Source organism: Ochotona princeps, chromosome 10 (assembly GCF_030435755.1).
Source record: "Ochotona princeps isolate mOchPri1 chromosome 10, mOchPri1.hap1, whole genome shotgun sequence".
Lineage (NCBI taxonomy): Eukaryota > Metazoa > Chordata > Mammalia > Lagomorpha > Ochotonidae > Ochotona > Ochotona princeps.
Genome location: NC_080841.1, coordinates 61245710 through 61317798, shown reverse-complemented (window position 1 = coordinate 61317798; position 72089 = coordinate 61245710). Strand labels below are relative to the sequence as shown.

At 43.6% G+C, this 72089-nt stretch overlaps 1 protein-coding gene across 2 annotated transcripts; it reads right to left on the bottom strand.

Annotated features, from left to right (window-relative positions):
* Positions 1-34818: 34818 nt before the first annotated feature.
* On the bottom strand, positions 34819-68734 carry ASB13 (ankyrin repeat and SOCS box containing 13). 2 transcript variants are annotated; one of them, XM_058669524.1, is made up of 6 exons: positions 68672-68734; positions 49140-49327; positions 47648-47798; positions 45181-45315; positions 37238-37429; positions 34819-36542 (listed from the first exon to the last, which is right to left on the bottom strand). In XM_058669524.1, the coding sequence occupies exons 1-6, from the start codon at positions 68727-68729 to the stop codon at positions 36415-36417; spliced, it is 852 nt and encodes a 283-aa protein (XP_058525507.1). In that variant the 5' UTR covers positions 68730-68734; the 3' UTR covers positions 34819-36414. The 2 variants fall into 2 exon arrangements, with proteins under 2 accessions (XP_058525507.1, XP_004588548.1); XM_004588491.2 differs by lacking the exon at positions 68672-68734 and adding an exon at positions 65923-65991.
* Between the last annotated feature and the right edge of the window lie 3355 nt (positions 68735-72089).

Below are 72089 nucleotides of genomic sequence, written 5' to 3'. Positions count from 1 at the left end.
TGCAACTGAGAAATACTGATTTTTGTCTATGGTTATTTCTAGTTTTGTTCAGTTTTGGATTTGTTTGGGTTTGCAGGGTGGAGTCAGATGTTAGAGCAATGAGTGGCAGATTTATAGGAATGGGAACATGAGAGATCATTCCTTTGCTTAAAGACATCCAGGAAGGAGGTGAGAAACAACAATTCTGATACATGCATTTCACTGCCCAAGCCCTAATTGACTGTGTGGGCAAGTGCCACCAGCAAGTGCATGCTGACAGGACTGCTTGGCTCTTTATATGGTCAATTCAACTAATAAGAGCCACTATTCTGGAAGATATTCTAAAGTAAATGAAACACACTTTCCCACCCAAAATGAGATACACCATGGTAAAACAGTTGACATTGATGGGATAAGTAAACACAAAAGTTACTGCTTTAAAATAATTGCTAAATCCTTGCCTTGTGTGTGCCAGGATCCCATACAAGTGCTAGTTTGTGTCCCAGATGCTCCACTGCCCTTCCAGCTCTCTGCCTGTGGCCTGGGAAAGCAGTGGAGAATGACCCAAAGCCTAAGGACCCTGCCCCCATGTGAGAGACCAGGAAGAAACTCCTGGTTCCTGGCTTCAGGTAGGCTCAACTCTGGCTGTTGCAGCCATCAGGGAGCGAACCAGCACACAGATCTTTCTCTCCATCTCTCCTCTTTGTAAGTCGGCCTTTCCAATAAAAGTAAAATAAATCTTTAAAAAATAATAATGATATTTGTTGAGCCTGGAGGTGTGGCACTGTAGCTTATGCTGCTGCTTGTGACGCCAACATCCCATCTCAGAGCACTGGTTTGTATCCTGGATGCACAGCTTCTAATCTAGTGACCTATTAATACACCTGGGAAAGCAGCAGATGCTGATCCAAGTACTTGGGATCCCTACAACCCATGTGGAAGGTCAGGATGGAGTTTTGGGCTCCTGGCTTTGAACTGGCTCAGCCCTGGCTGCTGCAGCCATTTGGGGAGTAAACCAGAAGATGGACATTTGTTCTCTCTCTCTCTCTCTCTCTCTCTCTCTCTCTCTCTCTCTCTCTCTGCCTTTCCTTGTCTCCCTGTTATTGTCTTTCAAATAAATAGTAAATAAAGCACAGGATGCTCAGAGCTGAGCCCTGACTCAGACCCCCTGGGCTCCTGTGCTACAGCTGAGACCCCCTCTCCTGCTGCCCAAGGAGCATTTACTGCTTCCCCTGGTTCAGTCTGGAGGGGCTTCATCTGGACAATAAATTCCTTAGTCTCTTTAATTTCAATCTACCACCTTGAGAAGTTAAGAGAGTAGAAAAATAAAGAATGTAAAATTAAAAGATTCTTTTCTTTGTCAACTCTGAGAGCCATAGAGGAAAGGTGGGGAGTCAAGTGAAAACCATCTCAGGTTTCAAGGCCAGGGCTCTCTGCAGGCTGCCTCTGGGACTCAGTGGGGGCTGGGCAGGACCCATCCCCTTCCCAGGAGTGTAGTACGTGCTATCAATCACTCATAACTTCTCCCTACCCTGTGCGGTCAGTGAGTCACCTGGGCCTGGATCACATCCTGCACCTTTGGAACGCCTGCTGTTCCCAGCCAGGACACTTCCGGGTTGGCCATCAGTGCTACTTGATTGCTGAACAGCTGAGCTGAGCAAGGCAGCTGGGGTGGACCACTTGCCTGTTCATTATCAACATGCAATTAATTATTCACTGGACATCTTCATGCAGAAGTTCAACAGTCACGCCATCAGCAATCTCCCCACTGTCCTGAGTTGTAAAGGAGTGAACATGTGGCTGGGAACTTTAGGGAAGTCCTTGTTTTGCATTTCAGGAATTCAAAACAGAGAAAAAAGCCAAGAGCTGGGCCCAGTATGGTAGCCTAGTGGCTAAAGTCCTCACATTGAACACACCCCTGGATCCCATATAGGCGCCGGTTCTAATCCCAGCAGCTCCACTTCCCATCCAGCTCCCTGCTTGTGGCCTGGGAAAGTAGTCAAGGACAGCCCAAAGCCTTGGGACCCTGCACCCATATGGGAGACCCGGAGGAGTTCCTGGCTCCTGGCTTCAGATCCGCCATTGCAGTCTCTTGGGGAGTGAATCATCAGACAGAAGACCTTCCTCTCTGTCTCTCCTCCTCTATATATCTGACTTCGCAATAAAAATAAATAAATCTTAAAAAAAAGAAAGCAAAGAGCTGAAGAAAGTTTTTGAGCATTGAAGCTTAACATTTATGAAAGAACCGCAGACTAGGGACACTGAATCATGTCTCAATTTCACTTTTCCTTCTGGTAAACTGTGCACATTACCCAACTGTTATCATTCACCTTTGGACAGTTTACAGAAAGAAGTGTGTCAAAACTGGCACATCCTTTATAAAGAAAAAGAAAACCAATTCCTGCTCAGAAAACCAGGGATTATTCTCCAAATGACTAATCAATGACACAGCTGAAGATAAAGTCTTCCCTGACAAGTGTCCATCCACAGCCCATGCAGGGGACAACTCAGCCTTGCCCAACTGTGCCCTGCTCCTATTACCTGAGTGATAGCTGACCCTGGTAGCTGTCAGTCCATTCTGGACAGCACAACGGACCTATTTTTCATATCTAGAGCCTGAGTTATGTGTTATAGATCCATTAATGCTTCATTAATCTGACACCATACTATTCACAGACCTAAGGTAACCCTGCCCCAGAGGGGCAAAAACCACTCCACACTCTGATGATAAATGCTTAGATTACAATCCTTTCTCCTTCCTTCTCCTTCCTAAGACTTTCTGGTTGGGGTACTTGGAAACATTACTTCTGAAAGAATTAAAATTGTACAAGATTTAGGGGAATTCTTGGATCCTGTGAATCTGCAGATGTAGACACGGAAGAAAGCTGACATCCCCAAGGGCAGGCACCATTCCAATCTTGTTCTATTCTGTTTCCCACCACCTGTGGCCAGGCTTGGTTGTCATGATGAAAGATCCCTGAATAGTTCTTAAGCAAATAGTTACTGTAAACGTGGATGTATTGCAATTGCCAAATACATTCATTCAGGCCTCTGAGTACCAAGGTCTTGCTCTAAAACTCTAAGGTGTATCATTAATTAGAGTAATTGTATTTGCAGACTTACACATTCCTCCTATCTGATCACCAGGGCACAGCCACCATGTGATCAGAAGCTTTATTCTCAGTCACTTCTAACAGGCACACCTCAATGATCCCTACCTGTACCTCCTGACCCTTACAAATCCCCCAGCTCTGCTGGATGACTGAACAGGAAGAATCCTGGATGTACACACCTCAAATCACCAGACCTATTGCTGGTGTGCCCCATCTAGACAATCCTGGGTACACATCCGCTGTGCATACCAATGAAGATGTGTCTAATATGAGTTCCAGAAAGGTGACAGCTAGGTCAGGAGGAATGAATGACTCACTTCTCTGCCCAACCTTACCAGTATAAAGTTGTCCAGAGCCCAGTCACAGTGAATGAGAAACAAGCTAAGAGGCGAAGCTCCCACTCCATCCTCCAGCTTCTGCAGGAGTGCTGATCACTAAGAGACACATGCTATGTCCTTCTTGTGCTTCTTAGAGAGCTAGGGAAAAAACGCAGAACAAAAGTCAGTGGAGTCTCCAGATGGTCCCAGACAGACGACAGCAAGAGCAACTTGCCTTCCCCGTCTAGACTGCCAACCACACCTATTCCCATTTCCCCGCTTCGTGACCTCTCTGCAGGTAACTGCTTGATCTTCCTCTTCCTGCTGACCCCCATTCATCATTCACCCAAAATCTCAGGACCAATTTTGCGCTCAGTTTTGTGTTAGACTTTGAGGATACAAAGATGAATAATGTTGTGCCCCTGCCCACGAGGTAGAAACTGTGACAGACCTCACCAGGAAACCATTGAACTTACCAGGACAATAAGATGCTGGACTTTATGCTTGGTAAATAACCTCCGATGAAAGAATGTCAACTGAATTTGAACTATGGAAATGCAACAACATGGAGCAATCCACCGTGGGGGGAGGGTGTGGGGAGGGGCGGGGGGAATCCCAGTGCACAAAACATGTATCACATAATGCAATGTAATTAATTTTTGAAAAAATGAAATGCAATAAAAATATGTTTAAAAAAAAAAGAAACTGTGACAGACAAAAGAAAAAACGTGTCCTCAGATTACACTGAAAGTTGATGGGGAGGGGAAAAGGCATAGAGAATGTGGAAGCTGAGTCACTCTGACTTCTTTTTGCTGTGAGTGGTCCAAAGAGTTGGCTAATGAAGGAAAATTCTTTGCCATTTTGGATTTTATCTGAAAACCAGAAGGCATGGCTGGGCATGAGGCATGAGCATTACAAAAAAAATTCTCCTGAATTAAAATTATGTTGGTGGTTCCTTCTCCTTCTCCAACACTTGACCACACACCATGGGTCAGTCAAAGGCAATTATGTAAGAAGTAAATCCCAAGCATGAGATACGACCTGAGTGTGGCTGGCCTTGTGCAACCAGACCTACAAGATGGTAAAAAAAAAAAAAAAAAAAAAAAGTCTTGGCCTAAAAAATTTTGATAATCCATACAAAAGCTTAGAAGGAATGAGACTGCATTGTGAAAATGATTCTGTACTCAGTCTAACTTTGTCCAGGCATTTGAGCCCATTCTTTCTTTTTTTGCTGTTATTATTGTCTAAAATATTTATTTATTTGAAAGGCAGAGTTACTGAGAAAGAGGGAGGTGGAGAGAGAGAGAGAAAGAGAGAATTTTCATTTGCTCGTTCATTCCCCAAATGGCTGCAATGTTTGGAGCTGGACTAGTCCAAAGCCAGGACCCAGGAGTTTCCTCTGGGTGTCCCAAATGGTCCCAGAGCCCAAAGACTTGAGCCATCTTTCATTACTTTCCAAGGAGTATTAACAGGGAGCTGGATTAGAAGTGGAGCAGCTGGGATTTGAACCAGTAGCCATATGGGGATGCTAGTGCTGCAGGCTAAGGTTTTATCTGCTATGCCACAGTGCTGGCTGCACCCATTGTATGCACACATGCAAAAGCATTCCAAGGGGTGATACTGATTCAGGAAGCAGAGAGCAGGTTTGGACTTAGAATTCTATTGAATAGGGCAGCTTTTTCCATTAGCCCAAGTAGAAATTTCCGCCTAAGCAACCTAGATCTGAATTATTTTAAGGGTTTTAATTTGGTTGTTTGTTATATTGAACGTCCAGTGGAAGATGGAGCAGCCTGACTAGCAATGGAGGAGTGATTGTTGACTTGTTATTCACTTGCAGTGAGTGAGAGGCCTAGGAAGCCCAGGAACAGGCAGATTGGTTCACTCTGCTGAAGAGGAACCAAAGAAACCAGGAGGTGATCTACACCACCTTTGAGGAGCTATGTGTGTGAAGCAGAGCACTACTCTAAGCTTTATGTTTCCACTTCGAATAGAATTGCAGAGGAAATTTGCTGAGACAGTCCCTCTACCCTGGAAGTCTTTCAGTACCAGGCCCCGAGAGAAACTGAACCTGATGTTTCCTCCACCTCCACATTCTTCCTTCCTTCACTCAATGCAAGCTATCAGTGGCCACAGGATGTCCTCCGCCCTAGCAGTATTCTAGGTAAATTCCCTAGGCTGTGAAGCATCAGAGGCCAAGGTCATGAGTGTGCTGGCCCCACCAATCTGAGTGTGAGGATACACATCCCCAGGGACAGGAGAAGGTCCAGTCTGTACTGGGGTTGGAGGCACTTGGCTCACACAGGCAAACAAAAGCTTGTGTGAAGCCTAATCGTGTGCAAATTCTTCAACGTCCACACCACATGACTATGGGGGAAGTAGGGGAAGCTGATCATGGCCTTTTAGCTAAAGTTTTGGAATCATTTTATGGAATATTTTCAGGAAATCAGAGTGTGCCAGGAGCTAGGAATCTGGGTGTGTTTAGCACACTAGCCTTGATAGTCATGGAACTCTTCAGAAGTCCACTGTACTTGACCCACCCCCTATATTCTGTATTTTGGTTAGATGTGTTTGTACCATCACATCGTTATCCCTAGGGTTTTCAAATGTCTCCTCCCCACCCCAGTGTGTTAGGTTTGTGTTTCCCTGGAGGGGTTTAGTTTCTAAAGCCAAAAGCAATACTGGGAATTGGAACAGAGAGCAGTTTTTCCAAGGGAGTGGCTGATGGTGCCTTTTCCCCTGTAGAGCTGACAGCCCATGCCCACCTGTATTTTAGCTATGCATCCCAGCTGGCCTAAGGGTATTTATCTTCCCAGTTCCCAATTGCAGATTTCACCAGTTTCTTTAGATTGGCAATCAAAAGAAGAAGATGTTGCTGTACCGAAAAATGGTGTATTCTTTAATCTATTTCAAACCACAGAGCTGGGTAATTAGCATAAGAAATTCATTTCTTCCCTTTCCCTCAGCCAACCCAAATGTGTGTCTCTCTGCCGTTCAGCTCCGGGACATGGGGGAAAACAATCAATAAAGGTCCTAACTAGCACTTTGGCTAGCCATGCAGATGGCTTCGGAGAGGAACAATAAAGCACTGGATTTGTACAAGCTAGCTGGAATTTTACAGATCCCACATTTCATAACCAAAGCTCTCCTATAGCTAACTTTACACCAGCTACAGAATATTTATTGTTAAAGTTCACAAATATCATTCCTTGGATTCAAATATGACCGTGATTAGCAACTGATTTTTATTTTTGGTTGTGATATTTTGCTTATTTCTCTCTTTTATTTGTTTTATTATACCCAGAACATCCGTTTTATTCCCAAAGAATTTAAAGTAATAATCTAAAGTAATTTTTAAAAAAGTGATTGCTTTCTTATTGTTGTATCATTCAGTGGTCAAGGTCAGCAGGTGCTACTCAAGTTCTAGCTGTCATCGCGTTGAGTTGTTTTCCTGTCTGGATCATTTCATGGGACGTGGGAAGACTGCAGAACCCAAGGCAGGGTTAGCTCTGTGGCATAGCAGGTAAAGACAGGGCTACAGTGCTGACATATCATATGGGTACCAGTTCAGATCCACTTAGATTCAGCCCCCTACTGCCTTACCTGGGGATGCAGCTGAGGATCACCTATATTCAGCCCTTGTAGCCATTCAAGGGGTGAACCAATGGGTGGAGGATCTCTCTTTGAGTTTTTCTAGCTCTTTCTTCCTGACTCTGCCTTTCAAGTAAATAAAAATATTTAAAAGAAAAAGTCATGGGCCTGGCACCGTAGCCTAGTGGCTAAAACCCTTACCTTGCACACCCCAGGATCCCCTATGGGCCCCAGTTCTAATGCCAATGGCCCCACTTCCCATCCAGCTCCCTACTTGTGGCCTGGGAAAGCAGTCGAGGGTAGCCCAAAACCTTGGGATCCTACAGCCACATGGGAGACCCAGAAGAGGCTCCAGGCTGCTGAATTCAAATTAGCACAGCTCCAGCAGTTGCAGCCACTTGGGGAGTGAACCAGCAGACGAAAGATCTTCCTTTCTGTCTCTCCTCCTCTCTGTATATCTGACTTTCCAATAAAAATTTAAAAATAAAGAAGTAAATAAATCTTCAAAAAAAACAATTTAACAAAATTTTAGGAAGCAGCTACAAATGTGAGACAAGTCATAAGCTACCTCAGGAATCAGCACAGTGGTGCATCAGGCTAATCCTCCACCCTGGGGCACCAGCATCCCATATGGATGCCAGTTAGTATCCTGGCTGCTCCACTCCCAATCCAGTTCTCTGTTTATAGCCTGGGAAAGCAGTAGAGGATGGCTCAAGCCCTTAGGACCTGACATCCACATGGGAGACCCTGAAGAACTTCCTGGCTCCCAGCTTCTGATTGCCACAGCTCTGGCTGTTGGGGCCATTTGGGAGTGAATTATCCCGTGGAAGATCTTTCTCTATCTCTCCTCTCTCAGTAAAATCTTTCAAATACAAATAATTAAGTTAAAAGAAAACTGCCTAAAGAAGGTAGAGAAATAATTGCGTAAGGTCTCACAGACCTGGCACTAAGTGAAGCCCACTAAATAAGCATTAATTCAATGGTGGCTATAGGTTATTCCTGGCCCAATTAAAATATTATTAAATCTGGGCTTGGCGGCATGGCCTGGTGGCTAAGGTCCTCGCCTTGATCCCATATGGCCGCTGGTTCTAATCCCGGCAGCTCAACTTCCTCTCTATCTCTCCTCCTCTCAGTATAACTGACTTTGTAATAAAAATAAAATAAATCTTTAAAAAATATATTATTAAATCTTTCTCTAAACCTTTGAAGTAAATATTTCCTGGGCACCACCTGGTCCAGTCTGGGCTCTATGCCTTCAAGGCCTGGGCTCTCAACCACTGGGGTCTGGACTGACTTCCCTATTTAGATAATCAGCATTTAGTGATGAATTACCTTTCTATCATGGCCCCTGACTCCTTATTTAAAAAAAAAATACATATTTTTATTGGAAAGGCTGATTTACAGAGAGAAGGAGAGACAGAAAGAAAGATCTTCCATGTGCTGGTTCACTCCCCAAATGACCACCAATGGCTGGAGCTAACCTGATCCAAAACCAGGAATCAGGAACTGCTTCCAGGTCTCTCAAGTGGATATAGGTTCCCAAAACTTTGGGCCATCCTGCTGTGCTTTTTTCAGGCCATTAGCAGGGAACTGGATTAGAAGTGGAACAGCTGAGACTCGAACTGGCACCCATATGGCATGCTTGCACTTAGAGGAGGAGGATTAGCCAGTTGAGCCATTGCACCAGCCCCTGTATCTCCTTATTTTGCAATCATTATCACTGACAACCATTCACTCAAAGCACATCCATGGTCAATGCTGGCCACTGCAATTGGGCAGCAAAATGAAAGCAGCCCCTCATCTTGGCATTGAGATTTACTGTGACACCTGTCAATCAATCACACCATTGGCACCCAAGAAACAGGTATTACCTGGCAACGATAACTAGCCAAACCTTCTGGGACAACCTCTGGCCACCAAACACTTCTTTTGCACCAAGTTCATGTCCTTCATTAATCACCTATTGTGAGTTCAGGTCTGGCTCCTGCCTAGTGATTAGGTCTAGCTCTGACACTCAGGTTGTAACCACCAGTTTCTAGCTTAGTTCTCAAAGTGTACAAGAGGCTCACAGTTTATAAGACTGACCAATTTCGGAATACTACCTACGCAAGACACTAGGTAGCCTCGCTTCTTCCTGCACACTGCTGGGTCCTAGTTCCTCTAAAATTAGCACAGCAAAGTGAGACTTTATTTGGTACAGAATGAAACACTTCTCTTTAGATAAACGCTTTTGCCCCCACTTTTCCTATTTTTTAAAAGACGTATTCATTTATTAGAAGGGCAGAGGAATAGAGACAGAAAAAGAAAGGGATCTTCCATTCATTGGTTCACTCCCCACATGGCCACAACAGCAGGGGCTAGGCCAAGGGCCCAGGTACCAATTCCAGTCTCCCACATGGGCAGTAGGGGTCCTGCTGTCTTTGTGGAAAACTCCCCATTTTTGTTCGGGGAAATTCAAGTACTTTATGGAGCCCTGAAACTTTAGGAGACTCTGTCATCATGGGCTGTTAGAGGGACTTGCTGGTCCCTCTTGGTCAGTGAACAAACTTCAGGACCAGAACTCATAAGAAAATCAGCTGAGTGTGAATTTTCCTTGAGTTTGAGACTGGGTAGAGACCCTGAGCACTCCATCCCATGGGAGGGAAGGGGGAAGTAATGAGATCATGTCTGCAGTGTGCCCTGGCCCCCTTGGAAGATCCTTCTGTAATTTCTTGGAAAAGGCTTCTCCTTCCAATCATTTCGGCTCACACCGGCTCAGTTTTCCTCGGCTGGCTGCAACCACAAACAGCAGCCTGCGAAACGTTGCCAAATTTCCATTTACTTGCCCTCTGGTCTTTTCATGCTGTTGGGTTTCTCCTCTCGGGACCAGATGCATGTCTGACCACATGAGCCAAGTTTAAAATTGTGTGGTCTGCACTAATCACTTAATCCTTCAGATAACTGTAATAAAGAGTGCTTGGGGATTTGAGGGGGACAGGTTTCATTTTGTTTTTCTCATTGTTATGCATTCTTTCACTCTGTCCGGATACAGGAATCTGGGGAGGGAGAAGGGTGGGATTTCTTTGTAGGCAAGGCTCACCTATTGGGGAGCACAGTACCTTGGACTCTGGGGATCCTTTGTGAGTCCTTAGCTATGTGTGGTTTCCTTTATTGGTTTTTATCAAGTTTCTTTCTCAGTGTACTCTGTTGGGTGTGGGTGGGGCAGCCCTGAGGCTCCCTAAGCAGCTCTGCCCTGGATGCCATGGGACTGGGCTCCAATTCTGCTTCTCATGCTAAATGCTTGATGATTGATGCCAAAGTCCCTTTCATCTCAGTTTCCATCCTCTCCTCTCTGAGATGGCTGCTCCATCTGGCATCCCATAATTTTGCATGGGAAAGTGAAGATGCTTAAAGGAGCAGCTGCTTTGCCAAGGATGCAGGTTAATGAGGATGGAAGTATGAATCATGGGAGCAGCAAAACAGGAAGGCTGGCATGGGAAGGAGGAGTCTGGGAAGACTCAGAGATAGCAGCTGGAGGACCAGGAGGGAGGAAGCTGGACAGGTGAGTAAGGTTGGTATGGGAAAACTAGGTAAGAGTTGGGAACCAATCGATCAGTAAGACTGAAAGAATTTTCCCCACAATTTCTATGTAGCATTGCATTGTCACTCTACCCTGTCAATCCTGCACGTACCTGTACCTATATGTACATATCCATGCAAACCTGTATGCAGCTGTCACTCCAGTGTGCTCACTTTTCTATGACGCACTTGTGTGTCATCTATGACCAGAGGGAGGAGATGCCACAATAGCCATGTGGAAATTAAGTCTATAAAATTCCCAGAAAGCCACACACACACACACACACACACACACACACACACACACACATATTGAACTCCCTGGTACTTAAATAATCAATTAGGGCACCACCCCCTAGCTCACAAAAGAAGCTGCTAACATGGCAGGGGTCATTGTTCTGCTCTTGGCTTCTGGACCACACTTTTGGGTCCTTTCCTGGCCTCCTTCCACTCACTATCCTCCACAGGCAACTCCCTGGCCCCTTGTGACATGCGTTCTGTTGTGCACACTCACATATGAATGCAGTCTAGGCAGGCAATTAGGCAAAATCTTTAATACTGTGTTAAGGGGTTTTGGCTTTGCCCTGAAGACCAAGAGTTCTTCACAGGGTGATGATGGAGTCTGGGACAACCAGAGGCAGGAAGACTCTGCTCATGCAAGCCTTGGAGGGCCTCTCAGAGCAACAGGGTAAACTGAAGCTCCAGGGACACCCAGAGACTCCAAAACATTCCAGCGAAGCTATGCCTGGAAAGTTCTGGGCTGTTTGGAGGGCCAAAGGAGAGTTTCTGAAAGCATCAAGAATGTTCTGCTTCAGAGCAAGGTGCTTGCCCTACATCTGGGCCATGCATGTGTTTGCCAATTGTGTCAGTTTGTGCATTGACCCCAGCTCATCATCCAGATTCAGCAGGGTGAAGCCAGGGCAAGACTGAGCGCTCTACTTTGAAGTCAAACAGACTCTGGAAGCAGGTAGAGGCTTGTGACTAATTACCTTTCCTTCGCTAGGGGTGGAGCAGGGTAATGATTAAAGGCATGGGTTTGGGTGTCCAACAGCCAGTTGGAAATTCTAGCTCCTCTGTTTAACAGATGTACATGATTGTGTTTCCTTTTTTTTAAGATCTATTTTATTTTTATTGGAAAGTCAGCTATACAGAGGAGGAAAGACAGAGGGGAAGATCTTCCAACTGCTGATTTACTCCCCAAGTGGCTACAGCAGCCAGAGCTGAACCGATCTGAAGTCAGGAGCCCAGAGCCTACTCCAGACCTCCCACGCAGGTGCAGGATCCCAAGGCTTTGGGTCATCTTCGACTGCTTTCCCAGGCCACAAGCAGGGAGCTGGATGGGAAGCTGGGCTGCCAGAATTAGAACCGACGCCCATATGGGATCCAGGGACATGTGCAAGGTGAGGACTTTAGCCACTAGGCTACCGTGACAGGCCCATGATTTTGTTTATTAATGTCTCTGGGCTTCCATTCCCTCACTATCAAGTTGGGTTTCCTAGGAATATCTACCCCATAGAGCTAGTGTAAGAATGTGGTGACATGTGTCAAACACATAGAAGCACACCCGGCACTTTGGGAGAGTACATTAAAACTAGCTACCTGGTGACCTGTTTTGCTAAGTTTTTCTAAACTACCTGTGGAAATTCAGATAATAATAATGGTAAGTCTATTAAGTAGTTTGGAAGTAGGAGCTATAATTACCCCCAGCTTCCTTATGTGGAAGCAGGGCTCTGGGCAAGGCTAGACTAGACAGAGCCTCACTTCCCAAGTACAGCAGGGAGAAGGGCAGCTTAGGTCTAAGCCTTAAAAAGGCTATTTGTGTTTGGGAAGATGGACAAAGGGCCATCATTGTGGTACAGCAAGTTAAGCTGCCATGTGCAATTCTACCAGAGTGCCCGTTTGAATCCCAGCTGCTCTATTTCTCATCCAGCTCCCTTAGTGGGAAAAACTGTAAAAGATGACCCAGGTGCTTGAGCCTTTTCCATCTCCATGGGAAACACGGATGGAGTGCTGGGTTCCTGGTTTTGGTCTAGACCATCGCTATCATTTGGGGAGTGTGAGAGTGCACAAGCAGCCTGATGAAAGATTCTATCATCTCTTATCTCTTCCATTGTGCATTTCAAATAAATACATATCTAAAAGAAGAGGAAGGCTGGATAAATAGCAGGCTGTCATGTGCTTGGGTCCCTGCACTGAGCCAGAGCCTGGGGCTGGCCGACTGGAAGGAGGCGGCTCACTCAGACTGAGGAGGCAGGGCCCTGCATGTCTCCATACAATCGCAGAGGTCTGCGCTTTCTCTCACCCAGTTGTGGGAGGCATCAGCATTTCCTCTGCGGAGTTGGAAAGGACATCCAACCCCTGAGGCCAACGACACAGGCTCCCATAACCAGTAACAGCTGTGGCCTCAGCTGGCTGAGGGTCAAGGTTCCAGCACCTCTCTCTCTCTCTCTCTCTCTCTCTCTGTGGCTTTGCAGCGGCTGGAACTCGGTGCTTGGAGTCCAAATCTGCCTTCAGCCTGCTCTATGGGACGTCCCACTTGTCGGTCTACAGAAAGAGACTGAAACAGCGTGGGTGCTCACTGCAAGCTGAATCGGCAAAAGCACAGATGGCTACATGAATGAATCCATCCTTCTGCCTCTTCTCTCCTAGAAGGCATTGTCAGAATAACTATTGCATCAGCTTCTGTGGGCTTTTCCAGGACTGTGACGAGAAGGGTACTACTCAGGGTCACCCCCACACACACCCAGTGCCTGAGCACCTGGGAGTGGCTGACACAGGGGAGAATCTACCCCAGCACAGGGTTTAGTGCTGTGCTGAACCAGGCAGGACACAAGAACAAGTGGAAAGAAAAGGCCATCTTTTGGGGAAGAGAGAAAAAAAAAAAAAAACACAACTACACCTCACAGGCGCTGAGCAGAACATGTGGAGAGAGTTAACAGAGAAACCACACACCAGGCCCTCTCGGGAGAGGCTGGGGTTGCAGGCTGGGCCAAGAAACGGGAGAAGGGAACCATTGATGGTGCCAATGCAGGCCTGACGGTCAGCTATCCATCCATCCAGCATTTCCTTTCCTCTGAGGCTGCCTGTGGGAAGCCTATCTGGGGAACGTCTCCCTCCCTCTTTGCTCCCCACCATTCCCACAGCCCCCTCCCAACAAAGACCCTTTCTCCACGGTCAGAAAAGACCGCACCGAAGCAGAGCCCCTCAGCCCATACATCAGAACCTTGTCATGGTCGCTGTTTCAAGTGACTTGGAAATGAATTCATTCCGGGTTTATTCTGAGGCCAAGATATGTGTTCTTACTTTCTCCTCCCTTTCCTGGTGAATGTGTTATGACTGGCTTTGGAGACTGGTTTATAAGAGCATAGAGGGTGGAGGATGTGGCCCTGGTCCCAATGAGGGGAGCTTCAATCTGAAGGCGGGAGAGCGGATACCTGCCTGGATAAAGTCAAGGATCAGTGGGTACAGAGTCCCAGGAGTGACAAGAGAGGGCAAAGGAACTGCCTGGGATCCAGGTGAGGTTAGGCAAGGGATGAGTTGCGGAGACAAACAAAGGAGACTCCCAAACTCTTCGGTGTTCTGGGCAATGCTCTGAGTGCAAGCAGCATTTTCTCTATTTCAGTTGTCTCCCCCCGCCTTCTACTGACTATTTCTCATTTGCTTGGCAAAAATCAAAAGGTAGAATTTAGATCCCAGTCTTCTGAGCCCACCAGAACAAAACCAACTCCTTGAGTACCCTCTGCCATTGCTGTGATTGGCGGTAGCCTCAGTTCCCTGGCCCTTGGGAGCTGAAGGCAGGAGCAGGCAGGGCTTGCTCTAGAGATACCAGGGAATACCACCAGCAGCATTCCACAGTGACCACAGCCTGGGGGAGGCTGAGGACGCAGCTGCAGACTAAACAGAGAATGGGAAAACACTAATTCCGAAGAACTGCTATTTTCACATCCTCCTTTCCCAGAATTCCAATGTGTTACAGATATGATCCAATGCAGAAAAAAGTAGAAGAGAGGATGGAAGGGAGACTACCCGTTATACCCATGAATGAAAATGATTCATTCTGCCAACAAATTTCTAGCGCAGTATTTCACCTTGGTGGCAGAGGGTTGAACAAATTCAGATTTCGGGGTATCCGGGTATAAACCTTGGAAATCAGTCTGGGAGTAGGGCCCAGAACACTACATACTCTATCACTACCCAGACCTAGCTGAGGCTTTGGCATCATTACTTAGGGGTCAGGTGCTGAAATGCAGCGATGGTTAACTGAAAGAGAGGTGGATAGCTTTGTCAAGGTTCTTTACAGGAAGCCCCGCCAGCCAGGCATCAGCTACAGTGATGCCAAACAAAGCCACATGACAGTCCTGTCCAGATACCTATGGATGCCGAATAAATGGGTGGAATTTGGACCCACCTGTTTGGGCTCCACTCTGGGATTTTTTTCCTACCCAAACAAGCATTCCTCCAGACCTCACCAGGAGGACCATGAAGGGATCTAGTCCCTTGTGCCAAGACCCCAAGCCCTCATTCCTCTGTGACACATCGCACTTGAGTCGTTCTCAACCAGTGCTTGGAAAGCAAAGTTTACATAGGTTTCCTTTCCCATCCCCTAAAACACTCCCAAACAGGCTGGGAACCAAAAAGAGAATCAGAGAGTAATATCTGACTTGGTCACCACACGCAATGCTTCAGCAATGGAGGATGAATAGACCCTTCAAGAGCTCCTGTACAACAGAGTGACTACAGTTAACAATCTCCTATTATATACTTGAAATTTGTTAAGACAACCAAATAAAAACCTTCACCCCTAAGGAAGGCATTCTATGCAGCAGTTTAACTGTCATTGGTGCATCGACATTCTGTATCAGAGTGCCCAGGTTTGAGTACTGGCTCTTCTCCCAATTCTAGCTTCTTGCTAATGCCACACTCTGGGAGGTAGCAATGACAATGGTTCAAGTAGTTGAGTTTCCACGACCCAAGAGGGGAGAAATTGATTGAGCTCCTGGCTCTTGGCTTCAGCCTGGCCTAGCTCTGGCTATTGCATGCACCCGGGGAGTATTCCAGCAAATGAGAGACCTGGCAGTCTCTCTCACTTTGTCTGCCTCTCAAATAAATTAAATAAATAAAAGCTTAACTATGTGAGTCGATGGATATGTTACCTTGATTGTGGCGATCACAGCATATACATAGAACAGAATATCACACTGTCCATCTTGAAAGAAATGAGATTTAACATTTAAATTCTTTGAAATTTGTAGACAGCAAAAATGATGGTAGAAATCTTCACCTGGCTTTTCAGGTAGGGAGGTGACTCGTCCCCGACATCCACCACCTCAGTAATACCACTAAGTAGTAGCCCGGCTTGACCTCAGACCAGTACTTTCCTTCAGTGTATCCAGAATTATTGTGGTTACTCAGGGTTGCAAGGAGCGAAGAGTCTTCTAGACAGCATCCTTCTAAGCCCAGGCCTCAATGGCTTAGCAAGACCCAGCCCCACCTTCCTGCCAAACCAGACCTGGCTCTTACAGGTCGCTTTATGCAGCACTAAGCTGGCGCGTTAGTGCCCCCATGTGGTCAGATGTCTAAATGCCAGGCTAGGTGCAAAAATTGTTTCCCCAGAATTTGATTCCTACCTGCATTAATCATCATACAACAAGACCAATAATAATAAGAAAATTGGTGCATCAAACCTCAAGTCATTACTTTATGGATGAGTAGATGCTGAAAAATATTTGGGGGTGTACCCCTGACTCTCATGGAAACTAAGGACTTGCTGAAGACCCCGAGTTTAAAGAAGTTTAATGTCAACATTTGAAAGGTAATCTCAGGAATTTTTGTTTTCCTTCTTGAGGTTAGCAGTTACAGAACCCCAGAAGGACCACTTCTCCAGAGAATTCCCAGGGCAGCCCAGCCTAGGGATGGTTGTGACAACAGGTGGGACTTGGTGCTGATTTATCCTCCAGGCACTAGGCACGACATCTGGGGCCTGTGACACTTTTCAGGGCTCCTGAAAATGTTTTCACTTCTAGTTCTTTTAGAAATCAGAAGGGAACCATAAACATATAACCAGGAATCCAGCCTGCATTCTGTTCATTCTTGTACTAACACATTCATAAAAACAGACCTTTTACTTTGTTTATTCTTCTCAAAAGGAAAGCAAAAAGTACTTAAGTCGGGCCCCACCATGTCTTGTTGAGGCTCTGAAGACATCATGCCTCCAGAAAATGCTTCCTAAACATTCATTTCCAGAGATGAGGAACACAATGCACCACTCCCTTTATCCTAACGTTTTTACTGCACTCTGAGAAGGAGCAATACCAGGATGGGAACGTCATCAAAGAACAGTCCAAAGGAAGGGAGAAGTTAGGCCTTGAGGGAGGAAGAAGAAGGAGGGGCGTGCAATCCACCTAGAAACAATGAAAAGAAGCAGAGCCAGGAGCACTGGGTCTCCTCTGCACATACCATGTTATCCTCCGTGCAAATGATCTGACCTCAGAGCTCATTTGCAGAAAAGGGAAGACAACAGGGTGGAGAAAGTGGTGCTCAGTATGCACCCGAGCCATGGGAGCTGTCCTGAAATATATATTTTTTCTGTCTTTTCCAAAGTAGATACTAAGGTAAGCTGTGGCCCTCAAAGGGAGCCCTATGGAATAAGCTTGCAGGGGGGTCCAACAGATTATGTTATTGTCATTTGGTTGCTGGCTTTGCTGACTATCTGGCTTTGAACAAAATGCTATGGCCTCTTTGGGGGCCAAGGTACCATGTTTCTCCTTGATTAGAAATTTAGAAATGCCAAAGAGTTTTTTGTTGACCCTGGAAAAGTGGCTGCTGTTGACCAACACATGTGCTAGAGGCTATTTCTGAAACATTCTGTGGATCTTCCTTCAGGGATGATTCTCCTATCCAGTAAGTAAGCACAGGTCAGTTCCTATTCTCCAGTGCTAAAATTTAAGGTTTCAGATTTCAAATGTTACTAACACCTGGACTCATTGATCCCGGAGATTCCCTGGCTGAGTCACTGCCCTGAGGCCCCTTTCATATTCACAGGGCTCCCCCTACAGCTGAATCAGTGACAGCCAAAAAAATTAAGGAACTGCCTCAGCTCTTGCTCTATGCTGTGTGCAAGAGTCAGTGCAATCAGAAAACCGATGGGGGTGTGGACACCCCCATCTCACACAGCACGGAGAGCCAGGGCCCATGAAAACCACTGCTCATCTCATCCCTCAATTCTGGGTGATGATCTCTATCCGCAACGCACTTATGAGTTGGGGAACCTGTACAGTCACATTCACGAACTGTTAAAACGGGTGGGCATTTGATACAGCAGTTATACCACTTAGGGTGCCCACATCCTAAGTACTTCCAAATTCTAGTTCCATGCCTGCTAATGCATGCCCTGGAAGGCAGAAAGTGGTAGCCCAAGTAGTTGAATCAGTGTTCTCCAAGTGGGAGGCCTGGATCAAGATCTTGGTTGCTGGCTTTAGCCTGGCCCTGCACTGCTATTACACTCATGTGACTAATAGGAGATCTCCCTTTCTCTTTTTCTCTCTTTGCCTTTCAAACAAATCCATGTAAAGTAAAAAGCACCAATCATTAGAATCGAGTATACATGGAAATAGTGTGGAATTAAAGGCAAAGTGCTTGGGCCCGTCGCGATAGTGTAGTGGTTAAAGTCCTCGCCTTGCATGCCCAGGATCCCATATGGTCGCCAGTTCTAATCCCAGCAGCCCTGCTTCCCATCCAGCTCTCTGCTTGCGGCCTGGCACCTGTGTGGGAGACCTGGAAGAGCTCCTGGCTCCTGGCTTCAGATTGGCTCAGCTCCAGCCATTACGTTCACTTGGGGAGTGAACCATCAGTTGGGAGATCTTCCTCTCTGTATCTCCTCCTCTCTGTATATCTGCCTTTCCAATAAAAATAAATAAATCTTTAAAAAAAAAAAAAGCAAAGTGTTTCAGGTAGTTATAAGCAACACAGGTGGAAATTCAAAACAGGGCATGATTCTTCAAACCAAAGACAATTTAAGGAGAGTTCACAAGGGTCATAAATGAGGTTAGCCCAGAAAGATGAAAAGGGTTTTCCTCCTAACTAAGCAACCTTCCACATCATCTGAGAAATTTTTCACCACGTAGTTCCCAATGATGCTATGAGTTATAACCTCACTGTGTTAATGTAGCTGTCAAGAAATAGTACGCAGTGCACATTGGCATTTAAACATTCCAGTCCCCAAATTCACAAACATCCAGAAACCACACTCCAAGCTGCTCCTTCCAGGACTGCAGGGACGGCATTGTCCAAGTCTGGCTGCTGTAACAAAGAACCATAGACTGCACAACTTAACAACAGGTATTTATTTTCTCATATTCCTGGACACTGCACGTTCAGGATCAAGATGACAGCATGGCTGGGTTCTGGTTGAAATCTCTCTTTCTGGCTTGCAGATGACAAATCATCTTCTGCCTTTGTCCTCATGTGGCTTCATCTCTCAAACAGAAAGCCCTGGTGTCTTTCCCTCCTTTGTGGACACTAGTCCTGCTGGATCAGAGTTCATCTTTATTACTTCACTCCACCACAGACACCTCCTTGAAGGTCCCATCTCCAAACACAGTTGCATTGGTAGTTCAGACTTCCAAATATGAAGAGGGTACAGGGAGCACAGTTCACATCATAGGCACACCCGGTTGAAAGGTTGAAAAGAGAAAAGACCAAACAGGAAAGAGCAGAAATTAAGGGGCATGGGCGTGATGGCTGTCTGAGAGGGCTGCCAAAGATAAGTGGAAACCAAAGCTCCAGACCCTGTGGGGCCAAAGGAAAAGGCTGGAGGGCACATGGTCATCTCTCTTTCTACGTGAGCTGTTCTATTCTAACACTAACACAGGCCATCTTTGCTCTTGCCCTCACCAGAGACTCATTCTGGAAAACAGGAAGGGGTGATGAGACAGAACAAAGAGAGAAACTGTCCCTGGAAAACCCGGTGCTCTCTGGGCCTACAAGTTCAGGGACTTTCTACAGCACCATGTGTCTCCCAAGACAAGGACAGTGTTCACAGGGCAGCAACTCCATAGTTGGGGAAAAGACTCGTAGAGAACAGAGCAAAGCCAAGGCTGGGAAGTGCTGCCTTCTCAGAAAATAGGCTTAAGGAGTGTTGGAACGGGTGCTGAAAGTTTCACAGAAACTGCTTCTCTACATCCTGAACAAACAAGACAGGGAACTCCTGGTACCCATCACCCATCATCCATCATGCTCTGGAGCCCTGTAAGCCCTCCTGTCAACTTCTAAAGCTGCTAGCAATTATTGCTACATGAGCAATACATGATGGTCTCTCTTTCATTTGTTCCCCACCTGGAAAACTGAAGCATGAAACAAGTTAGATTTTGTAGAGTTTTTGCTTTTCATCATTTAACAAGAGTTGGAAATTATGACTCTTCTTTTTTTGCAAAGTAGACTGTGAGGTTGCATTTTCATAAAAGATCTAATCAGGGTATGAAGTTGGAGGTAGCCAGAAATAAGTAAATGGGGATTTTTATTGATGGATTTTACTGAAATGTGCTTAGCACGGTATTACTCTAGGAGAAGGAGAATTAACAGAAAAACAGAGAGAAAGGGAGGGAGAGGTTGGTAAGAGCTACTCACTATTCTTTCTTTCTTCCTTAATAAAATTAATCATGTGTTATCTGGGATAGCAATGTGTCCAAATAAAAAAAGTCAAAAGTATAGACAAGGCTCATTCAGTTGGCATACACCCCTTTGCTCCAGCTCCTTCCTTTTTCTTCTACCTGGCACGTGGCATGAAGACTGGATCTACAATCTCCATCATGGGAACATGAGGGAAAGATCAAGAGAATTATAACAACAGCATTGGCCCTGGCATATCTGAGTTTCCACACCAAATGCTGGTAAACTAGGGCGTCTGAACAAAGTCTGAGCCAGAACTTATGCTTGTATTGAATTTCAATTGGAGTACAGTTTCTTATGTATTCATTTGCCTGAGGCTGATTTTGCTTTATAATAGTGGAATTGTTGCAATCAGGATCATGTGGTCTACAAATCTGCAAATATTTGCTATCTTCCCTTTATATGAAAATTTTCTTTACCTGAGTTCTAAACTATAGGGAGCAACTGCCTACCTCAAAATTTATGATGTGAAAATGTAATAATCATGTATTTAAGATGTGAGATTTTCTGCATTTAATGTTTTTAATGCAGTTAATGTCTATTAAGTATCTGTCACCGACAGTCTAATTAACAGAACGCACCCATGATCTTAGAGTCTACAGAATGATAGGAGCAGAGCATGGAAATGTCAGAGAAATTGTAAAAACGGACATCCCAAAGCACTCCATTTGAACAAGGAGCATGGTCCATCAACTGGCCATAGCTCCCACACTAACTCCAGAAGAGTCTATAGTCACAGTAAAGCTGTGCAGTGCACAGCCTGGGTAGTTGGATTAGCAGTCACTAGCCCTGGCTTCATCTTGCAGCCCATTTGGTCAACCAGAGTGTATGGGTGACCTCTGACAAGCACTGAGGAAGGAAATAAAGCAAATGCCCATATATTATGGACTAAATTATATCCCCCCCAACCCAAATTCCTATCTCGAAGTCCTAGCCTCTGGTAGGACTGTATTTGGAAATGGCACCATTAAGGTTGTGATTATGAATTAGGTCCCTGGGATGGGGCCCTAAACCAAGGAAGACTGTTGTGCTTGTGAGATGAGGTAGGGGCACCAAGAATGCATGGACACAGGGAAAGACGGTGAGGACACAATGAGAAAGAATCCTAGCACCTTTAAGCCCAGGAGTGGGGCCAACCTGCTGACACCTTGATCGACTTTGCAATCTCCTGAACTGTATGAGACAATACATGTGTGTGGTTTGAGCTACCCAGTGTGTGGCACTTCATTATGCCAGCCCAAGCAAACTAATACACCAGGCAATTATACTGCATGATAGCTTGAGGGAACTATGCCAGAGATGCAAATATAATTCAGCAACTGGCATAATTCAACTGCTGGGGCACAAAGAAATTGCAGTCCCTGTCTTCCATTCAGACAACCAATCTTTGAGTTGTTGCTGGCACATTCCCTTAAATGCAGTGAAGACGGTGAGGCTGAGGTTGAGATTTTCCTGGATGAATTTTTTATTTGCGAGGCTGGCATCAATTTGGGAGACTAGAATTTACCTTCTCTGATTTCTTCTCTCTAATCTAGATTGGGAGAATCCTCTTCTATCTTGGAAATAAAAACATGAACGAGGTGCCAGTGGGAACTCTTTGTTGTTCATAAAGTATTCAAGATAAAGTGTGTTGGACTTTAAGCTGCGGTCTTTCAATTCTTAACTTCTTGAGAACACGTTATTCTGGAAATAACATTTCCATAGCCTCAAATGAACTCAGATTAGCAAATACTTTTGCTGCTGCAGCTCCTTTCTCCTTAAATGGTGGCATTTGACCCTGTCATAGAATACCTAATCTCTGATCTGCCAGGCAGCTTGGAGAGTCCTGGAGGGTTGGAACTGAATACTGGGTTAGGCAACACAGGAAGGGACACATACTTTTTTTTCCCCCTGCAGGGAAGATAATGCAATAAGAATGCAAAATCTGACTCCAAGAAAGAACACTCTGGACTTTCAAGGCAGAAATGTCCTTGGGTGTTTATGTGCGCACCATGTATCAAGAACGCCAGAAGAGGGTGACTTTTTCTGGCTAGTAATTTGGTCGGGGGGAGGCAGCCTTGGGGAAGAAGGTGGCAAGTGGCAGGCTTTAACACTCTTCTGTGCACCACTCATTGATGAGGGAACAGGCTAGCTGTTTGTTGTAGCCCTGTCTTCAGTGTCTAGGCACCGTCGCTTGTCATTTCTTAGTGTCGTTCCAAAGATGGTTCTTGTTCTCACTAGCTGATATATGGTAGCTGAGTCCACCAGTGCCTGCTGAGGTGGTTGTAAGGGCTGAGCCTCCTCCACATGTTCCTCTCCCCCTGGTCTTTGGGCCAACTGCAGAGGAATCACAGGGGAATGTCAAGACCTGAGATGGTGAACCCACTGCACAGGAGCTGGGGTTCCTGATGAAAGCCCCCTTAACCTGTGAGCCGTGAACAAAAAACAAACTTGATTGTGCCAATCTCTGGGATTTGCAGCTCTTTCTTACAGCAGCTGCCTCTTATGTCTGATACAGAAACTAAAGCATTAGCAACTCCAACATTGATTCCTGATCTTCCTTCTGAGCTTTCTGAACTTGAGCAGTCTCCGTCACAAAGGAACAATACGCCTTAGTATTAAACATTAAATATTAAAATATCACATACTGGATGACTTATGAACAGCATTTATTGTCGCAAAGTTCTGGAGTCTTCAAAGCCAAGATCAAGCCATCAGCAGGTTCGTTTTTCCGGAGGACCTTTTCCTTGGCTCTCAGGAGGCAGTCTTCTTTCCTGCTAAGCCCTCATGACCTTTCCTCTGTGTTCATGCATCCTTATCTCTTCCTCTGCTCACAATGACACCAGTCTCAGTTGGCTTAGGGCCCCATCCTTATGATATTAATTCATAACTACATCCTTAAAGACCCCATCTCCATACACTCTAGGGTAGGTATGAAATTCATAGATATTCATTTTGAGTAAGGGAGGCATAACAGTCCATAACCTCTGTGTGCTCATCTAATTTCCTTACTCCTGTAAGTTTCTAAAGATCAGGGAGCATGTTTTATTCCCCTTCCACATTGCCTGACATAGTGATCATCCACATACCCTGGCTGAATGGGTGAACTGCAAAATGAAGCCAGGGTCACAGGTTGCCAAAGAGATGTCTTTGATCTGCTGGTTCATGCCTTGAATAGCTGCAATGGCAGGGGTTGGGCTGATCCAAAGCCAAGAGTCAGGGGTTTCCTCCAATTCGCCCAGGTGGATGCAGGAACTCACAGACTTGAATCATCCTCTGCTACTTTTCCCAGGCCATAAGCAAAGAGTTGTATCATGAATGGAGCATCCAGAACATAAACCAGCATCTATAGGAACATTAACACCACAGGTGGAAGCTTGGCCTACTATGCCATGGCCCCCAGAGTCCTACTTCTTAACATCACTTTAGGGATAGGATTTCAACTTGTGAATTTTGAAACAGTAAGACCATAACACACAATGATCCTGGACAATATTAGTTTTATAGGAAATATTGACAAGCTGGGAGTAAGCTTGATATAAACCCATCCTGAGACAGGCTCTTGATATTTCACTTGTGATGTTACTTAACAGTAAGCAACCCAGGCATAAGAAAACACACGTGTGTGTGTGTATGCTTTTCTTTTTGGGAACATGAGGACCTGTGTGGGTGAGCATAGGTATTCTCCTGAACACAGTGGCCATTGTCACTACTGATTATCCTGGGAATAGATCAAAAGGTCTATGTTGTGGTGAGAAACTAGGACTAGAAGGTGGATCCTTAGTGAGAATAAAGGAAATAATTTCTTTTCTTAAATATCTTGAGTTTGAGCTAAGTCTAGTTGAAAGGTTGAAAAATGGAGATTCCAAGACGTCACAGTCAGGGGAGGCAGCCCGGAAGTGAGACAGCAGATGGCCCCAAACTTGCAGTTGATTCTCAATGTTATTTCTGCCTTATCCTTCCTGCACTGGGATGCATTAAACAAACATATTTGCCCTGATCTTGGCAGTAAAAAAACAAGGCAAATAGGATCTCTACCTTCAGGTCCAGAGAGTTCTAAGAGTCCTTGGTAGTCCCCAACTACCTCCTAAAGGTGACGTGATGAGGATTCCAGACGGATGTGAGGAAACTGTCAACCAGCATTTATTTTCAGGGAAAGGTTAATATTCCAAAGCAAAGTTTTCAGGGGTCATCTTACCACCACTACTGGGGTCATATACCAGTGTAAAGAACTCCAGCTTAGCAAGAGAAAACAAACGTTACTTTCTAGTTATTGAATGCCCACTCTTAGACCAATGAGTCTCTTAATACAGTCGATTTTTACCAATTTGGCAGGCATGGCCTCACCTTCACTTTCTCCCACATTGCCATCTCTTAGCCCTCTCTCAAATTCCTGAAGATCCTCTCATCCCAGCCTCCAGTCCCTATGCCATCCATCACAGCCTGACTAGTCTTTCAGGACTCATTTCAGTTAATGTCATTCCCTGACTGCCTGCTCCAAGTTCAGCTAAGCATCTCCTTCTCCAGACATGTATATTTGGGGGAAAAAAAAGTGAATTGTATGGCCTCTGCTACACTGTGACCGTTACTAAAATTCATATCAATATTGTTTACTCATCTTCTATCCCTCCTCAGTGGGGAAGCTAAAATGTTTGCATTTCCCTTCAAGAGCCCAGTTCAGAACATTTGCTGGACCTTTGCTACATGTCTAAACAGGTAAGTATTGGGTGTATGGAAATGTATACAAATAAGTGATGGTAGAAGGACAAACCAATCACAGACAGACAATCTATGTGGATGAGTGGATAGGTAAGAGAGATGATAAATAATAGAAAATATATAAGAGATAGAAAGAAAGGTTAACAGATGGGTAATAGTTGCAGCCATTATCTCTGCTGTTTTAAAGAATGCCACGGAAACCATGTTACCATCCTGACTGTGTTGTATTTCAAACTCTGGGTTTATACTCTGCCTGTAGCTTCTGGAATATGGTGTAAAAGAATCCTAACCCTAAGTAGCCACCTTTTTCAGAATGTCTCCCTGGGAATATGCCATAAATCCAGGTGAGCATTCTGACTTCCTAAGGGAGTTGGATGTCCCAGTTTGGGCTAAAGACCCTTAGGAAAAAAAATAGCAGCTAAGGAATCATTCCAGTAAACTCCCTAAAGAGAGATAAACTTCCACAGCCCAGCACTCACTGGGATGTAGTAGCTTCTCAGTATGCGAAGGTATCACCTTCTGGGGCTAGCACTGGCATGTGGAGGCCATGTGTCCCGGCAGCCTTTATATGGGTAAGACATTTTCTCTAGTGTATGTTTTTGTACTACTCAGTGTTCTAGTGCAGAGAAAGGGGGCAGCTCCCCTCCTTTACCCCATGAAGCTTCTCAAAGGCAAAATGTTACAGAGTTTTGATTTGGTTGGAAATGCAAAATGCCCAAAAGAAAACACAATTCAAGCGGTTTGCCTTACTCCTTGGCAAGATACAGGTTTGTGTAACACCTTTGGTTCTCTCTGGCTCATCAGTCATTCACTTCAGTACTGGGAACATCACAAGGAAACTAGTCGTCCACACCTGTTCTGAGATAACTAGTGGGACTGTGAGCACAAAGTACACACAATTACAGTGTTTGGCTGCTAGAGTTCAAAGCTTGGCTAAGTCTTGAAGTCTAACAAGAAGTGATAGAATGACACACTATAATTCCTTGCAGCCAAGATCTGTAAAGCAGGCTTCTGCTTAGGAAACCAGCTTCTGCGTGCTTTCTCCAGGAAGCAGGCTGCAGAGTCTATGGTGGAAAAGCAGCCACAGCTATTGCCCAGCACCTCCAGACTCCATAAGATTTGAGCAGCACTGGGTGTCTGGTCTAGCGGTTAAGATGCCAGTGTCTCAAGTTGGAGAGCCTGGTTTCAGGACTTAGCTCCAGTTCTGGCTCCAGTTTCCTGTGAGTGCAGATTCTGTGTGATGCCTCAAGTGATTGGAGACCTGGATTGAGTTCCTGATTCCCTGGCTTTATTCCTCCCCCACCATCCCAGGCCATTGAAGACATTGGGAGAATGAGCCAGTGGATGGAAGCTTGAACCTCCCTTTTTGCCTCTGAATCACTGTTGTTTGTTTCCATTTAAAAATAAAAGATTCAAACAGGTTATCACGGTGGTTCTCAAAGTGTGTTTCTTCTATACACCCCACCAGTAGCATTAGGATCTCTGGAACCCATAGAAATGTAACACATAGGCCTCACCTGAGGTCTATTAGTTAAAAATGCTATGGTTAGAGCCAATAAATCTGTCTTTTAGCTAACCACTCAGATGACTGACACATGCTTCAAGTCTAAGAACCACTGGAAGGGACTGGTACTGTGGCTAGTGGACTAAATCATCACCTGTAGCAATGGCATCCCATATGGGTGCCATTTTGTATTCTGGTTGCTCCACTTCAGATCCAGCTCCCTGCTTAAGGCCTAGGAAAGCAGCAGAGGATGGTTCAAGTGCTTGTGTGCCTACATCCGCATGCAAGACCTGACATGGGAGCTTCTGGCTTCAGATCCGCTCAACTTCTGCTGCTGCGGCCATATTGGGAGTGAACTAGCAGATGGAAGATTTCTCTGTCTCTCTCCTTCTATCTCTGCAACTCTTTCAAATAAAAATAAATCTTTATAAAAACAGAACCACTGGAATAGGAAATTAGCTGGCTTAGAAAGGTTGCATGGTAGGCAACTTGCTCCATGAAGTCCAATTAATTTTTTTTAAAGTATTTATTTATTTTTATTTAAAAGGCAAATTTATAGAGAGAAGGAGAGAAGAGAGAGAAATATTCCATCCACTGGTTCACTTTCTAACAGCCTCAATGGCCACAGCACAGCCAATTCAAAGCTAGGAGTTTTTCTATTGGTCTACTACATTGGTACAAGGGTCCAAAGACTTGGACCATCATCCTCTGCTTTCCCAAGATGTAAGCAAGATATTGGATTGGAAGTGGAGCATCCAGGACACAAACTGGCTCCCATATGGGATGCTGGTACCACAGGTAGAGGATTAGCTTGCTAGGTCAGCCACCAAGTCAACCTAATCTTAAAACTCCGGAAATTCCAATGCAACTCCTTCCCTACATTACCCCCTGACAATAGACAATGCTTAATGGATCATAAACTCTGCTATCTATTTCAGTAAATATCAGATTTTAAACATCATTATTATTTGGCAAATGATGGTCTTTAAATTCATGTGTAGCCATCTTCTTATTGAATGACAATCAGTCTTGAAAATTACTGACTACTCATACAATCTCTATGTCTCAATCCAGCTATAAAGCATCACACCCACCAAAATTAACTCCAAATAGTACCTGAGCTATGCCGGGCCAAATTTCCAAGCACACATCTCCTTTCCTCCTCTTATCCATTTTTTATATTCATTTTGTTTCTTATACTCTTCTCCTGTTGTCAACCTATATTTTATTACAATTTTTTTTTTTTAAGATTTACTTGGCGGGGGGCAGAGAGGAGTGACATGATGGCCTAGTGGCTAAATCCTTGCCTTGCATGTGCCAGGATCCCATATGGGTTCATGTCCCAGTTGCTCAACTCCCCTTATGGCTCCCTGATAGCGGACCAGAAAAGCGGAGGCCTTGTGACCCTGCACCTGCGTGGGGGACCAGAAGATATTCATGGATTTTTTTCCTTAAAGATTTATTATTAACAATAGAATGATGGACTTATGACTGCTTATGAAGGACTATACTATTGTAATAATATGAGGGGAGGGAATAAGAGGAGAGGGTAGGGGAATTTGTAGAGCCTAAGGAATTGTACCATAAAAGTAAAATTAAATTGGGAAAAAAATTTTGAAATAAAAGTCAGATTTACAGAGTAAAGGAGAGACAGAATGCTCTGACCACTGGTTCGCTCCTTAAATGGCTGCAACACCTAGAGCTGAGCCAATCTGAAGCCAGGAGCCCAGAGCTTCTTCTAGGTCAACAATGTGGGTGCAGGGTCCCAAGGCTTTGGTCTGTCCTCTATTGCTTTCCCAATTCAGAAGCAGGGAGCTGGATGGGAAGTGGAGCAGCCAGGACCTGAACCAGTGCTGGTATGGGATCCCGGCGCCTAAAGGCAAGGATACAGCCACTGGTCATCGCACCAGGCCTAGCCGATATTTTAAATTTTGTTTTGCTTAAATCTTGGGCAGTTTTGATCATGTTTCTTTGCTGCCCAGTCTTTCAATGACATCATTATTCCTCCTTGGAATATGGCTGCTTGCTCCTATGCAGGCTTCCCTATAACTCTGAGCAAGCCTGCTGCTATCAGTTTCACCCGTGTGACTTGGGTGAAATCTAGCAAAATGCTCCAACTATGGAAGACAGTTGATTTGGCTAATTAAATGCAAAGGGACAACACACTGTTGGAGTATGGCCTAGGAACTGAAACATCCCTTGAGACACTAGTTTCCAGGATAAGAATATACTCCCATCATGAGTCATGGTTAACACTTATTAGAAATATCATTGAGTTTTGTTAAGTCTTAGTGTTTGCCTTGCTTCAGTTGCAAAGTGACACAGCATTAATACATGGATTGGATCATGGAGTTTGGGGAAGAGCCTTATGAACTAGGCCACTTTTTGGGACAACCTCCTAGGGTTGGGAATTTGGGGTGTGACAGGGTGCAGCTGGCTGATAACACTCATAGCAGGTGTGACTCGATTTTGGTTCCTTGACTAACTTACAAGCTTAGTTAACCACAGCTATCTGCTTCTGTAAACAGGCTTGATACCTGATTGGCTTAAGGTATGGCCTGAACTCAAGTTTGTTTGTTTTTTCTTTTTTTTGAGAGGAGAGGGTAATTTTTTTATTGTTTTTAATTTATTCATTAATTACATTGTATTACGTGACACAGTTTCATAGGTACTGGGATTCTCCCCACCCCTGCCCACACCGACAGGGTAACTTTTTAAGATCTTGATAAGCTGTATGATGGGATGGAGTTAATTCTGTGTGGTCCTTTTTGCTCTGCCATTACACACAGTCTGAACTCAAGTTGATTGGATTGTGTGCCACTTAAGTTGATAGGGTTATTTGTAATGCACACCTCCTAAGTTGATTGGAAAATCCCTGACTGCTGTGTGTCAATAGGAACTTAAAAAACCCTGACTGCGGCCATGCAGTTCAGTGGTTTCTGAAGTGTAGTAGGAGCTGCTGTGCCAAGCTTGCCTAATAAAGGTTCCTCCTTATGTCCTACACTTGTGTCCAGCATGATCTCTGTCACTGTCAGTAACAATGCATGGGGAGACAAACACAAGGAAAGGACTGATTAGAGGGTTCAAACATTTTTCATTCAGCCTTTAGGGTGCTATGCTATGCTCTGTGCCATATTTGACCAAGGCTGGGCCTAAATAGTGTATTCCTTACTTGCTTGAATAAAATTTCATACTGTTTGCCATTTTAAAAATAGTTAGGGATATCGTCCTGTGACCCAAAGAAGAAAAAAAAAAACAGTATTAACGACAACCAGGATCCCTGAGCGGTCCGCAGAAACAGAAGAACAGTAAACTTCCATCGGAACTAGGGAGAGGAGCTTTCTCTGGCCCTTGCCTGCTTCCAACTTTGGGTCCCCACCCTCTTTTGTAAGGACCATCAGGATTGCTCCAGAAACCCCTCACAACAAACAAACATGAACAAACAAATTAGAATAGATAGACAGAGAACAACTAGGAAAGTTTAGAAACAGACAGGAAGCGGCCAGCTGGGATGCACTTATAACTCACTGGGTGGTACACAAAGATCAGTTACTCCTCTCTGGGGTGTTGAGGATTTCTCTGCACACCCCTCCCAAAACCGTTCACCTAAACTGTTGACATTTGTCCTGTTAAAGTTATAGAGTTAGACTATCCGAAAAACAACCAGGTTCAGCAAAATCATGCTTCAATGCTATAAAATGCTAAATACTAACATAGAAATAGACAAGAGACAGCTGAATAGCAATATATAGCCATTCTAAGGTATATAGAACATGATTAAATATAAACCAAAATTGAAATGTCCATGAGGAAGTCACAGGTTGTGGCCGAGAACATGCGTTTCTCTAGTAACATATTGGTTAATCAATACCATTACCATGTCAATTAATGCCATAATGTTGTAAATAGTTGTAAATATTATGTTGGGTTTTTTACTTGATTGGGATGATACTCTGTTGGTTCTACCTTCAGACCAGAGATGGTCTCACCAAGAAAACTTACCAAGACAATAAGATGCTGGACTTTATGATTGGTCAAAACCTCCAATGAAAGAATGTCAACTGAATTTGAACTATGGAAATGCAACAAGGTGGAGTAATCCACCGTGGGGGTGGGGGGAGGGTTTGGGGAGGGGTGGGGGGAATTCCAGTGCATAAAAACAAATGTGTCACATTATGCAATGAAATTAATAATAATAAAAAAATTGCAAAATAAATAAATAAATAAATAAATAAATAAATTTAAAAAAACAGTATTAAACAGATTCTTTTAAGATAGCTTGTGATGGATTTAATTCTACGGCTTAGTGAATTTAATTTTTCAAAATGACCTGCTCCTATTCTGCCATATCCGAATTCCCACAGGCTTCTCAGCAAAATCTCACGCCCTCTGGGTGGCCCAACCTTACCCTTTATGATAATACTCTCAAAGCTTCTGAAAATTATAAGAAGAGATTATAGCAAATCATTTTACATATGTAAAACTACATTTTTGTTTTTATGCTTGGGAGCAGAGAAACTGTATTGAGTTTTCTGTAAAGTCACATTCCAGAAACTGCTGCCAATAATCCAAATCCTTGTGTGTATTTGTATACAAGGAATATAATATGAGGGTTTGGGGCAGGCATTGGGGCACAGAGGTTAAGCTACTGCTTGGGACATCACACCTTGTATCAGATTAGTTCGGTTATAGACACAACTGCAGATTTGGCTTCATATAAACGCACATGCTGGGAGGCAGCAGGTGACAGCTCACATGCTTGGGTCCCTGCCACCCATGTGGGAGGCCAAAATGGAGTTCCAGTCTCCTGGTTTGAGTCCGTCCCACTGCTGGTTGGCGCAGATATTTAAGGAGTAGGAGTAAACTGGTTAGTGAAAGATTGTTCAGTCTCTGTCATTCTGCTTTCAAGTAAATAAACTGTTAATGATTTGGGTGGGGGTGTTTAAAGGATTTATTTATTTTACTTGGAAAGTCAGAGTTAAGAAATACAGACAGAGATCCTGCATCACTGGATTATCCTGTAAATGGCTGCAGAAGGCAGAGCCGGGCTTGTCCAAAGCTGGGAATCAGGAGTTTCTCCCATGTGGGCACAGAGGCCCTAGGACGTGGGTGCAGGGTCCCAAGGCTTTGGACCATCCTCCACTGCTTTCCAAGCCCACAGCAGGGAGCTGGATGGGAAGTGGGGCCACCGGGATTAGAATCAGCGCCCATGTGGGCACAGAAGCCACAGCACTTGGGCAATCTTCTGCTGCCTTCCCAGGCCATAAGCAGAGAGCTGGATTGGAAGTGGAGCAGCCAGGGATGCTAGCTACTCAAGTGGAGGATTTGCCTGTTGTGCCATCAAGGTAGCCCGTCAATGAGAATTTTTAAAGCTATGCAATCATCTTCATAGTTGAAGACTTTAGCAACCGGGTCAAAGGCTGTCTTTTCTGGTGTTCCTTGGTAGGGCTGGAGTTAGTTGTTCCTGTCTTGTCAGGAGCGCATGCCTTGTTTTAACATCTTCAGCCTGCAGTAACAAATAGCACACTAGGTGGATTTTAGACAATAGCAGTATATTTCTCACAATCCTGAAGACCGTAAAGTTTAAGGCCAGGGTGCCTGTGAATTCAGTGTCTGGTGAGGCTGTTCTCTGGCTCCCAGCTCATGCCTTCTTGCTGGGTACTCACAGGGTGGGAAGGGCAAGGCAGTTGAGATCTCTTGGATAAGAACATTAATCCCATTCACAGGATTTGCCACCTCCAAATTGGGGGTGAGGATTCCAACACAGGAATTCAGCATGGGGGAAGGCAAAAAAATCAGACCGTAAGATACCCCTACCCTGCCATGTTACTAGAGGCAGTATTTGCGCCTGTTCCCTAAGAAACAGACTTGATATCTTACAAGGCCACGCCTTTTTTACATGATTAGTTTATGTTTTTGCATGTCTTCAGTTTGAAGTTCAGCAGCCGAAATAGAACTTGTGAAAAAAAAAAAGAGTAAGAATTTAAAAATAAGAGACAAGAAGGGATGGCTGGGAAATGCTCTCACTTCTTGTCTATCTCTTCCCTCTGTCCCCAAAAGAGCAGAATGAGATTCAGCTTTCAGCTTAATGAGAAGTAGTCGTTTACTCTGTTGGGCATTCGGTGTGCAGTGAGCTAAACCATGTGTACATTCTGGCTCAGAGCTCAGTGGCAAATTCTCACAGGCTCTGAAGTTTGTGTTGCTAAAAACTGCACACCTGGAGACCAACTGCTAAAAAGTAAAGTTGTATGTAAACAGATACAAGTGTATAGAGGTATGTGAAAGAGACAGAGCTACCATCAGTCTGCCCTCCCTCTATTCTTGGTTTGGAACATTAGGCTCTTACCCCTGGACCAACGTAAGAGATGTTTTCCTTCAATTTAGCAGAGATCACAAGACTTCCCTACCAACACTGGCCCAGCTGCCAACACCATGTGGTCCCATCATGAAGAAAAAAAGAGAAGGCAAAACACTCCAGGGACTGGAAAGGTTTTCTAGCTCATTACAAGGAGAACAAGACGTGCTAGGAAGCTGTGGTGCTGCCTTAAGCTGTAACACAGCTCATCTGCTCACAATATGTACAGCCATTCAGCTTTGTTCTGGAAGCCAGTTCCATGTGTGTGTTAGTAAATAAAGGAACTCGGCTGCCTAAAAGAAAAGAATGCTGCCTATAGCAAGAAACCATGGGCACCACAGCACTAGTGCTAACCAAGGAACCCACAGAAAGGCAAAGGCTCTGTACATCCCAAACACCTTCTAAAGCCTCAGCAGATCCATCCAGAAGGAGGAAGAGATACTGCAAGTAGCATTTCTGTGATGGAGAAAGATACAAGACTCCACTTCCTCCTCAAAGCCTTAGAGACATCCTGAAGATCCGTTGCTGGGGTCCCACTCAGAAGCCCCTTCCTTCCTCCTTTAGCTCCACTTGCCTTCCACCTGCAGAGGGCAGGCTACGCCTGGGAATGGGCCATTCCAGCGCCAGGCTGGGGAGAGTGGGTGAACTTGGTTCTATTGTGAAACCAATTCATAGGAGCTTTTGAACTCTTCAAAGGTCAGAATCTAGGGCGATGGTACAAAACCCCACTAAAAGCTCATCCTTATCTAGGGAGTGAACGACGCCAGAGCAAATGAGGGTAATCAATAAATTATGTGGCACTTTCCTTCAGGTGACTGAGGGAAGATGATGGAACCCAAGCAGTGTAAACCAGGGCTTTTCTTTTTAAAGGCAGGCTTTCTTTTTATCATCATCATCATCTGAGAGAAGAGAAAGAATCAGAAAAATCGTTCATTTACTGTTTTATCCCCCAAAATGCCCACAATAGCTGGTGCTGGACCAGACTGAAGCCAGGAGTCTGAAACAATCTGTGGCTCTCCCATGGGTGGCTGGAACCCTGGTACTCGGGTCTTAACCTTCTGTCGCCCGCGTGTGCATCAGCAGAAACTGGAACTGGAACCAGAGGTGTAACGCAAACCTGAGTATTGGCTAACTTTGCCGAATACCAGCCCCCAATCTGGAACTTTTTTTAAAAGATTTTTTTCTTGACATCTTAATATCTATTTTCATTATTATTTTCCATGATACAGCTTTGTAGGTAAAGGGATTTCTCCCTCTTTTTCCATCCCCCCACGCATTTTCCCTCCCAACATTTTCCTTAATTTATCATGGTAGTATATAATCTCTTAATAATAATTACAAATTTGATTTTCTGTTATTTACAATCATTGCACTGTCGGTATAAGTAAAGATAGATAATCTAGCATTATACTGTCAAGGTATATTTATTTATTTTGTACTTTGTAGGTAGGTTGTCTTATATCAGAAATAATATATTTCTCCTCTTAAACTGGATTATTTCACTAAGCATAATGGTCTTCAGTTGAGGCCGTTTTGTTGCAAATGGTAAGATTTTACTCTTTTATGGCTGGGTAGTATTCCATAGAATAGATACACTTTATCTTTATCCACTCATCTGTTGACAGACAACTAAGTTGTTTCCATGTGTTTACTATTGTGAATTGTGCTGCTATAAATATAGGGCAAGCAAGGCCTCATTTCCTCACCTGTGGCATGAAAGGATTTGCTCTATGGTTGGCTAACAAAATCCTTTCATTAATGCAACTCTGATCTGTTATTCCAATACTGCTACTGGGATAATCCAGGCCCAGAAGAGCAGAAATATACCTGATGATCACAATCCTGCTTGAGGGTGGAGAAAGGCCTACAATCTTATACTCATTTGATCAGTTGGACACTGCCAGTCTCCCCAAAGAAAGTCCACAACAATGACTCACTAAGAACAGCATGAAGAGGCTTGGGAAAGAATCCAGAAGGTACAAGTGACCCCTCTTTGCCACACAGGATATAGCCTATTTCAGTGTTAAGAAACAAGTCAGATGAACATAAGGATGAACTTCATTCAACCATGTTTATTGAGCAGTAAGATCTTGTAATAAAGTGCCATATTATGTAGAGATGTAATCAGTAATCAGATTTCACTGATAGAGTCAAGTTTCTGTTACAAAATTGAAACAACAGAACTCTTTTAACAATTATTATTATTACATGCAGAGACAAGGATTCATCTAGAACTTGTATCTAAGACTTAATCCAACAGAAGTGGCTCTTTGCAGTTTAAGATGAAGCCCTAATTACAATGGCTAAAGTCTTGGAGATGAAAAATACCCAGATCTATGGCCCCACTCAAGTCACCAAGTAGAGAGGTGAGCTCTGGTCAGGTGGCACAACTAACACCGTCTTAATTATCTCAATCTCATTCTAGGCCACACTCCCATTTCTAAGCATACTGTCTTCAGGACACTCATGACCCAGCATTCACAGGTGATGCCTTCTCCATTCCCCCAGAAACCAAATATACCTAAACTAATTCCTGCTTTGAGTGACGAGCCTCATCTCTGTTGTTCAAAACACTGGAACAATATCCTTTCATGTGACACATTTCATGAGACATGTTTCATGAGTATCCGCTAAAGGAACAAAATAAATGGGAGCTAGGGCCCATTGGGTTACAAGTATTAATGCCCACCAGATGCTGTCAAACTATATTACTTTTATAACTGCAAGCAATTAGAAAAATTTAGAGTGAGTGAATAACGAATGAAAATCCATCCCAGAATAGGCTAACAGCCCTTTACATTGGAAATGACTGCCTATGAGACTATTCTCTAACATGCCTTCATATTACCTTTTGACTGAATGACTCATTCACGAAACTTTAGTGTTATAGCCTACATGGCCTCTAAACATATTTTTTAATCCTACATAAACATTTTTCTAGGAGTTGAGACTTAACACTGAAGACAGACTTCTGAAGGAACACTGTGCTGGTTATGGGAAACACAGAGCCTAAGTTATCCCCCAGACCTGGATGAAGCCCCTGAGTGACAGATTCACCTGGACACAGATGGGCCTTAGAAAGTGCCACCTGCTGCTTCAGAAAAAAAACCCGTTTGGATGGCAGGATGTCAGCAGAGTAGGTAGGATCTCATGTTCCATGGGTGCAGCCTCTGGAGCACAGACACTCACTGGTGTGCACCCAGAGATGACAGCTGGCACCCAAGGTCCTGGTGCTTCTGTGGCATGCTACACAGACATGAAAACCAACAGCTGTGCCTTGCAACACCAGCCTCACCTGGCCTCCCATACTCCCTGAGCTGTCTGCCCTGAGGAAGATCAGTGCAAAGAGGCACGCTGGTCTATTGGGCCCATGCTGGAGTTGCAGTGTAAGTTCCAGACCACCAGCACAAGGTTACACCTACAAGTGTGACCTGAGACACAGAACACCTCAAGGGTATGGAAATACTCTGCAGGGTTCAGGATTCAGGATTCAGGCTGCTGAGGGGCTCAAAGAAATGTTCTATCCATAGCAATTACAGGGTTTCAGACAAACAGGCAGAGCCCTCTCCTGCCTGATGCTGGGCACAGTAAAAGCAGCAGGAGTCCCCAAGCTGCCCTGGTCCATGAGCCTGCACCTCAGTTGTAGGAAAGGTAATCGATGAGCCGGGGAGGGATGTTTAACTTGGCGATTTTCTCCAGCCCTCTGACTCCAGTGGCCTTCCTCAAGCTCACCCTGCAGAGCTGTGACAGGGTCAGAGGTGTCTCTGAAAAAAGAGAAGGAAGAGGTGCATGGGGAGGTTAGTGTCACAAAGGAGCACAGTATCTTTAAGCCTGATGGACACTGGTATGGGATTGAAACATCTACCCTTCCCCCTGAAAACAGGATACACCCAGCTGGTCTTCTCTGGAAGCTTACCACAAAGGATGGCCAGGGACCCAACGAAAGATCAGAAGATAGAACTGGCTAACATTCACTGGGATTTTGTTTGGGAGAGCACTAGCTTTGGAGAGGTGTATGTGGGCTTTTTGTATGTTTTGGGGGAGGTCTTTTGATTATTTCTCATTTGTTGTTTTTGGGCCATTGTATGATACTTTAGTGCACAGACTTATCAACAAAGAACTTGTCTGCAGCTAGTAGGTTCCCTGATGAAGCTTCTAACAAAACAAGGCTCAGGCCAGAGGGTTGGACTCAGGGCAGGTGCTAGCAGCCAGCTCCTATTGCTCCACGCTAGAGGATCTACTCTCCTCTGTGAATGCCACACATCACAGGGAACCCAGGAAAAATGGGTGCATCAACACAGACAGCTACAGCAGATAAAGCATTCAAATGTACAACCAAAGGTCAAAATTTGAGGTTCAGGCCTAATATGAAGCTTTCAATGGATGCACAATGAGAACTAGCAACCTGGGAACCCCAGATGAAAGATGGTGGTGCCTGATGGCATGACACAGGACTCACTTTCATAGTACTCAAAGCACTTGGCAGGGGCACTGCTGCTCCACGTATAGTCAGATGGCTTCTTCCCACGGTTGTCCCGGGCATATATGTTGCCTCCAAACTCAATGAGCATCTCAATGAGATCCACGTTCTTCACCTTGGCAGCATGATGAAGGGCTGTCTCATGAAGTTTTGCTGCATTGACATTGGCCCCTGAAGGCCCAATGCAGAAATCACATGTTACCAAGGAAAGAACTTACAGCCAAGAGAAAGCTGGCTTCTACATCTTTATCCAGCACAGTAAAAAACAAACGAACAAACAAAAAGAGCTAAAGCAAGTCGTATCCAGAAAACAAACTCAAGACAGACTCTACCATAGTATACTCAAACACATTTTTCAAAATCCCAAAGCAGCACTTACTTTTCCTTTCCTTATGAGAGGAGAGTTACACACAAGTAGCAATGGGAAAGAAATGTAACTACATACAGAACCAAAAAGAAGAAAAATGGCACAAAAGCTGTCCTCATGAATTAAAAATCAGCTCAGACAACCCAATGCAGTTTGCCTCACCAATCCTTAGATTGCTGGAAGCTCAGGCTGAGTCATCCCAGCACTCAAGCTTGCCCCCTAAACGCACACATTGCTTCTTCCTACTGTGGGCACAGCACAGGACTCTCAAAATATTGATGGAATGAAGGGATCAATATTTCTTTCATGTAAATATAACTCTATCAAGGGGAGAATAAAAAGAAATCGGGTATGTGTCTTTTTAGGTATCTAAAAAGTTAGGGAGTTCATGTAAAGACTGGACTGTGAATTCAGCTCCATCCTCTGTATCCTTCTAGTAGACACTGAGAAAGACATGAAGAAACGACAGCTAAAGTACAAGTGCCATGGCAGAGTAGCCTAAGCCTCTGCCTTCAGCATCGGCATCCTATATGGGTACCAGTTGGAGTTCTGGCTGTTCCACTTCCCATCCAGCTCCCCATTAATGTGCCTGGGAGAGCAGTGTTTGGGAGTGTGGCTCAAGTCCTTGGGCTCTTGCACCCACATGAGACCTGGAAGAAGCTCCTGGCTCCTGGCTTCGGGGCAGCTTAGCTCTGACTGTTACAACTATCTGGGAAGTGAACCAACAGATGAAAGATATTTCTTTGTCTCTCCCTCTGATTTTCTGACTTCCAAATAAAAAGAAAAAAATCATAAAAATAAAAAAGAATTGGTCGCTAAATACAGTACTTCTCAATGCACTAAAAAATAAGATTTTGATAAAAATTCAATTTGTGTAAATTTATTCTTAGAGCCTGGGCATAATTGATTCTACACAGCAGGGCTGCTGGGACAGCAGAGCTATTTAGAAAAGAAGTATCAAGTTCTTTGAAGTTGATCCCTGAGTAGAGCTAGAGCTTACAAGAGAAAGGGAATTCAAGAGAAGTTATTTTAAATAAACCAAATAACTAGACCAGACTCAGGGATCTTCGGAATTTGAGGTGGGCACTTAGCATAGTCAGTCTGGTTCTGCTCCTGCTCATGCATGTCCCTGCAGGCAGCAAGTGATGGTTCAAATGTTGGGTCCTTGATATCCGCACGGGAGATCTGAACTAAATTCTCAGATTCTGCATTTAGCCCTGGTTGTTGCAGGCATCTGGGGAGTTAATCAGTGCATGTGAGCTCACTCCCTGTCTGTAGTCTGCTCATCCTCTCGCCTCCCTCTCTGATATGTGTGTGCATATGTGCCTCCTAAATAATTTTTTAAAGATTTTTTAATGTGAAAGATGTTTATAGAGAGAAGGGAGACAGAAATATCTTCCATCTGCTCATTCACTCCCCAAATGAGCATAGCAATCAGATCTGAGCTGATCTGAAACCAGGAACCAGGAGCTTCTTCCACATCTCCTACATGGATACAGGGACCTATAGCTTGGGCCATTCTCTGCTGATTTCCCAGTCCATAAGCAGAGAGAGCTGGATTGGAATGAAGCAGCCAGGACACAAACTGGCACCCATATGGAATACCAGCACTTGCAGGCGGAGGATTAAACTGCAACACTACTGCATTGGGTCCAATAGTTTACTATAACAAGCAACAAATTAAAAAAAAATTATACCACTAGTATAGTATGTCACCATTTAATGGCAATGTCAGAGAATTTTACTGGACTATTTGCTCAGCTTCTTTAAAGCTCTTTTCTCTAATCCCCTTATAATCTTCTTGTCAGATGACTTCAAAGAGATGTCATTGTATACAATCAAAGATGGTCATGCCCTAAGAATGCCAGTTTACACACTGCTTTTATCAAAACTTCTGTTGGTAATGCCTTGAAATGAAATGAATATAAGGCTATTATAAATTCCAGTTTCCCCAATTCTAAAAAAAAAACCTCATTTTTGCTTTGTAATAATAATACAAAGAAAAATTTTTCCGTTTCCAAAACCAAAACTCAGAATTTAAGCCAAAAAATGTTTAATATATATGTAAAGTTTTCTATTTTACAGAAATGTATTATGAGAAAATATTAAAAAGCAATACGTTTGACAAAAGAAACATTTTTCTCAGCAACAAACCACTACCTCACATCAGAGGTTTTCATCCCATACTTGCTTATAAGATTAAGAAATTTAATTGTATTACAATCATAATGCAAGTAAAAACATTAAATGCTAAAAGCACAACCACAATGAAAAACAAATCCTGAGGTCCACAGAATCTAAAGTCCAAATAATTTGCCTGCTATCATTAGTTCTGGCATCCTGTTGCCAACTAGGAAGGAAAGTGATTATTTCTAATTTAGCAATAGAGAAAGAGGCACAAGGGAAGCAAAACTACTCCCTCACAATCACAGAGAAAAGTGGCAGGAAAGAGCTGTGAAAATTCTTCCCTCCTTTTCATGCTGTTGGCTAGACTGCCCCAGACAATTCTTGGGCAAGGTGGCTCTTGCAAAGGGCCTTCCCAAGGCACACACAATGGGATCTTTCTAATATATGTTTGGTATTTTCTGGTTGGAGGCAAAGATAGGAAGGTGAATATGAAGGAAGCTAGAATTATCAGTGGCAGTTAGAAACTCCAAGCCAGGTATGCACACAACAATGTGGTCAGATGGACTTTGAAGTATAATGTTGGATAAAGAAGAAATAGAGTAAGATATACACCCAGTGCCATCTATGTACATTATTAATGCCTGTCTTTACCCTAATTAACTATGTAAAGAGTGCCAAAAATAAAATTTTAAAAAAGGGGAAAAAAATCAGGAGGAAAAAAACAAAACAAAACAAAACAAAAATAAGAAATGCCTGCCTTGACTGACGAGCATCTTACAAAGACATAGGGATTTTAAAACATAGACACATATGGAAGAGGGAGTGCAGGCACAATGGAAGAAAAGAAGGGAGGGATATGGGGGAAAACAAAGTGGCTTTACATGAAGCAAAGATGGGAATAGGCCCAGAACTGAGAAGTGTGAGAAAGAGACAGAGAAGGGAAACCAGCACAGCAACCAACATCATAGACATTAAAATCTCTCAACTGCACATGTTTTACGGAAACAGGTCAAAGTTGGTTCACTACTAAAACCCAGACTTCAAAGCAAAATAGAATCAAATTGGATTCAGAGTAAAACCACGGCCAAGTGAAAGGTGAAAGGACTTTGTGATACACCGTCGCATGCCAGGAACCAGCACAATAAAAACACATAGCTCACTTTGTGCTTTTGCGACAACGGACTGCCAAAGGACAAGGAATGTGCAGAGAGTGGCCACGTAACCACAGCACTGCCTTTGAAGGCTTTCTTTGGAGTTAAACATTTACTGGGAGTGATCAGATTAAAAATTACTTCAGCGTAATAACTGGACTTTCACCTTTCCTAGCCCTCCTCCTTCGCAAATATAATCTAGAGTTCCTTGATTTGGCCTCACTGCCTACAGAGGGAACAAAAAGAACAATGGTCTTTGTGTCTATCCTGTGGAACACAACACAGCTCAGCTTCTGCAGCAATGCCCAAGTCCTCTCCAATTCACATACAAAGGCAACTACCTGCACCTAGGGGCCTGGTCCATGGTTTTCTTTTGATTTTTTCCAAGGGACCTGTTACCTGATTCCAAAGTTTAGAATCACTATATTTAAAATATTCATTTTGAGTATATGAAGATTCTGTCCACATCTTTGTTTGAAATGTCCCAACATGAAAAAATAGTTCCAATGGCAGGAAAATGAATATGCCATTTGGTTTGACACAGAATGTTATGCTGGGGTCCGTGCAGTGGGTGTGAATAATGCGAAGGTGTGAAGAGAACAGCTCCCCTGCTTGGCAGGGCCCGGGGGAGCTTCCAGCTCTTTGGCAGGGCCTGGCAGATTTCTCTCTGACCACCTTGACACAGTTTCAGCCCTTTTCACATGGACACTCACTCACCCTGTGAGATGGCTTTTACAACCAACATGAACTTGAGAGTTAATGTTACTGATCATGTCTTGGTGAGTGGGCCTTTAACTGCACACAGGAGTACAATCAAGCCCATGCTGTTTCCAGACACCTTATTGTGTGCCTACCTATTGCCATAAAATCTGGCCCAGACATTCAGCATGCTTTCTGGGAAATGGCTTGATAAGAATTTTACAAACTAATGGAAATGATGGGAATATGGGTTAAAACTGCCATGACAAAAAATATAGCTACTGGGACCCTAAAAGCTATCATGTTATTATGACCCTAAAGGCTATCCTGCTAAAGCAAAAAATACAGTTACTGTGACCATAAGGGTTAGCCTGTCCTTGCAACTCTTTAGAACATAGAAAATATAGTTGCTTTAGTTGTTTTTATAATTTTTTAGCTAGAGGAAATATAGGGTGATTTCATTAACATCATAAAGATATACTTTTGATTATTGTTTGCTCACTTATGAAGTTGTAGAGCCTGCAGTTGTAGAGGAATGTAATGTTTAAAACTTTTTGTCTTAGATTTTCATGTTTTTTCTCTCTTGATGTATTTCTCCCATTTAGTGATAGATAAGTTGTAGAATAAGAATTGTAGTAGGAGTGTATTACTGCATAAGCTGTGTTGTCTACTGAGAAATTATTGGCTGCAACGTTGGAATGGATAATGCCTTGTGAAACAATTTATAGAACTGTCTTTGGAAACACTCACTTGTCCATTGTAGAGTTGAAACTTAAATAGAGTAACTTAGCTCATTGCTAACTGCAATTCTTTCCACCGTTATAACTCTTGCTTTACTTGTTCAGTTAACAAACTGTGTGAGCTTGCTGACCTAATGGCCTTTAGTGCCAATGGCCCGTAATCCCCATAGACCAAAACTCCGGACTTACTAACCCATACATAATTCAAGGTAGGGGTCTGGTTGTCACAGGTGGCGCCAAGGTTAGAGCCCAGACCCGAGGACAGCAGATGAAGACTGGCAAACCAAGATAAGCAAGGAATGTGGAATCCTTCCTCAATCATCTCTCAGGAAGCTGTAAATTGTGCCCCCTTGAGGCTATGTCAAAATGCCCCTAAAAGAAAACCTTGTACTGCTTCTGTATAAATAAAGCGGACAGCTTTCTCGCAATGTCCACAATGATCAAGGAATCCTAGTGGTCCGTCTCTCCTTTCTTTCTCTCTTCGCGCCTCATCCATGCACCTTTCTCGAGCTCCGGACTCAGCTGGAGCTAGTCTCCGGCAATGTTAAGAATATCAGAGATTAGAATGATAATCAAGGAAAACATTTAGAACTGATAGCTTGACAGTATCAGCAAGCATCAAACGAACGCTGACAATCATACTGTTTTCTCCAAGAAGATCTTACTCTTTAATTCCCAGGTAAGTGGAAACACCTTTTGAACGCTTCTATAAAGCCTGTTCTATTTTTTATATGTTTTCCATGCTACGCTGCCCAGTACACCAACAGTGTTGGCACCTTGCAAGACACAGAGTCAAGAATCAAAGCGGGGTCAGTAGGATCAAGTTAACCTCAGGTCTGGGTATGGGGCTCTGCTGGATCAACCTCTCATTCTCTTCCATTGTGATTGGTTCAAATAACCTAGGCTTGAGTCAATGAGAAGACAAAAAAGTTCAAGCCAAAGATATCTGTTCAGGTTTTGGACACAGGACTCATCTTGGGCCAATGACACAAGGAGAAGTATGCCCACAACATCTGGGAAACATTTTCCCAGTCTGCCACAGATAATTGACATTGTGTTACAGCAGGTTAAGCAATCAACTGTGACACTCATATCTCATATGGGAATACCTGCTTGAATCCCACCTGTATTACTTCTGAGCCAGCTCCCTGATTACATGCTTGGCAAAGCAGTAGAAGATAGTCTAAGTGTTCAAGCCCTGCTTCCCACATGGGAAAACTGGATGGAGTTTCAAGCTCTTGACCAACCCTGGCTGCTGTGGCCATTTGAGGAATAAAATAGCAAATGGAAAATCTTTATCTCTGTACTTCCTATCATTTTGCCTTTCAAAAGAAATTAATAAATTAAGAAAAAAAATCTATAACCTCAGAAAGTGAAATTTTGATTTTAAGTCTGAATCTACTATAGCCATTTGATCATTTATCTAAAGCCAGACTTCTGTAAAGCTATCAGAGTAAAAAGCAGACTTGCAAAATTCAAAGAAATCACAATCTTAGTGACATGAGCAGGTTAGACTGCCCCTGAACCTGTTCTACTTCTCATCCTTTAAGTTAGATGAACGAATAAATACCCTTCACTATTTAATCAGGTACAAAATGTTTGCTATGCCTTACAAAGGAGTTGCAACTACAAAGTCCTAAACAATACAGAAAGTGTGCTGTGTTCACATGTGATATTGAACACAGAAAGGAACTAAACAAGACATGGAACTTGTGTGTTCTGAGCTCAGAAGCACAACAGCAAGAACACTGCCCTGTGTTGGATACAACCACCAGAGGAAGGCTTGGCTGGAAGACCAATGACTGTTTATAATTAATATATCGCAATATAAAAAAAGTTTTACAACCCTAAAATTCATGGGAAACATCCACGAATTATACATTGGAAATAACAAGCATGAGAAAAACAGCAGCTGGTCTAAATCAGACTGACGCTGGCTGCAGAGGACTGGAGAGGAAACGAGGTCTACATCCCAACCTAAGGATCAGTTTATGGTCCCATGTGGCCCGAGGGGAGCCAGGGGGAATTCTTTTCTCTCTCTCCTTTTTTTTTTTTTCTTTCTTTCTTTTTTTTTTTTTTCTTAAGCCAGGAGAATTCTACACAAAATAAATCTTTTCCCACCACAAAGACTCCAAAGTGGTTCATCAAAGTAAACAAGATTCTCCAAGAGAAAACTCCATATAACTTAAACTTCATTGTCTGTCACCTGGGGGGAAACACATTCTCTTCCTATTTCTGAACATTTTGCTTTTTGTCCTAGGTTGACACCCAGCACAGATGAAATGGCTGATCTGCAATTTTCCCTCATTTAATCATTTTAAATTTGGCTCATATTTAATTCCTTGAACAATATTCTCTTGGCCATGTGTTCAAATTTCTTGTACAGGCAGATCCTGCCCCTATTCCTCAGCTGTGTGAATGGATCGGTTTTTTCCACCTTGGCACTCTATCCTGACTCTTTTTTGGACACCTGATAACAGCCTTAATTCCAAATGCTCCATTCTCCTAAATACTGCAAACTTCTTATCTCATTGTAGCAACCCCATCAGGTGGATAGTTGCTTAAATTCTCTAAAAATCGTCATTAGTATTAGTTGAGCACCAACTATATACCAGGGTCAGAGAAAACATTATCACGAATACTTTCAGCGACCTTGCACAATGGGTTTTATTTTTCCAGTTTTATGTTTTTAGAAATTGATGTCCAAGATCTCAGCTGGCAGTGGAGAGTTAGATCCAAATCCTAGTCCACCTGAACCTGCCACCCAGTTCTTTAACAGGCACAGTGTTGGCAGGTCACCCACTTGTCAAATACCAGATGAAGCAAACACCCACGCACCTGCATTGAGCAGCACTTTGACACAGTCCAGATGCTCCCGGGCACAGGCCACATGTAGAGGTGTCCCAAAATGACAATCGTGTGCTTCCAGATTGGCCCCAACATCAATAAGAAGCCTCACACACTCGGAACTCCCTTAAAATAAATAGGAGAGGGTGGGAAACACCTATGAATTATGCACTGGAAATAATAAGCATGAGATGAACAGCAGCTGGACTAAATCAGACTGAACTTGGCTGCAGGGGACAGGAGAGAATATGAGGTCTATATCCCAACGCAAGAATAAATTTATGACCTTGGGTGGCCCTAGGTAATCCAGGGGAATTCTGTCCTTTCTGTTCTCTCAGGAAGTGGGATGATTCGCAGTCCACTTGGCAGAGGGAAGAAGAGGCATGCTGCCCTCTTGCTGTGAGAACAAAATATTTGAGACATGATCCAAGAATGGGCAGAGAAGAGTCATGGCAGCCCCTGCACTGGCAGGAGAGTACCCAGCCCATGCTGATAGCATGTTGCTGGCATCCCGGTCCAGCCTCTTGGACTGGATGAACTCTCTTGGACTTTCCCACCAACACCAAGAAAGCAGTGTTGTTCTAAGTGCTTGGACTGCCCTCCAGCCCGATGAAGGCTACCATCTTCTCCTTGGTTTGGCTTCCTGCATCTCTGATGCAGTGTGGATCAGTTAGGAACCTACCTCTTACCCTTCCTCACAAATTCTGCCCAGCTCTATCCTCTGATCAATCTATCACCTCTTCACTATTGGTGGTTACCTAATTTACACCTCCAAGCCTGAAACTCAGTCTCACCTACAACAGTCTTATGCCCATTCTCCTGGATATCTCAGCTACTCTAGTCCTCTTTCCTCTCCCAGAGTCCCTGTTCTTGGCCACTTCCTCTGAGCCAATTGCATCACCTCCAGCTCAGACCTTAGTCATTTTTTACCACTTGTTCCTCTTGCTGATACTAAATCCTATTGAATCTTCCCACAAACCTTGTAAGTAAATTAACCCCACACCAACATCCTACTTTGTTGTGTGCCAAGATCATTATGATAGTCTAATTCATCCTTCTGCTTCCAAGATATTCCCCAACCACCATTTGTCTATCTCTACACAGATGGCCACTAAACCAAGCGTGCAACCTTTGTTACCCTATCATTCAATATCAACTCAAAAACCTCTTGGCAACAATCCTTCAGGTGCTAAAAGATGATCTCACAACACAGTAAAGCTACAAATACCTTTAGACTTGCAAGACCTCATTCTCCTGATCTTTTTATTTCTGCCAGACCCTCTGATTATATTGTTCAAAGCTGCTTTTTCTCTAACATAAGTAAAACTTCACTTCTACTCTCAAAAAAAAAAAAAAAAAAAAACTCACCGAATAGGAAGGCACACCCTAAACCCCACATCCAAGAGAAATACATCCAAAAGCAAACACTGCGCTGATTTCTCAAAATACAGGATATACGATGGGCAGTTAGCCAAGAGATTATGACATCAGTTAAGGGGCCTACATCCCACATATGAGTACGTGAGTTCAATACCTGGCTCCAGCCCCTGACTCCAGCTTCCTAATAATGTAGACCTTAGGTAGCAGTAATGATGGTTCAAGTGGTTGGGTCCGTGCTACACATGTAGGAGACCCAGACTTAATATCTAGCTCTCAGGTTCAACCTGACCCATGCCTGGCTATTGTGAGTATTTGGAGAATAAATCAGCAAAATGGAAGCACTCTCTTCCTTTCTTTTTCCCCTCTCTCTAAAGTAAATAATTTATAAAAATAGAGGCCACAATTTGCAACCTTTCCACAAAGAGTGGAATTTAAACTCCATAGTTTCATTTTTTAAAAATCTGCAAGAACTGGTCTTACCTTAAATTTCCAGTCCAATTTATTGTGCCCCTTTACTGAGACCTTGAAAATCAGTGAGACAGAAAAAGCAATATTTCCCTGTATCTTAAAAGATTCTCTTTTATTTTCCCTCCATCTGAAATCTGCCCATCTCTGAGGACAGTTGTAACCTTACCTGCTCCCTGATCCTCTGAGACAACCCACTCCCTGAATGTGCCCAGGTTCAGCCATGCTTGAATCTTGCTCCTCTCCCAGCTAAGACCAAATCACTGTAAATACTAACAGAACTAACATGTAGAGTTGATCAAGTCATCAGAAGAATTCTTGCAGACAAGCTCCAGTGTTCACATCAGAAGGATTTTTGGAGACTCCACTGCAGGGGGGGAATCCTACGGGCAACACAGGATTCACTGCCTCCAAGCCCTGGGTGAAGGTTTTCCCTCTAGGAGGAAAAGCTAAGATTTTCTACAGTTGAGCTATGGAGATCCAGAACCAGATCCTAGTCTCTCCTAAGCTAGCACATGGGTTTCCACTTCTGCCTACACTGCATCAGCCCTTCCCAGGGAGGACACTTCAGAACCCCAGTATGGTGAGCAACTCTGCCCACCCACCAACTCACCACTCATGCAGGCCTCGTGCAAGGGGGACGCTGTATACAGGGGTGGATTGACCTTCGCTCCATAGGACAGTAAGAGCTTCACACACTCGATGCTGCCTGAGGCACAGGCGTCACAGAGAGGAGTGCTGCCATCAATGTTGCGGGCATCCACCTCACAGGAAAGAAGATACAAATGTCAAGGGGGCAGGGAGAAATGCCATCCAACTTGCTTTCAGCATAGCCTGCTATCATGAGCTAGGGCACTGAGCTAGGCGAGGGAGTTCAAAAAGGAAAATGCATGGTTTGGGGGATACTTCATAGCCTCCAAAGTACAAATGCCATCCTCTTTGGGGCTTTTCTTTTGGGAGGGGGCAGAGTAAGCTCAGCCTCACCCTCAACATCACCCTAAAACGCAGAGCAGAAAATATATCTTATTTCAAGCCTCAGCTAGAAAGATGCCTAAGATGGCTTAACATGTCTTTTCTAGTGTGAAAATCATAGACCAGGAGAAAGCAAATCCCTAATTAGAAAACTACTTACATCTGTCCAAAGTCAGCATCTATTTGGATACTCGGTATAACTTGTTCTGGTCCAAGCTTGCAAAAAGAGTAAGCAGTACATGGTCTTCGCCTCCTGGCCTTCTTCTCCCCCATTCCTTGACCAGGAAAGGGGAGCCATTCTTTCAGCATGGTGCAGGGCAGGCTCCTACCAGCTCACAAAGAGCCATGTGCTAAATAACCAGAAATTCTGCTAGTCAGAAACAACTGGCAGCTTAAAAGCAAACACGGTGTGAAGATTTCTTCTGGGAAAAGCAGCAAAATATGTTTCGTTCCATTGTTTTCCTTCAGAGTCAGTTTGCTAACATTCCACTGAGTACTCCTGAAAGCTGGAACCCTTCTCTTTGCACCCTAAGCAGCAGCTTTGCAGTCTCAGCTAGTTCTACCCACCTAAATGACCTGAGTCCAGGATGTAGCTGGCCTGTCTGGGTCCTGCTCCTTGCAGAACAGAGCATTCCCATGGACATTTTGCTAAAACTGTCTTCTTTTCAGCCACCAAGAACTTCTTTTTCTTCTTTTATTTTTTTAATTTTTATTATATTTTTGACAATCTTTACACAGTTAATCAGGGTATAAATGTTCAAGGGCTACAGGAAAGTGGGTAAGACCATCATTTCCATATTGTTTCCTTCATGTTTAAAGCTGGGTAGTTAGGGCGAAGGCCCACCTAATTTCCCACCCTCCCCAGGTCCCGGATGTAGGGCATGCTCCAAGGTGCCACCAAGAACTTTTTAATTAATAGTCCACAAGCACTTCCTGGCCCTTAGTTTCCCAGTCTTTGATGTGAAACTGACACAGCTCCTCCTTGTCCTCCTTGGCTTCCAGCATATCCTATTTTGGCCTTGCCTGGCTTTCCTTTGAGGTTTCTCTTCCTCTGGAGTTCTTCTGAGTTAGTCTCCTCCATTCCTCCATGCTGCTATAGCCAAGCAAGGAGTCTGTCTTAAAGGGTCACTTACCTGGGCTCCAGCCGCCAGCAGTAGCTGCACACACCTAGCCTGGCCCTGCAGACTGGCTGCATGCAAGGGTGTGATGGAGTCTACCGTGACCTGGTTAACGCAGGCACCGCTCTCAATCAATCGTTGCAGCTGCAGGCTTTCACCTCTCTGGGCAGCCTCATGGACAGGGGTGCGTTCCACCCAGAAACCTGCAAAAGAAATGCACAAGATCAAGTCTTCTGCAAATGCAGTGTTTTCACTTCTTACTTTCCAATGGGGATGCCTTTTATTTCTGCTTCTTGCCTACTTGCTCTGGTTTGAACAGAAATCATGAAAGAAGACATCCTTATCTTGCTATTGACCTTAGACGGAAAGCATATGGCCTTTTTTCAAAACATTTTATTATTATTATTGTTTCGTGATACAGTTCTATAGGCTCTAGGATTTCCCATTCCCCTCCCAAACTTCCTTTCCTCCCACTCCAATTTCCCCTCTAGTATTACAATGGGTGGTCCTTCATGAACAGCCATAAGTCTATCTTGCTGTTATTGAGGTGTTTCCTGACATTGTAGGCATGGACAATGCCGGGGAATCCAGCATCCTACTGTTAGGATAATTTTAACTGTTTCACTGGGAGTCCATCTTTGGTCTGGATGCAGAGAGACATACTGCACTTTGTCTCCACATCTGAACATATCAGTCTCTGCTACACCTGCATTATATATCCCCTCAAATACAAAGCCGGTGAACACAGTCCACAACAGGGAGAAAAAGAATAAATTTTCATTAATATGAAGTTAACAAACATGCTACAAAAATACCAATGTGTCACTACAGTGCTGAAAAACAAAATTAAAAACCTTGTAGAAATTGATGCTACTGCATGACCCATGAGGCTCTGAGGAAATTACAATTAAAACTAGAACATCATTGCATACGAGATGTAGCAAAAACAATGATGAAAAGGACACTTACAATGTCAGGTGTTTACAATCAAACCATTTTAAGTTTCTAAAGTTTGTATCAAAATAACTATTTTAAAACAAATCTCAGTTGAATAACTTTCCTATTATTTTATTTCATTTACATTAAGGAAACAAGTTTCAGGTATTTCATATACAAAGTTTTAAGAGCATAATGATACTTCCCACCTGAAGGAGAGGGAGGATGGGAGTTAGAAGAGGGAGAATAGGGTGATTTTTCACTATTAACTTCTATAGTTTGAATATGATTTGACTCCCCAACACATGAAAATGTCTAAAAACCCCAAAGTCACAAGTTCACAGTGCAGTACTACAGGGGTAGAAGCTCAATCTAATTATGGTGCTTAGGTACTGAGCCTGGTGGTAGGTTTATGAGTATTTGGGGGCCAGCCCTCAGATGGTAGCTCTCATCAGAGGATTGATTATAAAGCCAAGTTGTAGCCAGCTTATGGGATTGGCATAGGATCCTTCCTCCTCACATTCTCTACCCTTGCCATGCTCATGTCCCACCACATGGACTAGCCGATGGAACCCATCCAATTTTAGACTGGTGAATCTCCAAAGCTATGGACCCAAACAAATCTTCATTCCTGCAAAGATAGTTTATCCTAGGCATTGAGTCATGGCAATGGAAAGCTAAGACAATGTTGTCAGCTTCAGGCTTTTTATAGATGCTTTTCGTTGTGTTGAGGGAGTTCCTTTCTGTTTTGTTCGTTGAGTGTTATGAAGGGTGTTGGAGTTTGTCAGATACTTCTTCTGCAACTGATGAGGTAACTAGGTAGGCTTTCTTCCTCCTAATTCTGTCTACACAGTGTGTTAGTTTAACTGGTTTCCAGGCATTGTGCCAACCTTGCAATTCTGTGATAAATCTAATTGTTCATGGTGTACAATCCTTTATGTTGCTAGATTTAGTTTGCTAGTGTTTTGTTAAAGATTTCCCCATCCACATTCATAAGTATAGCTTTCTTGTAACCTATTTGTTTGGTTTAGTATCAAGGTGATACTGATAATCAAGGTAATCTTACAGAGTTTGAGAAAATGAAAAGACAGGGGGAAGGCAACATGTGGCCATGAGGCATGAGCACAGGAAATGTTACCAGTTAGCAAAGGGAGTACCCAGACCTGACCACAAGCCGTTCCCAGACCAGGTGTGCGGAACTCAGCTGAGACAAGATACTCCCCTCCCCAGTGACTGCACCATTTCTGCTGGAGTAATGCTTTGGAAATCCAAGACCCTTGTTCTTCTGGCAAGATGCCTCTGGGAATGGAGTTCCGCCCCTACATCCTAGTGCTGCCACCACATAATTAGTCTCCTGTGCCCTCCTCCCTCTCCTCACCCCTTCCTAATGCAGTTAAATCAAAGTCTATCACATGGGACCTACTCATAATCTTCCAATAGCTCCTTTCTCCAGGATGAAACCTAGTCCTGTCAGCTGCCCTGACTCACCCCACAGCACATGCTATTGTCTCCAACTACACATGGTTCAGTGTCTGATGGTCCATACCTCCTCCCCCTGCCTGAAATGCCCTCCTCCATCCCAATCCCTACTCCCTTCCAGCTGAGTGAGCCAATTCTTTCTCATCCACTAAGACTGAATGGCATGTATGCGCCTTCAGGAAGCCTCCCAAGCATGCAGTGCACCAAGCATGCCATCTCTGCATCCATGCTGGCTTGCATTCTTCTCTTCCTAGCCTTTTCCTGAAGGCACCTCAGGGGCAGTGCCACAGTTGACACACAGGTATGCAAATGAATAAACACTACACAGAAACATCTTTCATTTCTCAGACTAAACTTCCTAACCCTATCATTGGATCTGCCCCTGCCCCACTGAATCACAACCACTTTCCAACACCTTTAAAAGTCTACCTTGTCCCAGACAATGACCTGAGACCTAACACAGTTATGATCCCCGACTCTGGCTCTAACAGGGGCTTGTGCATTCATTAAAAGGGTTTATGTTGCAACAAGGCCAGGGTTGCAGCCCCTTGAAAACAGTGTGTGATAGTTTGTGGTCCAGTACTGACAGATGGACTTCAGCTTATTCCTGCCTCCTCCCTGTGCCTTGACTCAGGGTCACTGTGATACTGGATGACTAAGCAAAAATCATTGCCTTGAAAGTCAGAGTTCCATGGTCATCATTTACATGTTGACTCTCAGTGACTACAGGTCACCTCAAGAAGGAATGACGTGTACTAGAAAACTTCCTCCCCACACTTAAGCCCAAGACATGACCTTATTGATTCAGTACATATGCCAGGTCCACACATTTCTGGCTTCATGCTCCTATATCCCTCTAATGTCCTGACACCCTCACATCTGATAACCAGGCCCCATCATAGAACCTAGCCTATCCTTTGCAATTGAGAAGTCCTAACTGAGTAATTCAACCGGTTCAGCATCAGTTTGCCCTTAGTGGCAAGTCTCAGGAACCACATAGTTCATGAATTCAAACCCCATCTCTGTCATTGGGGACTGTCATGGTGAGCTTAAAACTAACCCTCTTGGGCCCGGCGGCGTGGCCTAGCGGCTAAAGTCCTCGCCTTGAAAGCCCTGGGATCCCATATGGGCGCCGGCTCTAATCCCGGCAGCTCCACTTCCCATCCAGCTCCCTGCTTGTGGCCTGGGAAAGCAGTTGAGGATGGCCCAATGCATCGGGACACTGCACCTGCGTGGGAGACATGGAAGAGGTTCCGGGTTCCCGGCTTCGGATTGGTGCGCATCGGCCCGTTGTGGCTCACTTGGGGAGTGGATCATCGGACGGAAGATCTTCCTCTCTGTCTCTCCTCCTCTCTGTATATCTGGCTGTAATGAAATGAATAAATCTTTAAAAAAAAAAAAACTAACCCTCTTAAAGCTTCCATTTCTTCACTGATAAAATGATATTGATGTCCACACAACATGGTGGCTGTGAGGCTGGAATGAAATAATGCCTAGATACTATTTTGCATCATGCCTGGCTACCCGTAAAGACTCAACAAGTGGCAAAGGCTAAGACTATCACAGAACCCTAATCATTATTGCTTCTTCTGTTAGTCCAGTTTGGACTCTTGTGCTTGTTCCATTACCAGTCACACCTTGTACTCCAGCCCCAATTACTGATCCTTGTCTAAGTCCTCAGTGACCAACTGAGTCCCTGCCCAATTTACCTGCTCACTTCCTGGGTCCTCTGAGACCACAGTCCTGCATTCTTCATGAATTGTTCAGTAGTGAGTCAGGGCCTGCTTCACAGAGCCAAATTCTAAAGACCTAGGAGTCCTTCTGGCTGGATGCTGCCAGTAGCAATAGAGTTGAGTATTTGTACAAGGCAACACAACAAATCATTTCTGTCTCTGTTTCTTTTCCTTTCCCCTACCCCAGAGAATTTATTTAACAGCATCCTACTTCATCATCCTTGAAATCAGAACCCTGATTTTAGAATCCAAGCAGCAGCTCTTCAGCCCTGCCTGCTGTAGAACTGAGCTTAGCTCAGCCATTTTCAAACTCTCCATAGATCACTGTCCATGCTTCTCCAGCTAAACTCATTTTGGTGGTCTTGATGTGGCCCGATCACAACCATGACTATGATCTTGACTGGGTTCCAAGCCACTATACCTCCAGTCTAGTCACTTCTCCATGGTCAGTAGCCCTGCTCCAGTAGGGAATACCTTCAAACACCACCAAAGACACCTTCAAGACAAAGCAGACCCAGATTGTTGGCTTGGAATTGTGTCACAATCTGCAAATTGCAGTCTTGATGGTGCTAAGATTATGAATTTCATTCAAAGGAAATCAATAAAGGAAGACTGGGGTCCTGGCTACAGAAATGTCTTTTCTGAACTGAAAACAGTCTGCAGGTTCTGGGACAAGCCTTTCCCCATAAATATCCCAGTAAACATCTTAGAAATGGTGAGGGATAGCCCCTCCTATATGACCTATCAATCAATACAGTGCTGTGAGATGAAGGGAGGAGGCCGATCAAATAGGATAGGAAACAACCATGGAACAAACAAGATCAGGCATGGAGTGCCATGAGGTGAGAGGGGGCGGTTTTGTGAAGGCTGCCCTCAACCAGCTGTAGCTACTGGGAAGTCAACAGTCTCCATTGACTTACCTGCCAGATAGTTAAGATTTGTACACAGGGGCCCAGTGGCGTGGCCTAGTGGCTAAGGTCCTCGCCGGGATCCCATATGGTCGCTGGTTCTAATCCCGGCAGCTCTACTTCCTCTCTATCTCTCCTCCTCTCTGTATATCTGACTTTGTAATAAAAATAAATCTTTAAAAAAAAAAAAAAAAAAAAAAAAAAAGATTTGTACACAGGACAAAGAATCTTGGAGCTGAAAAGATTCTTAGAAATCCTTTCCACCCAAACTCCCAGAAAGAATGGCAAAATGCACCATTTATTCATCTTTGGCAGTTCCCCCGACTGCATTATGACAGTAAAGAAATAAAAAGGGTAAGGGAGGTAAACTGAAGATTCATTTATTTTACTTGAAAGTCAAAGTTACTGAGAGAAAGGGAGAGACAGAGAGATCTTCCATCTGCTGTTTCACTCCCCCACATGGCTGTGACAGGCAGAGCTAAGCCAGGACAATGCTAGAAGCCAGAAGCTTCTTCCAGATCTCTTACTTGGGTCCAGGTTTCAAAGGCTTGAGTTATCCTCTGCTTCCTTCCCAGGCCAATAGCAGAGAGCCTATATAGCACTTTCAATGTAGACACTAGACAGTACTATGCATTAACCTTCCACAATTTCCGTTTCCCTCTCTTAACTTAGTTTCTTTGCAAATTAACTTTTTATTAAAATTAACTCTCTAAACTGAGGGCATGGAGCATCAGGTCCAGCCATCCCCAAGAGTCCCTGATCATAAAACTCATGAGGTCTATGATGTGCTCAATCTTGTCTTTAGGGTTTCCCCTCCCATTCTGGACACCAGGCTCAGAATAACAAGCGCTTACCACCTGATTGACTGAAGCCCACTCTGAATCATCAGAATTCCCAAAAGTGAGTCAAGCATCTGGCACAGTGGCCACTTAGGACACAGTATCCCATATCAGCATGCTGGGTTCAGTGGTCTAGGCTCCCAGGGCCAGCTTCCCGTTACTGAGCACCCTGGAAGCTAGTCAATGATGGCAGATGTACTTGGGGTCCCTACACCTAAATGGGAGATTCAGATTCAATTCCTGAATCCCTGTTTCAATTAGGCCATTTCAGTTGTTGAGTCCTTTGAGGAGTGAACCAACAGATCTCTCTGTGTGTGCTCTTTGAGATAAATAAAATTTCCAAAAGTACATGAGACTGCTGACCAAAGAAAGAAGAGCACCAAGTACAAACCAACCACAGACCCGCACACTAGCTGAGCAAGCATTCCTCAACTCCAATTTCAAGAGATATGAATCTTCACCCCTCTCCCAACCCCTCACTTCACAAATAAATACTTTTTTCCCCAACTCAGACATCAGTGACTGGCTTGCTTCACAACAGAGGACAAACCAGACTCCTTCCTTATAGACATATCACCCCATCAGGAGTTTATTCCTTCCCCACAGAGCTTATGATCCTGCAGTAACTAAAGACAACAGCTCTGGCACAAAACAGGTACTTCATAAATTGTGTTCATTATTTTCACCAAAGTTTAACAATGCAGTCTGTACGTAGTAGAATTACTTGAAAGTTCATGTTGAGCATTTTGTTGCTTTTTAACTTACCTTTCAAACACGTCTTCTAAAGTATTTTGATTATGATTCTCCAAAACAGTGTCAATAATGAGGACAACAGGCTTATAGGATAGTTATAAGATGCAATTTAGCGAGGCAAAGGATTGAATATAAAATGTTCGCCTTTTCAGAAGGGCAAAACAGTGAAAAATTGGTAACAGTGGTGAAAAGAAGGGAAAGAAGCAAATGAAAGGGGAAAACAAACAGTCAAGGAGTGAAAACAGAATGCCCAGGAATGAAAGACAACCTGGAGAGAGGAAAGGCTAGAAAGTGGGGCTACTTATTGTATAACAGATATTTCCTTTGACTGCCTGGAGTCTGGGTTTTCAGAAACAGAGGGGCAGGTGTCCCCAAGGGAGTGAGAACATAGAGAAAATTGAGGGATTTCCAAATGCCCCATGAAGAACAGGAAGACACTCTCTGGTCCAGCTTCCCACAGAAGCAGGCTGAAGCAGGACAGTGAGGTTGAAGGGTCACAGGGTTCCAGATCTAAATAAGTGCACAAAGAAAGTGGGTTCCATTGGTTTCTGAGATATCCAAACACAGAAAGCATTCTTAGAGTTCTACAGAGTATCTATTGTTACGGGTTGCAGCCAGTGACAGACAGTGGGCAAATGAAATTTGGCTGTGTCCCCCACCCTCTGTATAATTCCATCCTCAACCAGTCCCCCTACCCCCCTACGTCCTAATTTAGCCAGGATATCAGATGCAGATAAGTCCAATTAGTCCAGGTGTGTTTAGCTACAAGCCCAGTTCCTGTTCCTGCCCATCCCAATAAGCACTAATCACTCCTTAGCCCACAATTGTTAGGTATTCGTTCCTGCCCTCCTGTGACTCGCGTATGGACTGAGAGGGGTTGGTATTGTTGTGTAACCATTCCCCTCACAAACCCCTTTAAAAGGCCCATGAAGCAGGAGCTTTGGCTCTCTTTCTGGCCACCTGCTTCATTACTCTGGCACCTCGACTCTTGGCTGACCCAGGACAGGTAATCCCCTGAGCACAATCCCTGTGTACTGCTTAAATGGGACAATGGATATAATAATGTTGTTTCTGGTTTGTGTGCTGTCAGGAGTTCCAGGAGAGGTGAGGCCTAGCAGTAGTGGAATGTGGACAGAGAAACCAGAAAAGGTGAATGCCTGCAACCTTATGTGTCCAGGTTATTCACTGCTTGTCTCTTAGGATAACTTACATTGTTGGGGAAGCTGAGACATAGGTCTTCAGCTTAATGGATAGACTTAAGGATAATGACCATTTGTTCCTCTTTGGATGTTTGGTTGGATTATGATTGGTTGGATTGCCGTATGGACTTATGATTTGCTATTTCTAGTATGCTCACCAAGCTTGGTTAATAAAGACTCCTTAATAAACCTTACACATGTCTGGTGTGATCTCGCTCGCACCCTGCAACATTATGCATCAATTAAGGATCGCACATGAAGAAACTAAACAACCAGGTAAAAAAGAACAGCTGTTCCCTCTGTTGAGGACAGTGAGAGAGATCACCACAAATATGGAGTTTTAAGGAGGAGTCTTTACTGCAACAGAGGCTACCACTACACTCAAGAACCACTGCAATGCGCAGCCAAAGTCAGGAGCTTTTAAGCTCTCATCCTTGAAGCAGCTTGAAAGTCACACAGTATAAACAAAGTTTCTGTTCAAAGTACAAAAACATTCAATTAACTAAGTGGCAGGAAGCAGGAAGGAATCTGCCAGAGCCCAGAGTTTCTGTGCAGTTAATTTAGCCTAAGTATCATGCCTGACACAAGTGGGGTGGAGCATGCACAGAGCCACTGGCCCTTTCTGAGCTGTGCATTAACTTGAGCAGCTCACAGCAGGCAGGAGGGGTGGGGCAACATGAGTCTCCTGGAGCTGTTTCTGTGCCATCAATTAAGTTGAATGTGCAGAAGAAATAGAGTGGGCAGAGAGATGTTTCCACACAGTCTAAACCTTTCATTAACTCGGCAAGCCCACTGATATGTGGAGCTAGTCATTATTTGACTGTACCCCATCAAAACCCGAAGAAAAATAAAAAGGTATCAAAGGAGAATTCTCCTACAATAGCCAGTGCTTAGTTGCAATATTCACATACCCATCATAATGTAAACACTAAATACCTGATTTAAACAAAAATAATATTGGAGGAACATGAATAGAAACATGTAGGGAAGGATTGGAACACCCATTGGGTTAAGGCTTTATCTCCCATAGCACTAGGTCAGCAGGGAATACAGCACTTAAAAATCAGGAAATGAACCACACTACTGTTTGACAAACGAAGGTAAATTAGATGCACAGTGAAAAACATTGGAAATGGTAGACAGTGGATAGGGGAAATAAAAGAGAGATGATAATGGGTGAAAACTAAGTTTTCATGATATATTACATTTCTGTCACTTGTTAGCACTTGCAACAGCTCAACCATTTTTACTAGAGTTCATTTCTACTTCAAGACCCTAAAACTTTCAAAGCAACTGATGTTTTACAATGCTGTCTCTCAGATTTTCCAGTCATGACCAAGAAAGAGGTACAACCCACCAAAGTGATCCAGACCTGTATTAAGGGCAACACCAACAGTGGGGCAGAGGAGTGAAAAAACTGTCCAAAGGTCACCCTTCCCTTCATTACAGTGCTAACAACCCCAGCCCTGCAGGCACTTATTACCCTAACCTGCAGTGTACACAATAGTGTATTTCTGAACTGCAGCTATAGTAGCTTGTGCCCACCCCTGCATATGAAGACCAGAGCATCCCCACTTCCATATTAATTCCCCCCTCTGTTGCCACTTGCTCAGGGAGTCATGGCTTCAGAAATGATTCCTGGCCCCTTCATTTGCTGAAGATAAATTGCTTTGTGTGGTAACAACTTTGGGTGGAGGTTTTGACATGTATGCACCAAAAAATGAGCTTATTCTGGTATTTGTTTTTTTTCTTTTTTTTTATCTTTTTTTTTAATTCATTAATTACATTGTATTATGTGACACAGTTTCATAGGTACTTGGGTTCTCCCCACCCCTCCCCAAACCCTCCCACCATGGTGGATTCCTCCACCTTGTTGCATAACCACAGTTCAAGTTCAGTTGAGATTACCCCATTGCAAGCATATACCAAACATACAGTCCAGCATCTTATTGTCCAGTCAAGTTCAACAGCTTCTTAGGTATACCCTCTCTGGTCTGAAGACAGAGCCAGCAGAGTATCATCCTGATCAATTAAAAGCTCAATCAATTAAAAACTCATCCGGATCAATTAAAAGCTTGTTTTATGAGAAACCAACATGCACTCCTATGCTCATAGCAGCACAATCAGTAATTGCAAAAACATGGAAGCAGCCAAAATGCCCATCAGCAGAGGATTGGATAAGAAAGCTATGGTTCATCTACTCCATGGAATACTACTCAGCTATTAAAAAAAACAAAATGAAGTTCTTTGTGGCCAAATGGGCCAAACTGGAAACCATAATGCTAAGGGAAATGAGCCAATCCCAAAAGGTTAAATACCACATGTTTGCCTTAATTTAAGATGATATGATGTTATGTATAACATGTTATGTTATGTATGCTATATGTTGTGTATAAACTAAAATTGAAATGTCAATGAGGTGGTCACAGAAGGTGGTTAAGAACTCGCATTTACTTTTTTTTTTTTTTAAAGATTTATTTTATTTTTATTACAAAGTCAGATATATTGAGAGGAGGATAGATAGAGAGGAAGTGGAGCTGCCGGGATTAGAACCAGCGGCCATATGGGATCAAGGCGCGGACCTTAGCCACTAGGCCACGCTGCCGAGCCCTCGCATTTACTTTTAACATATTGGTTACTCATTACTATGTCAATTAATTCCATAATGATGTAAATTTTTGCTGATGGTATGTTGGAGCTTTTAATTGATCGGGATATTCTGGTATTTGTGACAGTTCTATCAGACTTTTAAAATCTGCATATAATATTATATTCATAAGAAATCATTTTTTTAAAAAGCTAACAAGAAATCCTGTATAATGTTTCACTAAATTCATTTTAGAAAAAAAATAGAGCAAAGCACCCAAGATCACACAGCCTGGCACCCCTGATTCTCAAACCAGCTGCCTTCTTACTGTACCAAGGTCCATGTGCACAATTGTGCTATATGCTCCATGTTTAGGAACAGGCCTATCTGGCCATGGGACACATGTTCTACCCCAAATGCAAAACTAAATTCCACTTAAAACCACTCAGCATCACTGGGATTCTCGTTTCTGGTTATTCACAAAAACATTGACTACACTCTGACTCAAACAGGAACTAATCATTGCTGGCTTTGCCTTTCCAGTCCAACAAATATCAAATTCTCAAACCTTGGCCACCCACAAACATGTTCATTTTACTGGATTCTCCAGAAAGCAAGCACAAATATCTTCAGCTTTGTATCTGAATAATTTCTTCCTGGTATCCTTTCAAGTGGGTTTGGGTGGTCCTTGGTCTGGCTGCACAGGTGGTTGAAGTCTATTTACTTTTGACCCTCTACCCCTAGCAGGTCACCATTTCTGGAACTGCACAGCTATCTTTACATATCCATTAGAGCCTCCCTACAAATCTGCCAAGTTCCACCTCATAGAGTCAAATTCCTCTGGTATTTGATTCAGTGCCTTTCAATGAAATCTAAAATTACCCAACCATGCAGAATTCTCCTTTATCTTCTAACAGAACACATCTGTCTGTGCTTGTACTTAAAATTGATAATTTAATTGCAAACATAACAGGATAGGTGGATTTGTTCATTTCAGCAGGTATGAGGACATTTTACACTGTAAGTTTCACAAAATACTGAGAAGCCAACAAACAAATCCCAAGTAACAGCAATTTCAAACTGCTTTTCACCTTTGCCTACTAATCACCTAAGCCTATACTGTCCATGAATGTAGCCATGGAAAGGGCAGCCAGATAATTAAAACTCTCTCATCACCTACACAAATTTTACTATTTAAAATAACTGCTACTAAGCATTGTTCATAATAGCTACACCATGGAAACAATCCAGTGCCCATTGATGGATGAGTGTATAAACAAAAGTGGGATACATGCACCATGGAATTATTCAGCCTTAAAAAGGACAGAAATTCTGACATGTGGAATCAGACGGATGAAACTTCAGGACATGATGTTATGCGAAGTAAATTAGTATTAAAGAGATAATGACTGTAATTCTACTTCTACAATGTACCCAGAGCAGTCAAACTCATAGGGACAGAAAGCAGAATGGTGGTAGCTTGGGCTGGGAGGAGGAAGCAAGAGCAAGTCTAATGAATGTTCAGTGTCAGCTTTACAGGTTGAAAAGGGGCATGGTGATGGATGGTGGTTATAGTTCCACAACACTATGAATGTGTCTAACACCATTTAACAGGACATATAAAAATATCTAAGATGATAAATTCTACATAATGTGTATTTGATAATTAAACATGAAAAATAAGCAGATACTGACAATTGGTACATCTTAAATAAAACTACATTTTACCCAGACCTCGCTCAGTTTGCCTTATTGCACTGCCTCAGACTGCATTTTGATGAGATTTAAATCCTTTGGAAAATGGAAATGGAAGACAAAACATTTCTTTCTTCTTCCTTTCCATCCAATTGTACCATATCACACTAATTAAACTCTTGGTTGACATCAGCACTGATCTCAGCTTTCCACTTCAACAATACAAGTGGTGAGGTCAATTTGCTAAAATCCAATATTTTCCAAAGGTAAGTAGCACCCAGGAGGCAAGTAAGCTGGAGTTGGCCTCGATCCTGCAATGAACTTAAGCACAAAGCTCTTTTATCCACAAGGAACAGAAATGGGATACAGATGGCATTCCTCAGCCCAGCTTCACAAAGGACCTTATTAGGCTCTCAAGAATGCCAAATTCAGGGTTGGTAGTGTGGCACAAGGGGTTAAGCCTTCAGCCATGATGCCAGCATCCCACACCTAAGTGGTGGTTTGAGTCCTGGATTCTCTGCTTCTGATCCAGCCTTCCACTAATGCACCTGAGAAAGCAGTACAGAATGGCCCAAGTACCTCAGCCCCTGCACTTATGTGGGAGACCTGGGTGGAGTTCTAGGCTCCCAACTTTAACCTAGCACTGGTCTTTGTGATCACTGGGGGAGTGAACCAACAAATGGAAGATCTTGCTCCCTGCCTCTCCACCTCTCTGTGTCACTCTGTCTTTCAAATAGATTTAAAAAAATATTTTTGAAAAAGTGGCAAATTCACTGAATGTGTAAGTCAAGGGAAGCATCCTGATGTTGGCCTGATTAAACCCCATTTGCTATGGCCATTTGGGGAGTGATCCAGCAAATGGAAAATCTCTCTCTCTCTTCCTCCCTCCCTCTCTTTTCCTCTCCCTCTCCCCATCTGGAACTCTGCCTTCCAAATATATATATATATATATATTTTTTTTTTTTTAAATAAAAAGATTGTCCTCTGAAAATAGGGTTTATTTACAGACAATGGAAATGATAAGCCATCATCTACAGAAGCAAAAACATACTCCCCAAAACATGCCTTTCAGATAAATAAATTTTTAGAAATAAAAAAATGATTGTCTTCTATAAATAGGGTTTGTTAATGGAAAATAAAAATGATGAACCATGCAGAGCAATAACTCATTCCCAAATCCAAGTTGAAAATATCTGGTTGAAAAGCTTCGGGGAACAAGTCCAAGGGCAATCAATAAAGGTGGCTGCAGTGTCTCCACAAGACAGCGGTGCAATGTCTGCACAGCAAGCTACCACGGAGCAGATCATTTTAACACTTCAGTTTACTGCTTGACACACAGTAGCAGTCCATAAAGGATGACTTAAACAGTCAAGAAGATGAAGTTTCTCACTACACTGTTGCCATCTGATTTTACGAATTCAAATCTGCAACCCAAAATATACCTCTTTTGTGCCTGAATGCTTGTGCCCCATGCTCCTCTCTACTTCAAAAAACCGACTGCAGATAGAGTTCGGATTTTTACAAGACTTTCTCTAATTCTGTTGTCCTCAACTTCAGCCATGTTAGAATCCCTGCGAAATATTTAAAATGTGTGGTGCCTAGACTGTACCCCCAAAACCATAGAACTCAAGCATCAATAGTTTTTCAACATCCCCAGGGTATTCCAATCTACAGCCAGGATTACTGTTGTGTGGGTTCTTTAGCCTAGAAGAGTATCACCCTACATTTTTAATTCCCATAATTTCCAGGGCAATTTTCTGGTTTCTAGCCCAAGATGTGCACCGTCCCTGAGCCTCAGCTGAATAAATTCCCAAGACCTCCCTATTCTTCAGGGCAACAAAGTTATGCTTAAAAATTAAAACAGATTTATATCTCTAGAAATGATGACTGCTACCTGGCCACAGCCACTACTTCAGAATTCCATTGGGTCTTACAAAAAACCTAAATGGATTTTTAAAATTTTATTTGAAAAGGAAGGAGACAGAGAAAGACAGAGATCTCCATCTACAGGTTCACACTAAAAAATGCAACAGCTGAAGCTAGGCCAGGCCAAAGACAGGAGTCAGAACCCAGTGGGGTCTCCCACATGGGTGGCAGCCAGTCATCACCGCCGCCTCTAGGGTGACATTTGGGAAGCAGGAAAGTGGACCTGGACTCAAGGGCAGGCACCCCTAAGCAGTGTCTTATCTCTCAACCACTATGCCATACATCCACCCCCAGATTTTCTTCTTACTTCTTTCATTCTTTCTGGCAATACAACACAGGGACCAGCGAGTTTTTTCTATAATACAGGATGTTTCTGAAATGTCTAGAGTGCAGCTTTCTCTACCTTGGAAACAGAAACCCAATCTGAAAAGGCTTTGATAACATTTACCTCCCAACCATGGTAATGATTATCTAAATCTCCCAGAGAACTCTCACTATTACGTTTTTTTTTTTTTTTTTTTTTTTAATCAAACCCTTCTGACTCAACGTAAGAATCAACTTGCATACACTTTCCTGGGATTGTCACTCACTGAGCAGGAGCTACATGCCATGCCTATGTTCCTGAGACCCCGGAGACAAAACACATTCCTCATCATGGATGTGGTATGACACGGTCTCAGCAGATGTGATGAAAAGTACTTTTTTCTCCCCCTATTTTAAGCCCCCAGAGGGCTTAAAGAGTTCTTGGCTGAGGGGGGTTTGGCGTCATGGCATAGCAATGTCAAGTGGCCACCTGTGACTCTGGTATCTGGTTCAAGTCCTGGTTGTTCCACATCCGATTCAGTTCCCTACTAATGTCCTGGGAAAGCAGCAGCAGAAGGCCCATCTGTATGGGGCCCTGTCACACAAATGGGAGATTATGCTGAAGCTCCTGGCTGCAGCTATCGGGGTAGTGAACCAGTGGATGGAAGATTCTCTCTCTCTTTCTCTCTGTACATGTGTAATTCTTTCTAATAAATATATAAATCTTTTAAAAACCAAAGTAGTAAAAGGGTATCTTTGCTCTACTGAGAGGAAAGGAGTTCTTTCTTGGTTGAGGATCCCTAAGGGCATCAGGAGCTCACCCTGCTTAGATCCTCAAATTCCTAAAGACATTCTTTTCCTCTTCCATCAGCCCCAAACCTCCAAGACAGATTCTTGCATATGGATGTTGAATGTGGAAACCACTTTTTCAACTAAGCAAGTAGACATGCTTAATCAGATTAATAATTATTTGTATTACATTTTCCTAAGTGAAAAGCACTAGATTAATTTTAGGATGCGATTCTCTTTAAAGTCCTGTAATCGTGACCATCTGTGGGATATTACAATTAAAAATGGGAAACTTCTATGTGTTAAGTTTCTTGAGGTTTTATATAGAGTTTAAGGTCAGAATGTTAAAATGGGTTAAAGCTCTTACACACACCCTGTCTTTCTGCAGGAATAACAGTGCTATGTGGGGTTTCAAATCACTTATTAGGTGGGCAATAAATATGTCATTAGGACATACTTTTGCATAACAGGATTGAATAAAAACCATGGCAATGTCAGAAATACAGGAGCTGAAGAAGCTGCACATCCATGAGTTTAAAGGGTGTTTTTCTTCTACAGAATTACTCCTATAGCAAATGGCAGAAAATACACTGACAAGTGGCAATGGGGTACTGAACCCTCTACAGAAACAAAAATAATATTAGTTCAAATCAGTCTGAATGGGCTTCATTGGTTAGCTAAGTTCATTCCTTATTCCACTGAGCCAATCAAAGGGAGATCACACTGTCAGGGTCAAAGTCCGCTTGCCTAGGGTGGAAGGTCAGACCAAAGCAGATGCTTATTAAATACCTTTGATCTTGTTGAAGGTGGCTGGATTGCAAAAATAAATGAAAAGATCTTTGCAGTGCTATGACTGCCTTCAAGTTTTTCATTGTTACTTACACTGCTGTTTTTAGCATTGTCGTTTTGCTTCCCAGATTGTCAAAGCGCTCTGGCTACTCATTTCATTTGTCATATTATTATTTCATGGGCAGGGAAAAGTTGGCTTTCTGAAAGGACTCCCCTGTATGCACGTTCCAGTTTTATTCAGGCACAGACAGCACGGTGAAGTAAGGTCACACTGTTCCAAGTGAGTCTGTGCTGGTGTCTCAAGGTCTCTCTGCTAACCTCACTTGGTCACGGCTGAGTGTCCCTGTAGGATGCTCAGGACACTGCACCACAGCCTCCCAGGCGCCGGGGAGACAGACTTTGCTGCTGCCCCTGTACATTCACTTCCCGGGCTGTCCAACAAATAGGCCCGCGGAGGCACTTCTCACTCTCCCCCTTAAGTGAGCCACGGCCCCACATCATTCCAAACTTTGGCGGCGCTCCAATGGGTCTGCTGAAATCAGTTACTGAAATCCCACACCTGGTGGTGCGTCACACACACAGGAACAATCAGCCCCGCAGTACCCTGAGACTTGGTGCGGACACCGGAGCGCCATCCAGATGCTTGGGACCAGCAGGGAAGTGCTTCCGCCGCAGATCCCCCACCCAAGCGTCCCGACAAGGAACTCGGAACAGGGTTCACCCACCACCCACCTCACTGACAAAGCCATCACCGTCAGGTGTGCTTCTTCACAGTTCTCCAGAGCCGGCTCCTGTGGTCCTCCTTTCCACGCCAGCCCTCCAACCCCCTGTCCAGCGCCCTCTGCAAGCGCCCCACACGTACCCACGTCGCCCAACAAAAATCCATCAGCGGCTCGGGACTCCATGCGTTCGCTGGCCGATCCCGCTGTGGGGAGCTGCCGGGAGCTGCCGGGAGCCGAGCCGGGAGCCGAGGCGGGAGCTGAGCCGGCCGCTGGGCGGAGACTATCTAGGCGCGGGGCCGCACGACGCCTGGAGGTGGCCGCGCGCGCCGGGAGTTGTAGTTCTCAACTGTCCCAGTGATGTTCCCAGGACGCCTGCTAGCGTCTAGCACAGCGCCGCTTGGCTGCAGAACGTGCGTCAGTGTGTAAACATGTGCCCATCTGCACACGTGCTCTGTGCAAGCATAGACTCGAGCCCATTTGCAGAATACGTGTGCCTCTGTGTAAAATAGGCCTCTGTGTGTCCGTGTACAAAATGGGTCCAGCTGCCAGGACTCGGGTCCTGTCAGTTGAAAGCACCTGAGATCTTCAACACATCAACGTTCAAGTGCTTTCTACAAGAACTTGTGTTAAAAATCATACTGATGGGTTTTTTCTTTGTCTTGGAGAAAAATGAAAAATTTCAAGCCATCCACAACCTTTTTTTAAAAAAAATTTTTTTTTGGAAAGTCAGAATTACAGAGAAAAGGAGAGACAGAGAGAAGGATCTTTGTGCATGGACATACGTTTTGTACACGGACACACAGACGCCTATTTTACACAAAGACAGAGGCAGCCCCACTTCCTATCCAGCTCCCTGCTTGTGGTCTGGGAAAGCAGTTGAGGATGGCCCAAAGCCTTGGGACCCTGCACCCACGTGGAAGACCTAGAAGAAGCTCCTGGATCCTGGCTTCGGATGGGCAAGGCACCTGTCATTGCAGTCACTTGGGGAGTGAACCACTGGGTGGAAGATCTTCCTCCATGTCTCTCCTTCTCTCTGTATATCTGACTTTCCAATAAAAATAAAATAAATATTTTTAAAAAGTGAGTATTTGCTTATGTTGTGATTATTTTCTACAGACAGTTGCTTTATTTCTAGATTTTGATGAAGAAAAGCTTTTTAAAATTCCCTTGTGTTCTGGGAGTAGATGTTATGGTGCACTATGATACCCCAGCTTGATACACCAACATCCTACCTATATCACAGTGCTGGTTATATTTCCAGCTACTCCACTTCCAATCCATCTTCCGTTTAAACCAACTGCGAGGACAGCAGATGATCATGGTCCAAGATGAACAAGGTCTGCCAGCCCCATAAGACACAAATGGAGTTCCAGGCTTCCGGCTTTGTCCTGGCCCAGCCCTAGCTTTCACAGGCATTTAAAGAGTTAACTGGTGGAAGATCTTACTCTCTCTCTGTGTCTTTCAAATAAGTGAATAAATAAATCTTCTAAAATGAAGTTTCAACGTAGTCAGAAATACATTTCCTGAAAGCATTTATTTTTTTTTCTTCAGTGTTCAGAATGCATTGCCCAACCAAGCACTAATATAAGTCTATTGTTTTGTTCTGTGGTTAAAACTTTAACCAAATCTGGAAATTGCTGGAAAGTATAGGCTGAAAACACATGATTTAGACTAATTCTTCTCTCAACTGATATGAATATTCCAAAATTACTTAACAGCAATCTACTTCTCTATTCTGTGTTAAACTTCTATCATTCATTTAGCAAATATTTACTATTTACCTAACCTAAAGTATGCAATCTTTAAACAATCATCACATGAGATTTCTTGAATAAATGCCACTTTATAAGATCATGACTTTTTCGTTAGAGTTTCAGAATCTAATAGGACAATTTTTAGAGAAGTGGTGTATTGAGGTGTGTGGTAAATTGTGATATCTTAATGAGTTAGATTGCCTCCCATGTAGCAAGGCTTTCAACAAAGCAGTAATTAAGACACTATGAAAATGTGGAAGATAAGGAAGAGTCCCCCGGAGATAGATACACTTGCATAAAGGAAACTGATATTCAAAAGGAAAGATTGGAAATCTAGAGAAAAGCAGGTCTATTTGGGATAAAGGTGAGCTTTGCTTCCTACTTCATATCACACTTAAGAAGTAATTCCAGGTGGATAAAACAATTGAGCAGGAAAAAGCAAAACACTGCAACACAGGAGAAAATCATCATAACATCAACATGAAGAAAGATTTCTTATGAGATACAAAAGAACAAAGTATAAAGTAAACTATTGGTTGGTTTGACAGCTTTAAGCTCTAGTAAGGCAAAATACACATAAGCAAAATGAAAAGAGGATATTTGAAACTCATTATAACCAATAAAAGGTTAACCTCCAAAACAACCAATAAAGCTCTACACATCAGGGAGAAAAACATAAGCCAACAAAATCTAAGCAAAGGACATGAATGGGCAATTCACAGAGAAATAAAATGAAATGTTTAATAAAGATTTGGTATACTGCTCAGATGCCGTTTTACCTATTGGCAAAAATGTTAAAATTGGTACAGATACTGTGGTATAACAGTTAAGTTGTGAACCAACAGATGGAAGACCCCATCTCTCTCTCTCTCTCTCACACACACACACACACACACACACACACACACTCATTCTCTCCCTCTTTCAAATTGAAACTTTTCAAAAATGTTGGAGTTTGACATGGGGTTTGGGGAGAATGTGAGAAAATAATAACTCATACACAATAAAAGAAAGAGAAAATATTTGTAACACATTGAAAAAGCCAGGAAAACTTGAAAATGACTAAGATTCTCCTGAAATAATCACAGTGTAAGCCTCCTGTCCCATTCATCGTGAAAGTGCATCCCACATACACCCTGTGATGGAATGATTCCACCTTTTGGCCAGGTAGGCTCTGAGGAGTGGATCTTCATTACAGGACTGTTTGTAATAGGGGAAAAAGTAGAAGCCATCAAATGGTGAAAGAATCAGCCAATAGTGTTATTTAGTCAACTTAAAATTAACTATATTCACATGCATTGATCTGAATAAATATAACTTAAAATTTTTTTGCATTTAATGAAAATGAAGGAGTAAGACAATGTTTGTGATATGATGTCATGTGCATAAGAATATGAAAAAACAGAATGGTCACTTTCCTATATACACTGAAAGAACAGAAATGTCTGTAGGATGCTCACACCTCCATTTCCACAGAATGGTTTCTCCAGCGGAAAGGGCAACATTGAACTATGTATGTAAGGTTTTATTCCAAAAAGAGAGGTATCTTAATTATGGTAAAATATTTATAGCTGTTAATCTTTATAAGTACTTAAGTGTTTGCATCATTATCTATTTTTGTGTGTTTGAAATTACAAATTAAAATGGAAATTTTATTGTCTAATTCTTAGGAAAATGCAAAAATAACACTGATTGGAATATTTTTATTTTAAAATTTACTTTAAAGGAAAAGTGACAGAGAAAGAGGGAGAGATAGTGAGTTTTTTCTCCCACTAGTTCACTCCCCAAATGGCTGCAACAGCCTGGACTTGGCCAGACTTCTTCCAAGAACGCCATCCTGTCTCCCACGTGGACACATAGGAAAAAGCACTTCAGTCATCTGCTGCTGCCTCCCCAGGACACATTAGCACATACAGGGAGCTGGATCAGAAGCAGAGCAGCCGGGACTCTTAAGTAGAACGCTACGTAACAGCACTTTTACGTGGAATGCCAGCATTACAAAGTCAAATGTGTTATGAATGCTATTAAATGCATATTGAAAGTACAGAAGCAGGTTTTTTGCCTAGTAGTTAAGACACTGGTTATGATAACAAGATCTCACATCAAAATGTTTAGGTTTGGGCCTGGCGTGATGGGCTACTGGCTTAATCCTTGCCTTGCATTCCCGAGATCCCATGTGGGTGCCAGTTCGTGTCTCAGCTGGTCTTTTCCCATCCAGCTCCTTGCTTATACCCTGGAAAAGCAGTAGAGGACCAAGTCTCTGGACTCTGTATCTGTGCGGGAGACCTAGAAAAAGTTCCTAGGTCCTTGCTTCATATAGGCTCAGCTCTGGTCATTTCAGCTACTTGGGGAATGAACCAATAGTTGGAAGATCTTTCTCTCTGTCTCTTCTCTCTGTAATTGTGTTCCCAATACAAAATAAACAAATCTTTTAAAACAACAACTAATAAACAAACAAAAAACACCCAAAGTGCTAGGTTCAAGGAAACAGATCTGTGTTACCAACAGACCTAGCCTTTCACTGGTTCTGTCGAGAAAATGGGTCTTCAGCTGAGGGGAATGGCCTAGGTTGCATTGTACTTATGCGAGTGTACTGTTGGGAGAAAAACAGCTCATAATTGGCGGGCATCCCAGACATGGTTAATGCCAAATTTGTGTTAACCAAACCTGTGCCAGCATAGCCACCTAGCCTATTCTATTTTCTTTTTCTAAGATATGTAGGGAGGTGCTGGGTCCATGAGCCCAGAGGTGGGAGGTCCAGTAGGGCCTGGGTCACCTGGCCTGGATTCTTAGGCCCACCTGCATGGTGGGTACCAAGTTTTGTGAGCTCCAGAGACAGCAGGTTCAGCTGGGCCTGGGTCGCCTGGGCTGAGTCCTCCTTAGGCCCGGCTGTGCAATGGGTGCCAGTCCATGAGCCCCAGGGGTGGGCAGTCTGGCAGGGCCCAGGTCACCTGGCTTGGAAACCTTTGGCACACCTATGCGGTGGGTGCAGGGTACATGAGGTGCTGGGGGATCAAGCAGGGCTCAGGTTGCCTGGCCTGGGTCTTTAGGCCCTTCTGCTCGTGGGTGCCACATTCATTAGCCTTGGGAGTGGAGGCTTCAAGTGGACCCATGTCGGCCACCTGGGGCACCAATGGTGACAGGCAAAGCCCACTGCCCGGTGGTGCGCTGGTTGGGGCTTGGTGTATGGGGTTACCAGGGGTCTGGGGGATGATACAGGTGGGGGCATGCAGGGACATGAGGTCTCACGTTCAGGACTGGTGGTCTGACCATAGTGCGTGTTTCAGAACTGGGCTCCTCAGTGGAAAAGATGGAGCAATGGATGGCATACCCAGATGCACATGGAGGATATATCATCCCATTGGGGCCTGCAGGGGACATCTGGTACCGTAGCAGAGGAGAGAGGGCAGAACAAACTGGACAACTACTCTAACCAAATGATGACAGCAAATATCTGGGCAAATAGAGACTCTAAGTTAGACTATGTCAAGCAATGGATATTGAAAGAATTTCCTCATCCTAGGATTGGTGAGTTTGACGGTAGTTCAGAACTATTGAAACTATTTAAGCAGAACCCTTGGAACATGCTCCACATCAGGGCTCAGGGATGATATTCAGTGGCTGTTTCCCATCCCTGGGTACTGGAGGCGGTTGGGAGGCGGAGTGTGGCTTCTCCGCTTATATCCCCTTTCCCCAGATACAGGAAAAAAGAGAAAGGAAACTTGGAAACAAAAGTCTCACCCACTTTTCCCTAATCCTCCACACTCCCACCCTGATCAACTATGTAAACATCACCAGAAATAAGAATTTAAAAGAAGAAAAGGAAATGGGTCTTTGTTCCCCAATGACTTGGAGATTAGATTGGATACCAGACAAGGAGCTGCGCACCCATCAGGGATTGAAAAGTCTGCCCACAGACCTGAGAAGCCACAGAAAATTGCCTCCTTTCCACTGCCAGGACATCTTGTGGTGCTGAGAAGTGCCTAGACACCCTGTGACTATGGCAGTTCAGTGCACAAAAACCTTAGGAGTTTTGTGACTGTGTAATTGGCATAGTGTTTAGCTGAGTCTCAGGTCACACACAGAACAGCAAAGGTTTCTTGGGTGGTATTTGCGCTGGCATGGGTTAGGATTACAGCTACTATGGCATAACCTTTCACATTGATCACCTTGAAAGAATTGAGGGGAGGTTGTGTTTACACAAGCTGATAATCATGATCACTACTTTCCCTTTAGGAAAAAGAAAAGAGGTGATCTACAATACCCAGTGACTCTCACCTCATACTTGTGTACTAACCAGAGTACAATGTCCGCTTGCAGCACACACTGCAGAATTTCCACTAAAGGATAAGTTATCCCATTAAGCCACAGAAACACAGATCAGAGCAGAACCATCAAAGGAGAAAACCCACAAGTCTATACTGAAATGTTCAAGAGTAAAAGGAGTTACACAAGCAATGCTAATAAGGAAGGCAATAAGACTTCCCTAAAGGAATCAAGAAACACTTCAATCTTACAATGTGAAGGTAAAGACATTAGAGAATCGCTTGAAA

Coding starts and splice junctions, on each gene's coding strand:
- ASB13 (XM_058669524.1), bottom strand. CDS start 68,729: ATGAAGATCCACTCCTCAGAGCCTACCTGGCCAAAAGGTGGAATCATT. Junction 45,316..47,647: donor GCACGAGGCCTGCATGAGTG/GTGAGTTGGTGG, acceptor ATTTATTTTAAG/GGAGTTCCGAGTGTGTGAGG. Junction 36,543..37,237: donor GTGCTTTGAGTACTATGAAA/GTGAGTCCTGTG, acceptor CTCTTTTTTCAG/AGACACCTCTGACCCTGTCA.